Source organism: Elaeis guineensis, chromosome 7, assembly GCF_000442705.2.
Source record: "Elaeis guineensis isolate ETL-2024a chromosome 7, EG11, whole genome shotgun sequence".
NCBI classification, from domain to species: Eukaryota; Viridiplantae; Streptophyta; class Magnoliopsida; order Arecales; family Arecaceae; genus Elaeis; species Elaeis guineensis.
Window position 1 is genome coordinate 97652920 of NC_025999.2, and position 60948 is coordinate 97713867.

The 60948-nt window shown below is 36.3% G+C and overlaps 2 protein-coding genes across 2 annotated transcripts in view; both read left to right on the forward strand.

Annotated features, from left to right (window-relative positions):
* LOC105048194 (uncharacterized) overlaps positions 1–12228 on the forward strand; it is a 15217-nt gene extending 2989 nt beyond the window's left edge. Inside the window, exons 2-5 of the mRNA XM_010927416.4 lie at positions 8069–8705; positions 9334–10738; positions 10844–10933; positions 11772–12228. Coding sequence (XP_010925718.1) covers positions 8069–8705; positions 9334–10738; positions 10844–10933; positions 11772–12212 — 2573 coding nt within the window. The 3' untranslated portion in view covers positions 12213–12228. The remainder of the gene's footprint in view (positions 1–8068; positions 8706–9333; positions 10739–10843; positions 10934–11771) is intronic.
* Positions 12229–23505: 11277 nt separating this feature from the next.
* On the forward strand, positions 23506–42293 carry LOC105048193 (ABC transporter D family member 2, chloroplastic). The gene is made up of 10 exons (XM_010927411.3): positions 23506–23853; positions 24391–24586; positions 24722–24789; positions 26380–26706; positions 26795–26959; positions 31267–31495; positions 35191–35435; positions 35515–35839; positions 40558–40829; positions 41613–42293. Exons 1-10 carry the CDS (start codon positions 23632–23634, stop codon positions 41805–41807), a joined length of 2244 nt encoding a protein of 747 aa, XP_010925713.1. The 5' UTR covers positions 23506–23631; the 3' UTR covers positions 41808–42293.
* Positions 42294–60948: the final 18655 nt, after the last annotated feature.

Genomic DNA, 60948 nt, shown 5'->3' on the forward strand with positions numbered 1-60948 from the left:
TTCTATCTCTAAAACAATGCGTGGAGTAGGTTTTTGCAATAATCAGCTAACTGACCTTACCCTTTAACCAAATCAGAGCCCCATGGTATTGCGAGCCCATGGATGATCAGACTCCTTAGTCTTCGAGACTGTGGCAGCAATGGCTAGTTGCTTATTTATGAGGAGAAGACTTGCATATCGTTGCTTGCAATTATAGTTCTAATTCTTTCTGTTGGTTGTTGTTGGTGAAATGGCACTCCTAAAACTTATTGATTAGCAGTCATCATGATTTGTAATTTTATTATTATTATGACACTTTGTTTAACATTTTCTTGGAGTTTCTGGCATTCTACTTTTTGACAGCATCGTTATCTTGCCTATGAACTTGCTTTCTACTTGGACCTTGCTATATACTACACTTAATTGAATTATGACAATGATGAGATACATATTTTTTCTAGATATGGTAAAATGTCTCATTATGAACATATTATTCCAACGGAATAGGGAAGTTCACGAGTATGGTCGCCAGGTGATGGAGAAGTCTGTTAATAATGTTTAAGGTAGTTAAAATTATATGGGGCTAAGTAAGTTTTTTTTATCTTTGTATTTATTGACAGAATTATCTTCTTGACTATTTATTAAAAGTCTTAAAGAGTCAATTTGGTTGCTTAAGTAAGCTGAGAGCTCATAGGTCTACCTATGTAGGAAAATTAATGTCCTATAAATCTTTTTCAACAGATTTTTCTGTGAAATGATGAGCTTCACATTGCTTTAGCTGGAAGATCTTTCATTTTAGTAAATTTGGACATATTATCCTTATCCACATTAGGCAAGGATATTGATAATGTTGGTCTCCATGGAACATTGAGAAAACCAGTTTTTGTTACAATTTGTAAGTTATAAATAAAAGCTTAGTTCCTTTTGTAAAAAATGGTGATTTCATGTAAATATCTTTCTGTTCGGCATTGTGGTTTCGATTGAATAACCTTACCCCCTCTTTTGTGTTCTCCATTTTTCAGTGTAAAGCAAATTTTTATCCACCTTTCTGTAAATCATATCCTTAGATCAGATCTTTAGATATGCTGAACTGTTCAGGAGGTGAAAACTAGTGATTGTCATTTTTAGTGCTTATGGTCTTGGACTTCAGTCATTTTTTAGCATAGCCAAGTAGTATATGTGGCCAAGATGGAGCCAACTAGTATTGTTTAGTACACTAGCTTTAGTATGATCTTTTAGTTAAATTTGGCTAGGCCAGTGGTGGTAACTGGGGCACGAGTCAAGCCCTCAGTTATATACAGATTTTGTTACAAAAAAAAAAAACATGAACTAGAGCACTCAAATATCTTTTTTGTTATTTTGATGACACGTGGGATTTAGACGTGTTATCATGTAAGTTTCTCTCTCTCTCTCTCTCTCTCTCTCTCCATCCATCCATCTCTAGTTACTTTGTTCATTTTGGGGCAAAAGCTCTCCCTGCCAATAAGTTGAATTGTCCTTTGACTACATGGTGTCTTGCTTTTAGCATCCATCTCTAGGTACTTTGTTCATTTTGCCAATAAGTTGAGGCAAAAGCTCTCCCTGCCAATAAGTTGAATTATCCCTTGACTACGTGGTGTCTTGCTTGTAGCATCCATCTCTAGTTACTTTGTTCATTTTGCCAATAAGTTGAATTGTCCTTTGGCTACATGGTGTCTTGCTTTTAGCATCCATCTCTAGTTACTTTGTTCATTTGGGGGCAAAAACTCTCCCTGTCAATAAGTTGAATTGTCCTTTGACCATCCATCTCTAGTTACTTTGTTCATTTTGGGGCAAAAGTTCTCCCCGCCAATAAGTTGAATTGTCCTTTGACCATCCATCTCTAGTTACTTTGTTCATTTTGGGGCAAAAGCTTTCCCTGCCAATAAGTTGAATTGTCCTTTGACTACACGGTGTCTTGCTTTTAGCATCCATCTCTAGTTACTTTGTTCATTTTGGGGCAAAAGCTCTCCCTGCCAATAAGTTGAATTGTCCTTTGACTACATGGTGTCTTGCTTTTAGTTTTAAATATGTATGGAGATATATAATTGTTTTGATTGAAAACAAGGGTGATGGAGGCTTAAGTCGGAAAATTAGTATGTAAATCAATGATGTATTTAGTTATTGAAAAAGGTAGCAGAGTTTCTAGAAAGAACCCTAGACAGCAGGGAAGCTTAGATAACATTTTATCAGAAGATAAGAAAATTGTGCCCGCTAGTAAACTTTTGCTATCCCTACAATTGAGGTCTATCTTGTGAATACTTTTTGAACTATGCTGCAACTTTTGTTAATACAAGCTATTTAAATTCCTTATTCCTTATCTGTTTGGATCTTACTGGTTTTAAGAATTGAAGCCCTGTGTATCGTGTTCCATTTAGGGATCATCATGGTATGTGTGTTATGTCATAGCATGCTGATTCTTGGCATGCGCCAACACAAAATGTTACACAAATCTGTCAAGCAATTTGCAGTTAGTGCATTAAGGTACATTATTTAAACTTAGCTTTATATTATTTCATAGATGTTTGAAGAAATAATGCAGTTCTTGATTACTAAACAGAAATCTAGCATTGATGGTCATCCTTGTATCTTTACCAATTGCTGTTCTACATAGACTGCATTGTTAGGTGATTTGTCATGCAAACAATTAAGCAAACAGTACACAATTGTGCACAGAAACATGTTTTAGATGATTTCCTTATCTTGTTGGTGTCTTGAGAAAACCATGTATAGTGTTAATGTCACTCTCATGTACTCCATATACTCAACAATGTTGTGGTAGAGACTGACCACCACCGCCAACATAGGTGGCAAGCACATACCTTATGTTTGGTATGGAGGAGGTAGCCATACTGGTGGTTGCATATACCTGCTAGATATCCAATGACCAAAATGTTTGAAACTGTCTACCCATGCAAGTCATTTCTGTATGTGGGTCACTGAATCTTGTTATGATTTTCAGATACATATGATGACAAGTCATCGATAAATAGGTATCGTAGATCCTTGAGTTAAAACCATAGATATGCTCACCTAAATTGAATAGTTTGGAGATCCTCCATTACAGCTTCTAAGTCCATGGATTGTCTCCAAGAGAATGTAGATGACATTAAATTGCGGTGCCTCTCATGGCGTAGTTTCTTCAACTTGCACAATTTCAAATTGAAGTGAGGGAAATCAAGCTGGTTTCTTTTTTTTATATTTACTATTAAACAAACATGCAGGTCAATTCTCATTTTAGCCGCCCTTATTTTTTGTTGCATAGGCTTATAGCATCTTATCAAATTTGTTATTATTTAAATTTAGTGATTTCCTTTTCGCTTCTTGCAATTCCTTTGATTTGTTCTTAGCCCTGTATTTCTTAGTTTGTCCATATGTTCACTTCAATATTCTAGTCTCCATAACTTCCATGTTCCTTTATCTCTTTCATTGATTAACACTCTGATCCATTCAATGATGTCAACATTAATGCTTCCTTATAAAAAAAATTACATTTCAAAGGCATTTGATGCCACAACACTCAAAAGTAATTGTTTACAACACTGCTATTTCCATTTCAAATTTACATGAAAGGGTTGAAGGGCAGTTATAGGTAAAAAGTTTTAGTTAGTAATGATGTCTGACATTTTAATTTATTTCATTTTTAAGTTTCAAACTGATCCCTAGTTGAATCCCTGGCTCTCATCTGAAGCCTCTCTTTAAAACCCCAAGATCAACTTGAACCATTTTACCAGGTTTCAGTTGCTTACTATTTTCTGTCTCTAGTCTTTCCCCTGGTTCTGTGGAAATTCAAACTGGATTATTTGTCTTCTGCAGATCAGTTAGGTTATGGAGGATAATTAATTACTTGTGGAATCTCTCTGTAACTCATTCTCCAGGCCTATTGTATTTAAAGAGGCTTCCTAATTTTAAATTATAAATATCTAAAAGTGGAACCACCCTCCCCCAACCTGCCATCCTCTGTATCATTCATTTAACTATGCTGGCACTTTTTAAGAGAAATAATGAAAGAGGCATATAAAGCAAACCACTAATTGACGTGGGGAGCATATGGGTGTCCTTTTCTATTGGTGAACTCAGATCAGATGTGCACGAATGTGAGATACTGAGACCTGAAATGCATTGGAATGATCATATCGAGATCTATGCTTGTCTTTGGGGAATTATATGGTGCTCTTTTTCCTTGCTTTGTTTCTGCTTCAAAATTTATGCTTTCAGGTTTTGTGGCTCATGCTTTTTTTTTGCTCGGTCACCTTAGTAGAGGATCAGGTTGGGCGAACAATGGTTGACAAAAGGGCATGGACCAAGCTGAAGTTTATGCTACTTATGAATAGGTTCCTGATAGGTTAGTTTTTGGGTCCTTAATTACTGATTTTAGATTTTGATTTCATTTTTTTTTTTGGTAGATTTGAGTTTAGGGCTGAACTTCAATTTTCCGGTAGGATTTAGGTTCATTTGGCATCACTTTCACTTCTCTTATTTTAAAAATGAATATTTTTAAAAAATGTAAATTTGATGGTGATCGAGGTGGTGATAGTTGTCGTGGAGACAATGGAGGTGAATGTTCGTAGTAATGGAGGTAGTGGTGATAGGAGCTTCAATAATGTGGTGGTGGCGGTGTTGTCCATAATGGTGGTGAGACAGAGGTCATGGTGGTGGTGGTGGTGTGGTAGAGGTGGTGGGTCGGTGGTGACAATGGTTGGGGCAATGATGTTGGTGGTAGCAGTGGCGGTGGAGATGATGTTGGTGGTGGTGGTGGCGGAAATGATTTTGGTGGCATTTTAGGTAATGGAGTGGTGGTGGCAATGATGATGTTGGAGATGATGGCGATGGTAACAGTGGTGATGGAGATAATGGTGGCAGTGGCAGCGGCAGCATTGGTGGCTGTGAGGGTGGAGGTCATATCCGAGGTGGTGGTGAAAGATGTGAGTTTGTTTTTTTTGAAAATAGTGAAGTAAAACTTTCTTATTTTTATTTGTTTTTTCTAGAAATAATGAAAATGACTTTTGAAAATAGAAAGTAAAAATAGTAGGACTAAATATATTTTGTATCTCTATTTCTATGATTTTGTTTAAAAAAATAAACAATAAGAAATAAAGCAGTGCCAAACTGACCTTGTTTTTCTTTTTCTTTTGTTTTTTTTTTGGGGGGGGGGGATGGTTTGTGATTGAAATTCTTTTCATCTATCCTTTTATGCATGTATTGAAGAGAGACATACAGGGAAGTGATGTGATTGAGGGCATAAATATGATAGGCTTCATCACTCTATGTGGATTTTTCCTACATGGACTAAAGCTATCATGTTTTGGTCAAGGTATTTTTTCTATGCCATTTTCAATCTTTCAGTGTGCATGTGGTTCACTACTTATTTTAAGAGGGAGTGATTCTGCTGATGTCTTGTTTTTTCCATTTGGTCTTCTGCTGAATTAGGAAAAGAGAAATTTCAATCAAGTATACAAACTTAAGAGTTAAGACTATAATGGACTGATGGTCTTGCATGATGGGTTTGCTGTTGAATGTTTCCGGAATTTCAATTTTTCAATTTAGGTTGTAGTTGAGTAACATAGGACAGAAGACATTAAACTTAAAAGTTGTTTGGCTTTAAGCAGGTCAATAATTCAATAACTTGTGACATAGTATAGCTTGTGCAACACGTGTATTTTGGTAGAATCACTTTCAGCTGAAGTACGAAGAGCTTATTCTGCCAATTGAAACTATTAAAAGAAGATACCGAAGGAGAATCTCTTTTTCAACTCATTTCATTAAATCATATCATTCAATCCACTATTCCTTATTATCAGCCGGTCCAATAGATTTACTTGATGGGCAGACTTGGATGCCAATATCGTGGCAGTACACTATATGCGAGTAGGTTGTGGACATAAGATGTTTGGCGGCATGACCATGTATCTTCAGGATTGTGACAGTGCACAGTGATGTGCGAGCAGGCCGTGAGCATTGTTGAGCGGTATGCCCATTGATGGAAAGACATGTCGAGGATACAAGATTGGGATCGTGGCACAGGAGCTTGTGGGGGAGCTTGGATAGCGGAACCCGTGAGGGCTCGGGTGTGTACAATCGACTGTAGTTTCGGAAAGCTGCAAGGTGTGCCGGCTTGGTAATAGCTAGATGGAATTTTTGTTAACTCGTTATACTCAAGCAATGATTCAAATCCCATCAGATGGGTCCATCTTGGTTTGTGGAATGGCATGCCACTGCCTCTTCCCATCCCAACACTTGATGGTGGATGTCCTAGGATGCGTCGAACAGGAAGTTGGTGGGATGATGACAGGACAGTCTCGTCTTGACACTTGGAAGGGTGCCTTATCTTAACATCCTGTGGGAAGCCACTCCAGGACTTGAATCCTTGTACTGAAGTCTAATGACTTTGTTAGAAAAGGTATATTAGATTGGGTGTAAGCATATTTGGATCTAAATCATGATATCAAGTATCAACATTGGTGATTTAATTTTTTTATATATATAATTTATTTTTCTTATGAATTTCTTTTGTTTAGATTGATTGTTAATATTGCCTCATTAAGATTGCAATACTTGTGCTATCCATCACATGTAATTCCATCGCATGTAATTCAACTTGGGAGGTAGGGGAAACACAAGAGTTGCCTGACCATGGAAGTGGCATTGCTTGGCCACAATGTCAGTAAGCATGGACGTAGTGATTCTTACACCCATCCTCTGTTATTCTGTTGATGTATATAATGGGTACATTAATTAAAAAAAGCCTCTGTTAGTATGGCTGTATGCAACAGTAATGGTAGCTCTAACATATAACGATGATCATTTTCAGCTTTAGTGTGATCTGCTGCTATGGAAAATTGCCTATATGTTTCATGAGGTGTTGAACATTGCTAGAGGAAGAGAGTTCCATTCTTCCAAGAGGCAAATTTACTCTATATACTATTAATAATTGGGTACAGATAGCCAACGAGGAAGTAGAAGTTCCAGAGAAAAGAAGTCTAAACGATCCATGAGCCTAGATAATCTTTTAAATATGCTTCCTTTTAATCTAGCAATGGCTACTGTTAGCCTAGAGAGTAGAGACATTGTTGAATAGCAAATGATACACATGGACAATATGCTCAGAAATTTAAAAGATGAGGGCGTCATCTGCAAGTCAATTGCACAACAATGTAGTGGAGACGCCCCAATCCTTATGTGGCAGCAGGGAGATGGAGACCCCATGTTTATGCTAGCTTTTGCTGATCAAAGGAATCTCTCTCAGAGGTCTGCAAGTATAATTGCAATCTATCAGGTAGCTGCATCAGGATTTTCTGTTTCCAGGGCAGGTGCGGCGGAGGGGGTGGGGGGTGGGGGAGGCAAACCAATTTAGTAGTAGGTACTGTATATATTCATCACTTAGTTGTTACCATGCCTATTATTGATGATGATAAAGATATATGCGGGGAACATATATTCATTAATTAGTTGTTCTCTTGAGATCTTTTATTCTCTTGAGATCTTGGAGTTTTGCATATTGACAGTATCAAATGAAGCATTATTGATGATGATAAAAATACATGCTTGGAACATATATTTTCTTTTGTTGCAAAATAGCTGTCTGTTTAATATATGCATTTCTTAAAGGATTAGTTTATATTTTGTCTCTCATTATCTCATACTATTTTGAATTTCTATAAAATAAGTTTACTCAATTATTCGTTGATTCTCTTTCATGTTCTCAAACATCCCACATTTGTGATTTATCATTCTCTATCAAGGATGCAATGTTGCGCAAGTTTTTTCTCTTTGGTTGATAATAGGGCATACTTTCATTTTTTATTCTTCTAATTGCTTCTTAACTAGCACTTGCTATGTTTAATAAGTCTCTTTCGCCAAGGCAGTTACATCATTGTTTTTCCCCCATGTAACCTAAGGCACATGCAGGTAGATGGGATGTTGCATTTTAGTTATACCTGGTAAAATATGGAATGGAGATTTACTGCAAATTTTCTTCATATTTCTAATGCAGTCCAAAGCAATATTTTTGACAATAATGATCAAGCATTGTTTGTTCAATTATTTGTTTCATTGGTTTCTGGGTTTCCAGGATGGCAAATACGAGATGAATTGCGTAATGCTGAGCTAGAGAAGGAGCTCGAGAAATGTATTAGGAGGAGGGGAGATGGCTCTGGTGATAGAGATAAATCGCAAGGTGATGGTAGAGATAGTGATAATAGGCGATTATCTTCAAGAGATGATCGCCCCAAAAATGAAAACTATAAAGAAGAGAGGCACAGGGATGAAAGGCATAAAGATGGAAGGTATCAAGGTAAATACAGGGAGGATCTTGACAGGGATCAAAGGCATCGAGATGACAGACACCGAGATGAGCACTCCTCAAGGGATCATACTACTGACAGATCTGACAATAAGCATCATAGGGATGAAAATAAGACCTCAAAGAGTCGCTATAAGGAAAGTAAGCTTCAGGATAGTGATCATGGTGGTTCTCATGTTGAGGATCGCAGCAGCAGATATAAAGATTCATGGGGAAGGAAAAGGTCAATTGACGAAAATGATGCTTATAATGATTTGAGGCCTCGAAGTGCAAAAGAGTCATTTGGAGACTGTGACAGAGCTAGGCCAGAATATTTACATTCAAACAAGATTGACTCCAATCAGAGCAACAAGCGACCAAAGAGTTCTTCCAGCTCCAGTGTTCATGTCATTAAGGATCCAAGCAGGTATAATCGTGTTTATTTAATACATGCTGTTTACTCCTGTTCTACTTGGTAGGTGTCCATAACCTTTGGTCTTCATATCCAGTAGCTTCATCATCAGTGCCTGCTTTAATTCATTCTTTTTGCATATAAGTTAGAGTGATTAACCTTGCAACAAATAGTTGACCTCAAAGGGTGCACATATTGCATTTGATCTGAATTAGATTGATAAAGCTTAGCTATGGACTTGATGTAATTTGATGTGTGCATTAGAGGTTGTTGTAATATTGCATATAGAAAGATCCTTCTTTCCTCTTCTCCAGCCAGCTGATTATTTGACCATCTGGAAAGGATGTGCTTTTATGATGGAGATACCTTGTTGAGCTCAACATCTGTATCTCTAGCTCCTGACGAGTCTTCCCTTGTTGATGTTGTCTCCATTATTTCCATGGATCTGTTTATTATTGTTGATTGGCTGCTTGTCTCTCTGGTGCTTTCTATGCCTGATAACTCATATGTGTGGTGCTACATGTCCGTTGATGATGTTCTGAAGTTAATTGAAATGTTTGAGTCGGAGATAGTCTTTCTGTAAGAGAATTTATCAGATAGTTGATATTGGGGAGTGTATGATATGCTTCCATCTGTCTTTCAGGCGTAGCTCCAGGCAAGTGGGGTCTACCCACCAAGGCTTGCCATCAGGAGATAAAGATCGCCCTGGTGTAGCTTCCATGGGAGATCTTGCTGGTGTTTCAAGAGGTTGCGATGGAACTTCTGATTCCCAGTCTTTGAAGAAGGCCAAATCAAAGTATCACATTAATTCAGGTGACCATCCGGTTGAAACATCTTCACAAGATGATAAGATCCGAAGATCAGATGGTCAATCCCAATCAATTCAGTTAACGGAAATATCGCAGTCCACAAATGATCATCAATTTTTATATAGGAGCGGCACAAGGCATAGTCTTGATATCGAAGATATGGCCAAAAAAGGCAGTTCTTACAAGGATAAAAAAGAGTATTCCAGTGTAGATGGCAGAGAGCGGGAGTTACCATTGAAGAACCTTATTATGGATAATTATTCTCGGACGGAGAGCAATGAACACGTTCCTTTTGGTCCATCCTCTTTCAACCAAAATGGTCAATTTCCACCTCCGCCACCTGTCAGGCATGGGGTTGATAGTCCTTTACTTTTGGGTTCATATGAAGATGACAATACCAATCAAATTGGGGATCATACATCTGGGAGCCGTTACAGAAGAAATAGTGATTTCAGTACTGGGAAAGGACAGGGAAATGCTTGGAAGAGTGCCCCAACTTGGCCATCTCCAGTTGCTAATCGTTTCATGCCTTTCCAGCATGGGCTGATGCCTCCTGGATTTCCTTCAGCTATGCAGCAATTTCCTGCTCCATCTCTATTTGGTATGAGACCAGCTATGGATGTGACCCATGACATTGTTTCTTATCACATGCATAGAGCAGCTGGTCATGTCCGCCCATTTGGTTGGCACAATCCAATGGAGGATTCACGTCCTCAATTGCAAGGATGGGATGGAAGCAGTGGTGTACTTGGTGATGATTCCCATGTCTATGGTAGACCAGAATGGGATCATCCAAATGGACATCTAAGTGGCATCAGAGGGTGGGGGATGAGTGCTGCTATGTGGAAGGGACAAAATGAAAATGTGAATGTTGAGATTCCTCAGCCTCAGGAGCCAGATTATTCAAGTCATTCACTGCCAGATAAAGGTTGGACTAGGCAGTCTGACAACCAGTCTAGCAAAGAACAGGTCCTGTCAGAAAGGACTGAAATCAAGCGATCTAATGATGCACCTCCAGCCAAGAATGCTGCGGAAGCGCCTCCAGAAACTATGTACAAAAAGACTCCCGTTCCTTCTAAGACAGCAGGAGATGATTGCTCCCGTTTTTGCTGTAATTACCTTTCTAAGCTTGACATCTCAGTTGACCTTGCCTCCCCAGAGTTGTATAAACAATGCTTAACACTATTGGGAACTAGTGACCCTGTTGTATGTAATATTTCAAAGCATGGATACCATCAGGTACTTACAACATTTTCTGTATTAAACAAAAATCTATTGTTGGGTACCTTCATGTATATGCTTTTGTACATGTGGGTGTTGATTATCAAATTTCTTCTGTTACAGAACATTGATGATGAGAATAAAGTGGTAAAGAAGAGACGAAATAACATCTTAAGTTCTGTGTTTCCTGCAAATACAGAGGCTGTTTTTCAGGTATATTTGTGCTTTCTGTGGTGATCTCTGCTGACTTAACTTTTGGTTTATGTATTCGTTAGGCTTTATTCTTACAAGCTTCTAGATTGGATGCACATAATCTGATATGCAAAAACTATTCAAATTCACTATACGGTACTGAATTTAGAACTTTAGAATTTAATTGCTAAAAAAGGAGGTAGTTCGGGTACCTGCATGAAGGCATTTTCATTTGACAGCCCACCATGTGTATAGAAACATTTTATTTTTGTTCAGAATGGCCGGACAAAAGGTAGATCTAACCATTTAAACTTTTGATTTTTGGTAGTTTAGGGCTCTCTGTCCCCTCTTACGGAGTAAGTGGGTATGCTCTAACATTTACTACATGCCTATGTCATGAATTTTTCTGGGTCTGTCTGTTTCCATATTGTGGATGTTGTTCTTGTCAATCCTATAACTCAAAAGTTTCCATATCAAGGTGGCCGTTTGGTTGCCTGATACCCAATTTTATGAAAATATTTGTGAGGACCATAAATTTATGATGGCTTTATTAATAACCCTGTTGGGATGTATCATGAACCCCACTTTTTAATAAACTGAATATTGTAAAACTTAGTACAAGTTTGTTCTAAGTTCTAAACCCAGTGTTTACCATCATCAAAATACTTGTGGGGATTCAAATACAGTATTAAAATAAACAGTAACCTGGATCCTTCTATTGGTGGGGGAATAGAAAAAGGAGTGCACCTCTCCTGTGAAAGCAGATTGAATTGTGAACCTAATATGATAACAGTATCAAACAGTTGCAAAGTAATCTGTTAGTGGCACATGTGCTTACTTCATGGTTTGAACTGTGCAGAGAGCCATGTCATTGTATAAGAAGCAACATGAAGTAGCAAAAGCAATGTTCCCTGTTGTAACAGACCCCTCAAGGGGAGAAAAAGATTCTCCAGAAGCTTCTGACACAGATAAAGTGAAGGTGGTTGATGATCAGCTTCCTGAAGAAATGCTGTCGGCAAATGCTAGTTCCTGTCGGAGCACAGAAGAAGGAAGCAATTTTGTTACTGAAGCCAAAGATGATGTTCCTGGTGATGCCAAGCAACAGCAGGACACTGATGAGAATGTTCCTGGTGATGCCCAAGCACAAGGTGATCTTTCTGGTGATGCAAAAGAACAACATTCTGATGTCATTTCTGATGCTGTTGTTTTGGGAGAGGGTTCACAGGCATGTGAAGCTGTAATGCCAGAGTGTAGGGTAAATTTAAGCCGGATACCTATTTCTCCTGAAAGTACACATTGAAGCAATTTCTGTTCCATTCTTTTTCTGCAACGCCATGTCCAATGTGGATCATGGCCTCACCTTTTGCTTGCATATGTTGCGTTAATCATTGTCCATAGATGGTGTCGCTCACCCTCCCAACATCACCCTACTCCCACCCCCACCGCCACCCCCCCCACAAAAAAAAAAAAAAAAAAGAAGGAAAAAGTTCCATTTTCTTTCATCCAATTCTCAGGTGTTCTGCTTTATATGGCATAAAAGCAGCAGTCATCAAGACAGATCCTAGGAGAAATGGCATGAGAAAAAGAAAAAAGAAAAGAAAAGAAAAAAAAAAAACCTGTTAGACTTCCAAAATTTGCATAGATATCAGTCGTGAAGTAGGAGGCCCGTTTTCTGCTTCTCTCTGTTTGCTGCTATGAGAGTTAAGGCTGCTTACTGGACGGAAATCGAAGATGTGTTTCTGGTGATGGTCATTGTAAGGTAAGAATGCTCCAAGAATTGTGTTCATATCTTGGTTATCGTGTTGGCTGTTTTAAAGTACCATATTCTTTTAGAATCAGGTATTTAAAAGCATTAGTTTTAATTATGAGATTAAACATTGATATTTAGGAAGTGTGATTATAGGCCTCCTGCTGCCTTTGTTTTTTTTACTACTTCTAATCAAGTAGGTACTGCGGCTGCTTATTATGCTAAAAATTAAATAAATTTCCGTAAGCAAATTTTATTTTTTTGAATGATATGCATTTGGTTAACATATGGTCTTGAATAAGGGTTGCTACAACATCAAGAATGGCTATTGTGACAACCTCAGGGCACCTTCAGTATTGTTAATAATGTGCGGTAAATTAACAGTTTTAACTTGAAGGATGTAAAACCAAAATATAAATTGAATTAATAATATATATTATAAATAAAATATATTATTATTAAATAGGGTATAAAACAAATGAGTAGAATTGATCGTGAGCTATTCAAATTCAACTTAGGTTATTATCGAGTTCGAGTAGTTCGAATAGTTTTCAAGTTCAACTCAAATATTCTGATACTTGAGTGCAAAGCTCATAAGTCTATTTGAATTTATATATATTTTTAATATTAATATATATATATATATATATATATATATATATAATTAATAGGTTAAGGATCAATTCAAGCTTAAGTATGGTTCAATTCGAGCTTAAACTTAGAATATTAAGATTCGATCGATTTTAAATCGAATTTTGAACCTGAGTATTTTGAATTGAGTTAAAGTTGAGCTTCTATCTATTCAATACGGTTTAATTTGATTACACCCTTATTATTAAAAATATATATAGTTGACTAAGCTTGTCAGTCTTTGAGTTAATTATTTTGCTATCAAGATTGACTCGAAAAATTGTTCTAACTATTTAAGTTTGACTTGAGCTCTGCAATAATTGAGTCGAGTTGAGCTAGGCTCCAAGTCGAGCTCCAATAGCTTGTAAGCTAGCTGGCTCATTTGCACTTCTAAACTAGCTTGCTGTGTCTTATATTTGATGATACATTGTTTGATGTGTCGATAAAAATCACTCACCCATCTTCATATCGAAACTATCACGCCGGAGGTGTCTTGTTGATAGTTTCCAGACTGGATTTCCTTGGGGCTTTCCATGTCCGAAATGGTGCCATATGTTTTGCCTCTTCGTACGCTTTTCCTTCGTCTTCTGTCGTTGCATGCAATGGAATCTATGAGACGTCCCATTGTCTCCATGCTCCCGGAGCAACTTTATGGTGTCTGTCAAGCCTTTTCCGATGGCAACCTCATGGAGGAAGTCATCTAAAGGACTGATATCCTTCTTTCACGGGTGGTTCTGCCCCCGAGCCAAAAACCACGTCGTCTTCTCTATCCATATATTGTAAGTGCGCAGTCAACAGATGTGAGAATTGTGGAAGACAAATTATATTGATGAAGATGGCTTTTGAGAACTGTAGTGGTTCGCCTGCTTATTCCACAATCCTTAGATGGCACTTGGTGACACAAACTAGATCACATGGAATATATTAAATAATTTCATAATATAACTATAAAGTATTATAAGATATTTATAATATGATTAATTTATCATATATTATAACATAAAATATATTATAAATACTATATATGTAATATCAATATCATATAATATAAATATTGATATAATATATTAATGATATATTGATATTTTTTTTTTATCGGATTGAGGGATATTTCTGTCTCTAAATTTCAGCTTAAGATCATCATTGCAGGATGATTTTGGATATCCGTCCTTAAGGATGGACTTTTCATTACTAGGTTGGATCGTGATTTAATGAACGAGGGTGATTTGGGATCATTACTATATAGTATTATCGTAGTGCAACCAAATACAATGACTTCATCATCTCCATTCATATTATTTTTGATTTTGGGGTCACCGTCTTATACCAAACATCCTCTTAATGACAATGCTATCGATGCGCCATGACCCTACTTTCTCCTTCATTTTGACAACCCTAAATGATGCCGGTGGCTAAATAACTCATTGAGGATAACCATCCAACGTGGAATTGAATCACGAACAAGCTTAGCTTTATAGATGGGTTGATATGAAAATCCTGAATCCTTGAAGCATTGCAACACTATGGTTCTCTCTTAGATTTGGATATTTTTTCTAAGAATCTTATTAGTAGTATTATTTACTTGGAGACAGTACAAGAAGTTTTGGAAAATCTCAAAGAAAGATATGCTCCAAGTAATTCTATTCAAATTTATCAAATGAAATACATCATTTTAATCCATGTTCAGTACCAACTCTCCGTTGCATCTTAATATAACACTATCAAGGGGTAAATGATTCCTTATGGGGCTAAATGATTCCTATTCTTCTATTGGGAGTCAAAATTTAGTCATGGACTCTTTGCCTACTATGAACAAAATCTATTCCTTGTTCTACAAGAGGAGAAGCATGATTGTGTTCATACCAATCTTACTCAATCACTTGAAGCTGTTGTAGTGGCTGCATCTATTAGGCCCAGCCCATTGACCTAGCCTAACTAAGCAAGGTCTGCCCTTTGGCCGGGCCTAATATCAAAACAAGGCCAATGGCCTACTTCCAAAATAACCGGGTTAGCACTCATGTTCAACACATAGAAGAAGAAAGTCTCCTCCTCAGACTGCCAGAGACTAAGAAACCCTAGCTTTCACTTTATATAAGTGTTGCTCACTCTCCTTCGAGGCCACACCACCACCATCATCAATCATTGATGCCCTTCATCTCCTTTTCCTCTTGATAGCCAATGCCCCATGTTCATTACGGTTGCATCAATTCTTTGTTGGAGACCACATGAGAAGTTCCTAATCCTAGTTGTTCCTCTTCCCTTATTTTTTTTCCTTCTTATTGAGCCTTTATCGGCCGAATTCTGACAAAGGATCGTCAAAAATCTCATTAAAATCCCAACTTTATTACCATCCTTTTTTTTTTCTTTTTCTCCTTTTCTCTTTTTCTAGCTTCCCTATCACGAGCGTTTATCACCAAGACCCTCGACCACTATTCCTTGGTATCCCATAGCTTAGGTCGGAGTCCTAGCTACCAATGAACGAGCTAGAGCTTGAATCCAATCTAAGACCCATCTCTTATTTTTCGAGTATTCTTTTGCTGGACACTCCATCATCACCATTTACTTTCCACCGCCCAACACCACCATGAGCTGCCACCCTCTGGACCACCACCTCTGACCTTCCCACCCTCTTTCCTAAGAAAGATGTAATGACCCTTCCCCTCCCCTTTTTTCTTCTCATTCTTCTCTCTCTTTCTCTTTTCCTCTTTCTTTCTCTCTCTTCTCCTTCTTTCTTCCTCTATCGAATCCATAGATCCTAGTGGATGGTTCCATCCTTTTTTGCTATGGACCCAAGTTGGCTTAGTAAAGATATCCTAAACTGCTTTAGTATTGGGAAGCATGACCCCCAACCATGAGTTTTATCAAGCATCTGAGAGACCCTCACCATTAATGATCCTAGTCAAACAATCTTTATTCTGATCAAGTCCTAATTTTATGATCCATCAATTGAGTTGCTTAAATTTGACCTACCTAGAACTATCGGATGTTGGTACCAACCAATTATACCTTTCTCTCTTGCTTGAAATTTAAATACTATTAAAATTATTGAATCAATCAAGCTTTGGATGGCTTTGAATAGGTTTAGCTGATTTGCATCATTGAATTTTGAAGGTTCAATGTAAAAGGGGTGAATAACCTTGACATGTCTTACTAGTCGTCAAATATTAATTGTTTTCAATGCTTAAAAATTTATAAAAGATCAAAATGAGGTTTGACATTGATGATTTTATTTTATTTTTTTTAAAATTAAGGATCGAGTATCTGATATTATAAAAATTATGACTTATTATGCAAAAAATGTTCCATGAATATTTTAATATTTATGATTATTTTATGAACTATTCACTCCATAATTATAAAATTTATATTTTTATGATAAAAAGAATGGTTCCATGATTGTTTTTATTGTCAATGGTTTATGAACTATGAACTCTATAAAGCTATTTATGTATTTCAACTTATTTATTTATGTATGATTTAAGAAAATATGTCTTAAGAGAATATAATTTTAAAAAATTTATTTTTTTTAAAAAATGATTATAAGCTCTCAAATAACTATGTATAACCTCTCTAGCAAATTATAGTAGTTGGTATTTGACCCTCACTAGTGGATTATAATAGTCGGCATATGACTCTCACCAATGGATTATAATAGTTAGCATATGGCTTTCGCTAGCAGATTAAAATTGTTGGCATATGACCCTCGCCAGAGGACTATGGTAGTTATAATATGATCTTTGCTAACGGGTTTTATATAGTAATTGGCATATTATTGATTATGGTCCAATTACAAGTATAAGGTGACTTTAGCATTTAGTTTGAGAGTAGTGTTTTGAACTACAACATGGTTGAATGGCAAATGATTTAAAACTTTATTTACTTTATACACTTTATACCATATTTAAGATACTTGTTTGGTTTATGCATGTACAAAGGTATGGTTGGTTTTATGATTTATTTTATCGTATTGTACTACAAAAATTTCTATTTTGTATGAAAGTTATTTTTTCTAAATGATGTATTAATTTATATAAAAATTTATGCTTTATCCGATCAATTAGCATGAGAGTTACTTACTGAAATGTGGAGCTTACACTTTTTTCTGTCCTTTTTCAGAAGAATAAGATTGTTGAAAGTGGGGAGTAGTCTAGACTTGAGGGCTCACCGCTCATGCTAGCAAGTTTGGAAGTTTTTATAATAAATTTATGCTTTAATAGTTAATTTATGATATTATGGACTTGTCGTTGATGATATATAGAGTTTTGAAATTATGGACTTCTAAACATTTGAATTTTTGGTGTAGAAGCTTTGTACCAAAAACTTGTTATTTAATTGATGGGAGATTTCTGTTTTTTTTATATTTTGTATGAATTAGATTTTTATGCAAATTGCAATAGTTGGCTTCATATTATCATGGGCGATGTCTGGTAGTATCATGGCTGCATTATATCCTGGATTTGGGATATGGCTTTTGCAGCAAATTATGCTTTTATTGTTAATTTATCGTATCATGGGCTTTGTAGTTGATGATTTGTAGTATTTAGTAATTATAGAATTATGAATATTTAGATTTTGGATGCCAACAGCTTATTGTTTAATTGATGAAAGATTTTATTTTTTTATATTCCATATGAATTAGATTTTTATACATATTGTCGTAGTTGGCTATGTTATCGTCGATGATACCTCACTATAGTACGGCCGTGTCATATCTTAGGTTTAGGGTGGAACAGTATCACGCAAGGAGTCCCATCATCAAGGGACCCATAATGCTGTGCTCGTCGTTCCCGCAGCATTGGAAAGGCCAGGTTGTGATCGTTGTAGTTATCTTGGGCATGTGTGTGATACATGCTCGAAAGTATATGGAGATCCTCGAAAAAAACAAAGGATAAGTCTCCGCCAGCGGAAATGCCGACTCTCCAAAAGAAAGCACTGTGGGCTAATCGAATTACTTTGCTATGCCTCATCTCATGCCACAACAATGCGATCAGCTTATGTCTTTATTAAATGTTGAGCAACGCTTATCTGCTACTAGTTTTACAGGCATTGTTATGTCCTGTACTCCCTTTTCTTCACCGTCATCATGGATACTCCAACTGATCATATGGCATGCATGCCTCTTTCTTTTATCTCCCAAACAACCTCTATACGAACCTTTGTATTTACCAACCCACTCTAGTTTCACGCATAGGAAGCTCCAAATTTTCATCTTCAATGGAGCTTTCTATTGTTCTTTGCATAACTTCTTTCCATCTTAACTTCCTGCCCATTAGTGAGCTAACTAAAATATACATAATCCTGCCCTCATGCTCTTCCCTAATTTTTGTGTGTTTCAGGCTCTTTCAAATGAAGCTCTCTTTTTTGATGTTGCTTCCGCCGAATCTATAGCTGGAAAGACTATATCCACATTTTCGAATGGCTCAATTCTTTCCAAAGCTTGCTGATTTTGGTTCTATGATTTCAGATTACTTGTATATGATGTATGCTGCTATCTTAATCTCAAATAGATATAAAGTATCTATTGTATTTTATCTTGAATATCATCGTTTGAATTGTCTTTGAAGTATTAGCTGCATTGGATTCTCTTCTAAAATGGTGTGGTAGAAATTTCGCAAACAGAACTTGCTTATGTTGGAATCTTTTATTACTCCTCCTCAAATATTTTAATCCCCGTATATATCTCTTTTCTTTTTTACTTTGTTATATAAATCTTTTTTATCGATAAATTTTGGTGGAATTTGCCTCCTCTATCATTAAAAAAAAAAGAAAAAAAAAAAGGCTCTTTCAAAGAAGAAAATGATTTGGATAGGTTAGGAAAAAGATGGAAAGCGGCAGGGTGTACCAGCAAGCCACCCTTCTTGCAACCAATCCTCCTCAGCTTTGGATCTGTTGCACGATTCTCTTGGGAATCCCTCCGTTCATCATTTGAAAGGTTACTTCATAATGTTTCTTATTTCATTTTTTAGATGCATCCGTCCCATTCTTATTATAGCTGAGACACTTGTTGGATGCACCTAGCTCTACATGACACTCGAATGAAACATGATGGGGGTAATTAATTAAGTATGAATTTTAACTTTTATATAGCTGATATGTTAGATGGGTAGCCAAGCCATATCTGATACAAGTTAGCTTTAACTCTATGATTCAGGCCTCGATCTGACATCTTCAATGTTAAGATTAGGTTCAGTAGGCATTTGGAATTTGTAGAGCACCCTTAACGCGATCTATTTTTTAAATGTCCAGACAGGTCTTGATGCATGAATCTAATCTTGCTATCTATATAATTACACCGAATGCATTATTGTCTTAGTTAATGCTTCGATCTTAGTTGGAGCCAGACCATGAGTCTAGGTCCCAAAGACAGAGATGAGTTGCACCACCAAATTCTCAATATTTATCTGCGTCTGAAGATGCTGGCACAACTTTAGCGCACAAATTTCTAGCCAGGCTGGACCAATATCCGAAGTAGACTCAATTTTAGACTTAAGGAACATCAATTGATGTCAAAGTCTTGGATGTAAAGCAAATATGGTGAAGACCAAGTCAGGACTCAAATCTGACCATATACATTTGTATCATACCTACATGAATGCTTAGCAAGCTTCCTAAAATATAGACATCTATTTAGACTCGCACACAACTACACCAGCATAACATCACCCTAAAGTTGGAGGATCTCAAACACAAACTTGATCTCATCGGAAAAAATGCAACAAGATATAAATCATCAAGATTTAGACTTAAATCACAGAGATCTATTTAAACTAGATTTAAATTTAGCTGTTGAGGAATGAATAAGGGTTAATCTGAGCACGCACAAGTCATTATTGTCGAAGAATGCCCTGTGTCTATAAAATCATCAAATAGAGCTTCTACCATGCAAATATGCCATGTATAAATTTTGAACTAGAAAATGTTGCATTCCTTCTTTCTAGTATTGAGATGGCATTCAAACAGTTTAGCAACCCAACAAACCAGCAATTTAGTTTAAGATGCAATATTTTGTTCACACCCATTTTCAAAACGAGCTATTTAGCAACCTTTATATGTTGAGATTCATGGCCCGGGCCACATTCTAATGGAAAGGGTATGGAGTTGGGATATCCAAAACATGGGTAAATTGTAATTTTCAATTAGTTATATTTGCCAAGTTTCATAAAAAAAAAAAATTGCAAAGATTTGCAACAACGAGATGAAGTTTGGTTATATGTTATGGCCATCCATTATCAGTTTTTTTTTTTTTTTCATCCAAAGAGAATTCTGAAGCCAGATCAAACCATCCATTATCAGTCAAAATTAAGAAATAGAATCAAGAACACCAAATTAACTACTGGACAAACTCTTCTAAAATAATCTGAAAACCTTTTTCTTCACCCATGAAACATTAACAAATCCCTTAAATCCAAGAAGAGCTATCCTAACAATCAAAAAAGAATCGGAAAAGATTCAACAATATGTGCGCAAATGCAATATCCATCCTTTGACAAACAAACTATTGATTTCCTAAATAACTCAAGAAAGAGAAAAAAAGCAAACCAACCCTCTCAGTTACTCTCCTTTCCAGAGAACACAAAGCACAGACACAGACTTCCTCTCCCTCTTTCTCAAAATCCCCACAACTCCACCTCTTCGCCTGCCTTCGCACCGCTCCACTTGGTGAGGTACTTGGAGTATTCACTGTCCTTGAGGATGGTGCCGTTGGAGGAGTCCCAACAAGTCATGATCACGTGCACCTTCCACTTGTTAGCTCCCACGTGCACTAAGATAGGCAGCCCTCCGTGCTTTTTCCCGACCTCCTCCTTTTTCTTCTTAAACCCCTCAACTTCATTGCTCGACTTTTTGCACTTTGTCCCATCGTTGAGAAGGCTAACGGCGGCCTTCTTCTCGTCGGATAGGAAAGCGATGAAATGGGCATGGACATAGCCGGCAAGGATGAGGAGGCGGTTTTGCCCGTGGTTTAGATCGATTTTGGTAAGCTTTTTGGATATGATGAAACATGGCGTGGTGCCATTTTTCTCCACCAACTCCATCACCCAACGAGGAATGATGCGTGAGCGATGGATGTCGTCGACCTTCTTACCTTTGGACTTCATCATTTCCGATGAAGAAGAGCGGCGCCAAAAAGGGAGGGAGAGAAGAACTCTTGAGATGGGGAATTATAAGGGAATATGGGGGAGAAAGGCCTTCCTTGCTGGTATAATATCTTCAACGGAATTTATAGATTGCGATTTCGAGTTCTGTTCGAATTAAGAGTTACGATACCACGATATACGATGATTTTTCCTGATCACGATCATGACTCATGAGAGAGAGTTGCTATCGAATCATGGTTCTTTTGTCAAAGCACTCCGAACTCCTGCACCCATCCGCACACCTCACGAAGCGATCATTTCACGATCCAACGGTGTGTTCGCGCCAGGGATGGTCAAACCATCATTCGCGTGAGAGATACAAACCCTGTCCAACTTCTACTGGGTTCGTAGACCTGTTGAGAATCTCCGCGAATACCGCTGCACCGTTGATTTCTTCCTATCGGGGACGAGACATGCTGTGGACGGCTGTCATAAGGTGAACACTATGGAACTTGTAGGAGCAGTGTGATAACTGATTAGTCTTGCTCGAAGCCCCGCTGGGTACACACACTATGGGCCGTTGAGGCACCCATGTTAGCCCAAATAGACCAGCGATTGTCTGGTCTCAGGGGCAGACAGGTTCACCCAAAATCGGAATCGGATATAGCGCTAATTGAGGAACAAATCGAGGCGGTTATGGCTGAGGAAAACCCAAGCTCAGCTTTTTCCCTTTGTTTTTTTTTTTTCTCTTTTTTTTTTTAAAAAAGGAAGCCCAATATATACTAGATGGTCACGGTATGTCGTGGAGTCCATCCAATCATGGTGGTTGTGCCAGTCATAGACGGCCGTGATTGGCAGATGGGATCGGTTCCCGATGCTTCCATTGTAGTATTGTAGACTTTTTCCTCTTGCCTGTGGAGAAGCTAAAACCCAGCCCATATTAGTGAATCGAACATGATGGGCCATTTGTGAGACCCAACTATTACAACATTTAGGCCCAAGATTCAATTTAGCTTGCGGGTCTAGTTAATTTCGACGGCATCTGTGCACAAAATTAATATCTCGAAGCAATTCAGATATGGAAGGGAGCAAAGATGGGGTCCGTCAAATGCCCGCAGCCAAGGAAGGCCGGGATTGGCCGGAGGAGGGAGATAGAAGGAGAAAAAATATTTACTCGCTAGTCCTTGTTGTTGAATTATGAATTTATTTGGTAGCTTGACAATGCATGTTACTTTTTCTTTTCTTACAAAAAGATACCATTTTTTTATCTTTAATTCGATTATAAATTTAAAAATTTGATTTTAAACAAGATAGAGGATATTTGAATATGTTTGCAGATCATTTCATGTCTAGCCTCGAGTTCAAATTTCTCCTAGTATTTCTTCCAGATCATTATCTTACTATCATCAAAATTTGATATGTTACTGATGGCATAGTATAATATCCATGTGGCGTTGTTAGATTAAAAATGATAGAAACATGTTTATACATGGCATTTGTTTGCTTTGATGTGCTACTTGTGTTTCTTCGAAGCTAGGCCAAGCCTCAACCAAATATTCTCAATAGTAATATTGGCCAAACTCAATAACTCAAACCAAAATTAACCTCACAATCATCATAATCAAAAAAAAAAAAAAAAAAAAATTGCTAGTTTGGTTGATATTTTGTCTAAAAAGTATAAGATGCATGTCATCAAGATGATAAGCATTAGTTATCAACATCAGAGATGGTGCCGATTCATTTATATTGGCATAGTTCTCCTAAGTTTGGACAAATGATTAAGGCTAGCCAAATTAAATTAGGCCAAGCTAGAGCGAGATTAAGGTATCAAGAATCTGAATTCTTCAACCAAACACGCCAACAGCAGCAAAAAAACAAAAGAAAAAAGAAAAAAAAAAAAAAAAAGGTAAAAAAGGTTCCAGAGAGTCTCCTGACTAACCATCCATATTTCTACAGTCCGACACTATTTATTTCTCCATCAGACGCCGTTCGTCCACGCGGAATCATCGTAACGGTCAGTTTCTGATGTAAAAATAGCATTCGTACCGGATTCATCGGTCGGGACCACGCGTTACTTGCTGTCCATATGAATAGATGCAGATAAGCCGCGTGCGGTTGCCGACGTGCCAAAATGTTCTTTTCCTGCAGTGAAGGGGAACGGGGTGAGAGAGAGGGGAAGCGGGCTCCAAATTGCTCCTCCCGCCCAGGCGCCTCTGCCTCGCCAATTTGGGAAAGAATAGAGGATAAAGGGAGGGAAGAGAGAAAAGATGCATCTGTCTATTCTCGTCTCTGCTCCTTCTTTATTGCTACTACCAACCCCATCTCGCCTCTCCTCTGGTCCATTCTTCGCCTGTCCTTCTTCCCTTGGCGTCTCCAAGATCTCGTCTCCTCTCGCGATGCGTCGCCGGAGGACGGCGGTTCCTCCCACCGTCATCAGATCGCCGGCCGCCGTCGGGGAGTCTAGGTCCACTGCCGCAGGGGAAGGTCAGGTGAGAGACTCTTTTTCGTTCTTCAGTTCTTGTTCTTGCTGAACTGATCTTGTGCGTGAGACTCTTTGGGTGGAATCTTGATTCTTGAGCAAAGATTTTTTTGTTTCTTGGGTTGATTCTTTTAGCAAAAGGCTGTTTTATTTAATGCTTTTTGATGCTTGGTCGTCTTGGAACTTCTTTAATCCTCTGTATGTGGTATATGTGCTAACTATCTTTTGCCCAAGACTCCCATTACTCGTTTATTTCCTGTTTTCTTGATTGTATTGATCCTGTAGGTTGACTCGTTGAATTAAGGGTCTATTTGGCATTCGTTGTTGTTTTTGTGTCTTTGTTTTCCTATAAATTAGTCAAATGCCACGTGGAGATTGATGTTGAAGACAGCATTGACATAAAGCTTCTGTTATTTTCAATCTTTTTTGGAAAGCAACAAATCTTTGCTTCCAAAGTTCTAAATGTTTTACAGGAACTTGCAGAAAAAAAGGGTTTCTATCAAGTGTTGCTTCCATTAGCTAATTGACATGTATGCCTTCTCCATAGGATGAGAACAGGGTGCTTCCAGACCTTGGGACACTTTTAAGGAGATTTTGGAAGGTGGCTGCACCATATTGGTCATCAGAGGACAAAGTCCAAGCTAGGCTAAGGCTTGCTGCAGTATTTGCTCTCACCTTGGGAACAACAGGGATTAGTGTTGGATTTAACTTTCTTGGGCGTGATTTTTACAATGCACTTGCTAGTGAGTTTTTTTTTCCTCTTTTCGAATCGTCATTGCATTTTATGTATTTTTTTTTGAGCATAATGTTAATGATAATAAAAATACACATATGTACTTGCTAATTAAGTTTCAGTTGCTTCTGGTATCTTTTGCAAGACAAGGATCAGGAACAATTTACAAAGCAACTTCTCTACTATTTAGGGAGTTTTGCTGGAGGAATTCCGGTGAGCATATTGCTGCACTCTTGTAGGTATTGCTCTGCATGCCATTCAAAGAATGTTTTGGAGCATCTACATATGTTTGTTTTTCAAAATCAGCTGATTGAATTGAAGTTTATTGGTTAAAGTTTCAACATGTTTTGTTTTATGATGGTGATTCTTCTAGTGCTGCTTGGTACATGGAACTTATGAAGTTTTTATGGAATGACAAACTCTTAAATTATTATGCATCTAATCTACTAGTGAAATTGCTTACCTCTGGCTGCTGTTAATACACTAAATGTCAAGTAATGGTTTATGAACACTATAGTCAGGTGTAAATACAAAAAATATTAATGGAAGTAACGGGAGGAAAATATTTACATGCGAACATAGTTATATACTCCATTTTAGTTTTTGTCACATACATTTCAAGCATGTTCCTGATATTAATGTTTGTACATGGTTAAGCAATGTTAGCATGTCAACTTGCTTGGAATATGCAATGTGCATGTTAAGAAACAATCATGATGTTTAGGATGGTCTATAACTTTTGTTACCATAGATTGTATAAAATTATGTCCATCTGTTTAAAATACATGTATATACAAGTGTAAAGCAATTTAATTTTGTTTACGTTTGAGCAAAATGAATAAGACAGCATTTATGTATAAAATTATGTTCATCTGTTTAACATACATGGATAAACAAGTGTAAAGCAATGTAATTTTGTTTACGTTTGAGTAGAATGAATAAGACAGCATTTCTTAGAGCACAACATACTAATCTTTTTATAACAAGTGTTTCCTCTTGTTCAAGTGTGTGTTGAGTGCCAACATGGTTCAGCACAGTAGATGTACCATGTCAACTGCTAGTTGATATCCTTACTTGCCAATCTGTAAATTGAACTGCCTTTAGATAATGCTTGGCTTGCAAGAACATCTTCAATGAATAAAATTATATAGAGCAAGAGTATTATATACAAATTTAAATGATCTCTGGTGTGCCTTATCAAGTGTGTAGGGTAACAACATGCAGCAGCATCAGGAATTTAAGAGGAGTATTAAGGACTGAGGAGATGTTTTGAACCTACATACGTAAGCATGTAAAATGGAGGAGAGCTAATGGTTTATCATCAAAAAGTCATATGAAAAATGGTGTATTTTGAGCAGAGGAAAAACATTATATCGATGCAATCCAAGTAGATTTCATGGGTCAACATATGAAGCTGCCAAGATGTGAGGTCATTGCATCAATAACTCTTGGCTTGCGGTTGTACCCATTTAAACTATTGAGCTACCTAGGAGTGGTCCCATCTAGATTTTGCATGGGCAACAAGTGTTTAGATGTGTAGATATGCTCTGCACTTCAATCTTCAAAAGACCCAAGCATACATGTATGCATCACATATGACCGGTATATAAGATGTAGATGTTGGTTACTAGTGTGGGTATCCTATTGCAGCTTGTCAACCATAAGGGTTTTCCTCTTCTTTCCAGCATTTTTCATATTACACATATGCAGATGTGCAACCAAGTTAAAGCAAATTATTTTAAACTACACTCTTATTTTTTGGTTTCGACTATGCTTTACATGTGCTTTTCCGGTGTCTTGCAGTTCTTTGTTGTAAGAGACTACGCAAGGGAGACCCTTTCTTTAAGATGGCGATCTTGGATGACAGGCTACTATATGAAACGCTATTTTAGGAACCAGATGTTTTATAAAATTCAATCTCAGTCTATAATTGACAATCCAGACCAACGGATTGTTGATGATCTAAGTTCCTTCACTGGAACTGCACTTTCATTTTCTTTGACTCTCTTCAATGCAGCTGTAGACCTGATATCATTCAGTAACATTCTGTATGGAATTTATCCACCATTATTTGTTGTGCTTCTTGTTTACTCTCTCGGTGGCACAGCTATCAGTGTGTTCCTTGGAAAGGTAACTCTGCTCAACTCTACTAGTTATAGAACTTTCTGCATGGTGATCTCTGCTTTTCTTTTCCTAACTGGTCCTGTTTATTTTTCAGGATTTAGTCACTTTGAATTTTCTGCAAGAGAAGAAAGAAGCAGATTTTCGTTATGGGCTTGTGCGGGTTCGAGAAAATGCCGAATCAATTGCCTTTTATGCAGGTGAGGAAAATGAAGTGCAACTGTTGCTGGAGCGTTTCAGAAGGGCTTTTGAAAATTTAAAAGTAAGTTCCTGTTTGCATCTAATTAATTTCTTAACTATTCTTTACAGTATCCTATGATACTCACGTATTGTTGCTTAGTCCATGTTATAAGTATTTATTTTTCTTTTTTCTTCAAAAAAAAAGAACCCATAAATAATGGATCATGTGACTAAATATAAACTACGAGGTACAATCATTAGAAATTGAAAAAGCGCACAGTTCAAATACATTTGCACAAGCAATGTATAGTCGTGAGGAACAGGTTGAAAACCATAAATTACTGAGATGACAAGTTACTATTTGACTATGACAACAAATTAGAACTTAGTGGCAGAACTGATTGTTGCATAAGATAGGTCACTGATCCATTAAACTTGTGTTCTTGGAGAATGAGATAGTGCAGTGAAATTATCACCACCAGACACTTCTCTGTGGCTGAGTTCTTGAGAGGGCACTTCTTCGTTCTTTAGAATATGGATGTAAAGTTCAATGGCCCATTATTATGAGCTCATGTTTGTTGTTTAAACAACCATAGACATTTTAATAGGTCCATTAGGTAGACCCTCCCATTTGGTCTCTTAGAGAGTGGGACATTACAATGGCATTGTTCCTGCCTAACAGTTGTCGTTAATTATGAACCTTTCTTCCCTGTGCTCTCCAGCAGAGACATGAAGATTGACCGCCCATTGTTATAAGTTTACATTATCATGTGGTGATGCTGGCCTGTTTGCTGCAATTAGTCTAGGTCACCGAGTGAAATTTAAATATATATGTACATATATCAATTGCTAATCATGTTTTGAAATAAATACATTCTTTATGTACAAATGATTTACCAAGTTCTTCAACTATTAGTATGTTTCATGCAAAGATATTGAATACAACCTTTTCTTCTTAACAAAAATGAGAAAATAATATATCTACCAAACACATGCATTTTTGCATGTTTTTGGCTTGTTTAAATTTATATTTATGCATTGATTATACTCAACAAATTGATCGGCATGCATAGCTGTGGTGAAAAGAATTTCTTGTTTGCAAAGCTTAATATGCAAGACTATTCAGGAATACATTCTTGGTAAAATTTTTTTAATGCAACAATTTTGCATGAAATCAGCACAAGATTGCAAGAAAATTATGGACAACATAATACTGGTTCATCAAATGGCCAAACTTTCAGAGGAGCGTCTCAGATGTAATTTTTAATTGACATTATAATCCTACATACAATTAATAGGGTGCTTTTCTTTTCTTTGCATCAGAGGCATTTATAGATAAAATGTGGACTCGAGCCCATTGCAGAAGTATAAATGAAGTATGCATGCTAAGAAACAGGGCGTGAGGAATGTGGTTGCATTTAGAAAATCATCCAATATTGCATTATCACTGTTTGGTCCAGACCTGTGTGGTACAAAATGTTGCTCTTGAGTTGGCATTAGAGGGATTGGATGATGATTTTTTATTGTAACTGAAGGGACTTGAGTGTTTGTTCGAGTTAATCAAATGAATGCAAACTATCATCCAAATAAACTCTTGGAATACCATACTCCTCACAAAGGACAAATATACAATGGTTGGAAGTGAGGAATGCCCATTCATTATCCAATCGTAGAAAAACTGAAGTTATCATTAAAAAGGTGTATCCTAGTGCTTGAGGCTTCTGCCACTCTGACGTTTGTGTGTGTGTGTTGGGGTGGGGGGGGGGGGCGGCGGGGTGGGGGGGTGAAGGGTGGTTAAGATGTATGCAGCCTTATCCATGGGTATAGAGAGGTTGTTTCCATATTTTGAACCTCTTACCTAGGTGACAATGGAGTACCTTATAATTGCGCCAATTTCAGCCATCCAACTGAACTTCATCATTCTAATAGAAAAATAAAATTGAGACAGTAGTTGTCTTTTTTGATTACTTTCCTATCATAGTAATTGCTTATTACTTTCTTGTGTTTTATTTTTTTGTTGATTTTCTTACTTTCCAATTATTATGCTTTTTTAATGTTGTCTGATTTTTAGTAGAAAAATAGTTTGTGATGAAAAACTATTTTTTTTATTTTCATGAAGTTGGGATCAAGGTTGGAAGAATCGGTATTGATAGGTGTGTAGGCCAGTGATCAGTACGGTGCAGTACTAGTCCGTATGGTACTGAACCACGATGTACAAGAACCAACAAGAGGGAGAGGGAGAGGGAGAGGGGCGGAGAGGAGGAACTTGAGGGTAATCGATTGCTTGGGGATGTGGTGGTGCAGGTGGATGGGGTTTTGAAAGTCTTGAAGGCAATCTAAGGTGAATTGAAGTGATCCTTTTATTTGCCGAACCGAAGCATGGAACTGTGCCAGTAACTGACCGTTCCGGTTTGGTACGTCGGAGTTGGCCAGTTTGGCATGGTTTGGCCAACTGTGGTTGAGATAATTGTTTATTTTGTGAATGATACATGCACTATGCTGTACTTTGACAATAATAGTTTTGTTCTGCTTTGCAAGTTGTGACCTGAATGACCAATCCACTTTTGTCTTTTTTGCAAAAAATAATTTTAATAAAAATTCAAAAGGTTCTCTTTAATGTTGATCTTCAAGTAGATTAGCATGCCATGGGATAGCAGAATGCAGGACTGCCGCAATTCCTCTTGTCTATTATTAATATTTAGTCATTGGTATTACCTTTAGGAATGAAGCATGTTGAGATAAGGAGCCACTTATGGTAGCTACCATATGGCCACATTAAGCTTTGAATATTTTTTAAGAACTCATTGTAGTGGATTTCTGATGAAATTGGCATCCATTATCCATTGATGATGTTTTGACTTCCTTTGTATTTTTTTGCTGATGGTCATGGAGGGAAGGTTGAACTGTCTTAATTGAACTTTATGGTAGCCGAGTTGGCTCATGATCTCCGTGTGGAAAATCACTAGACTTTATCTATATCAAAGAACTTATATTGTTTATCTGACAGTCATTAACATGATCATAAGATTCCACTCAAAAAAAACATGATTCTAAGATCAATTAATGATTGGTTGATTGTTCTTTTCAACGGTGTTGCATGTTTAGTTGCAAATTTTGAATCAATATTCTTTTCTGCTGCATCCCAACAAGGCCTTTTTTTTAGCTACTATTCCATTGGACAACAACCTCAGTTTATTATGTACATGATGGGCTGCATGGTGAACTGAGTAGTGGTATCAGGCATGGATGAAGAACAGGAACTCAAAAATGCCATTCACTCAGGTCTTTGTGAATAGCTGTTTTGGAAGACATCAGAGTGATCAAACTGTTGCATTAATTTTGATTATGCAAGTTGGTTGAATTTGCAACACTTTTTACAGGGCAATAAAATGGTTAAATGAGACCCTGGTGGACTCATTTGCATGTGAAAGCCAATTTGATGCTACAGATTTATAAAGGTGATAGCAATCTCCATGTGAAGGTCAACAGTTGTGTCATCACATGTCCCTGTCATCTGCATTTATGCTTTAAAACCAAGTTCTTTTAAACTTGTTTCTTATTGATTGCATATTCTTGTAAGTTCTGAAACAATAGCATCTTTCTTGAATGGACTATTTGTCTGTCTAGTAATTGCCCCAGGACAGCACGGCCAGGTTGAATTGTTGTCCAAAAACTTGAGTAGCATTTTTTGACAAATGCTGGTTTGAAATGTTTATTAACTCTGAGTAATCAAATTTATTCATCACCATAAAATGACAAACAAGCATTATCCTCTTTGAAAAGTCTGTGATCCTGTTTAGCAGTCATAAGTTTCATTGGTTCAATATTGGTCTTATTCATATGAAAGCTCAAACTTAAAACTAGATATGGTGATATTTATGAGCTTGTATGTCTGACCTTAGTTGAGCTAGCCATCATACTTTCGCATAGTAAATCTATTTGACTTGGTCATGCTTGGAAGACCCTTGCAGATCTAGTTTGGTGATGCCAATGGATATTTGGATCATAATAATTGTTTTCAGCAATGGTATTCGAACTGTTTCCTAAACTGGCAAATATTGCAGAGTTGCGTACCTTCATTGTGGTACTAATCTTAAGTTATGGTGCATGATCCTGTGTTGGAGACATGCTATGCCTGATTATTATGTGGACATGAAGAATTGCAATTTCTACTAAAAGAGCATAGCTTTATCAACCATTTAATCCAGATCCAAATGCTGTTAATGAAGCAATGTGCTACTTTTCTTTTCTTATTTCTTTCAAGGTATTAAGGATTCTTTAAAAAAAAAAAAAAAAAATTCCAGCTTGCTTCTCAAATTTCCATGCTTTCTGGAACAAAGTAAGCACCTGTATCTATAACATATTTGATTTTTTTTTTTCCATTTGCAGCAATTGCTGATTTCTTCTCGAAATCTGGAGTTCTTTACCAATGGTTACCGCTACTTAATTCAGATTCTCCCTGCTGCTGTTGTTGCTCCAATGTATTTCACGGGAAAAATCGAGTTTGGTGTGATCAACCAATCTGTCTCTGCTTTCAATCATATTCTTGGTGATTTTTCCATCATTGTCTATCAATTTCAAGCAATCAGTGCCTTCTCAGCTGTCATAGATCGTCTAGGTAAAGCCTTTGCATTTCTTTTTTTTTTTTTTTTTAAATTTCATTTGTAGTGCTGCATGCATGTATATCAGTTGCTTTATTCATCAATGTAGATATGATTAATTTCATTAAGCAGGTGATAAATATTGACATCTGCTGTTATACATTTCTCAAAGGGTGCAATTGATGCAGGTATACAACTCTCACAATACTCACCTAACGACAGTATAAAACTCATATCTCGTTGCTTTTTGTATAAAACCTGTTCTCTTATTAACAGTGCCATATTGCATCATTGTTAAGCATTCTCCTGATTTTCATTTGTTTAAGATTAAGCTGAAATTAATAATGTAATGCCAGATGACAATGAAAAATCTGCTCCTAGTGTTTTGTGATGTGGAGTCTCTCAATCAGCTGAAAATGCTGATATAAACCTCTGGAATAATTTTTGAGAAAAAGAAACCACTGGCATATTTTAAAAGCAGGTTTTCGGTGTGCTGATTGATTGAGAATATTGATCATATAGAGAAATAACTGCTATTTTCCCATCATGAGATCTAAAGTTTAAGCACATGGTTCAATGCAGTTTGTGTGGTGGGAAAATTTTGCATTCTAGATTTCCTTTTTTATCACGATATTGGTGGACAAGCATATTAAGTTGGGATGCATTCATGATCCTTTGGTGAATGAAACACCACTGCCTCCAATTTTATCACCTTTCTGGATTTTTTTTATTAGTTAAGTTGTTAATTTTGACTAGTGCATCAGTATGTCTGAAATTTGGTTGCTCTGAAATTAATTGGAACAAAAGGCCTTTATGAACAGTTCTCACATTTTAGATTCATCTGATAAACCTAATGTTCTAATATAGAAGTTCTAGGATGTAGTTGTCTTTTAGTCTTATTTGGGCCTTTCACTAGAGAATATTGAACTTCAGACCATGCTTAGATTCAATCTGTTTCTTGTAGGCAACTCCCGGCAAGTATGTTTATTGACTCTTCTTGTTTGACTATGGTTCATCTATGTTGCCCTGGGAGCAGGAATCTGTAGGGAAGCTTTAGTAGCTCTTTCCTGGTGAATATATCTTTTAGCTGTAGTCTTTGATACATACAGTATGGGAAGTTTGAGGTTAGTATAGGATGATTCATGAAACTGATGCAGCATGGTTGAAGTTGAAAAATATTATGATCAATTGGATGATGCCAAACCTTTTAGGAGCCAATATATCTGCAGCCAAAAACCCCAACAATGAAAAGTCCTATGGATTTTCCATAGAGTTGGCTTTAGTTTTTGCCAAATTTTCATATTTTGTGGTTGAATAATCATAGTCTATTTTCCTTTAATTTTCTGGGTTGGATTTCCTTTTTTTTAGTATGGCTTTGTAAGGCTTGTCTATAAGGTGGCCTTTGGGTTATTTAAGGAGACTTGGTTGATTAATATAATTTTATTCTTGGAGTTTTCTTCCACTTCTCTCGTTTTGTTCCTTGTGCTTTTCTCTATACAGCATGCGGTTTAGGGCCTGTGTCAGAAACCAATAAAGACCAATGCTTTTTATATCTTATCTGAAAAATCTTAGTAGAAGCATGCAAGAATAATGGCAGGACTAACAGTGTCCTGCAGATGTAAAAGAACAAAAGACATGCCGGTATAAATGCGAAAATGCATGATTTATGGGGGTAAAATTTAAGACACTTTAGGAGTATTCATGATATAATGTTGCATGAGTACGATGTGCGTCATATCCATCCCAGAAGAACACTAGGTTCATGAATTTGAAAATTGTGTACTAAATACTAGGTTGCTCATTTGAAGAATATCATTATCCATCTTATATGTGGATCAATACCAAGTGGATGTAGCAAAACTCGGAAAATTTTCTTTGGTAATGTAGCAGTGTTTGGCTGTTTTGGGCATTAGGGAAGAAGGACCTATAATATGAATGAAAGTTATGAGAAAGGCTTTGAAGGACTTGCAGAAATATAGTGTATAACCTATAATTGGAATTAGCAGTGAGGAAAATTCATACATCCAATCCCAAATAGTTGCAACATTGCTTGATTTTATAATTATAATTCTCATATGCATACAGATGAAATTATGAATATACATTCCTAGTAAAAAGGTCATATATCGAGCACAAAAGGTGTTCATATATAATTCCAGAATACAAAAGCAGAATCAGGTATTGGAGCTCACATGCCTTTAGTGAAGAATATAATTAATGAATTCATAGTCAACCATAATTGGAATAAAGATTTTCAACCTTTGAAACTGTCTTCTTAATGATATGTCCATTGCAATATGGTTTCATAAGGAAATATGAGATATCATTAGATCCTACATGTTTTTGAAGGAGTGATTACTGTAGTTTTTTTAGCAATCTAAAAAATTAATGTAGTAATATGTCTGCAGAATCTTGTATTAATTATCTCCTATTATAACATATGATGGGGCTTATCAGTTGTATAACATATCATCATTGAATTCACGGTCAACTGTAAGTGGAATAAAGATTTTGACCCTTTGAAACTTTGGCTTCTTAATGATATGTCCTGTGCAATATGGATTCATAAGGAAATATGAGGTATCATTAAAACCTATTTGTTTTTGGAGGAGAGATTCCTAGGGAGATCTTTTAGCAATTTAAAAATTAATGTAGTAATAGTTCTATAGAATCTTGTATAATGATGTCCTATTATAACATATGATGGGCCTCATCAGTTAGCTTATCTTCATTGATTCACACTGTGCATACCTCTGGCTAAGTGTGTGCTTTTAGATGTCCTAAACTAGGCCCCAAGTTGGTTGCAACTGCTTCGATGCTTTAAGAGTAGGTATAGTGTTGCTATTAGGGTTGAAGTTACCAGTACCTGTACCGGTACCTTACCAATATGGCATGATATCATGCACACACATGTTGCTCCTGGTGATGCTGGCACAACAGAACTGGGATATTATAGCATGTGCCACTACAGTATCATGCCAAGAGGTGTGTTGATATTTGTACCTTAGCGCTAAGGCTGGTATATACTTAAATCCAGCATGCGCTATTATTCAAGTCCATAGTCTTGCCATGTTGTTTACCTCTCGACTAGACTGACGTCTTCCTTATATGTGATGCATGTGCCAAGTACAAATATAGACTTTTCTCCGACTGATTGTTACACAATGCTTCGACATGTGTTGCAAATCTTATGCTTGTTGAGATAGCCCCTAAAGATCCTGTCTTCCATTAATACATCAAGGGTCCAATGGTGTCTCACATTGGCTTTACTGTGATTCTGGAAGTTCACCATACATATAGTATTTGTAGGTTCAGATACTCTGATAAGCAGGTCAGAAAGTGGAGAAACATGCTTATCTGTATTTTGATTAGCAGGTGATGTGCTACAATACATAGTTTCATCAGTAAAAATGCAATAATACATTGGTTTTTTTCTGAAAAGTTATGGTCAATATGAGTATTCTACTAACATTTTAATATTGTTTGACCTAAATCTGCCACAATGCCATGTCATATATGATGAACATATAGAATGAACTTTCATATGTGCATGCATTATGTATCAGTCATATGTCATAACATATCTATATCTTTGTGCTTTCCTAGAATAATTCTTGTCTGTGACTTTGATTTCTATGCACTTATCATTTTGAATCCATCTCAGTCCAATGTTTTTAAACCATCTCTCCAATCAATTGTTTTTTACTTCCAGGCGAGTTTGATGATATTTTGGATGGTAGCAAGTCTTATATACCTGAATATGGTAATACCGAGAAGATAAATATTCAGTTTCAAGATGAAAAGATTCCAACCTCCTTGGGGTCAAATGGATCTGTGCCTAAGGCTGGCTGCCGTAGGTTATTAGAGATCCAAAATTTAACATTACAGACACCACGAAGTGGTCACATTCTTATTACCGACCTATCACTTGATATCAATGACCAAGATCACTTACTGGTAAAAGATTTTCTCGTATCAAATATGTTTTACCTGACACTACTCGAGGACATTTTATGTAATTTTGTTTCATTTATAGGTGATGGGCCCTAGTGGGAGTGGTAAGACTTCATTCTTACGAGCTCTGGCTGGTCTCTGGACTACTGGTGCAGGGAATATCACATTCTATATGAGGGATGCTGGGCAAGTTCAAACATCCATTTCAGCTGATACTAATTCTTCCAAACCAATGACTTCATTAAAGAAAGAGGAACAACTTGAAAGTTCTGAAAACAGGCGAGCTAGGGGTGTCTTTTTCCTTCCCCAAAGGCCATATATGGTATTGGGAACACTTCGCCAGCAACTACTCTATCCAACGTGGAGTGAGGATATAATTTTTCCTTCAGAAAACTCCCAAACGACTGGTAAGTTTTGGTTTATGCTAAATACCATCATTACAGGTCATAAGTTGACTTGGTTTCTTTTATTGAAAGGAAATTCCTGAAACAGTAACTGAGTGTATCTTCATAGACCTGACAATCTGCATTTGTGCCTTGGAAACTTAAGTCCTAATATCTCCTTAGTTGTTTTTAACACTTTCTGCAACCGATTAAATACGGCATAAGATAGTTCCTACCAGTTGCATGATTGATGCTTTGAATCCTGCAACATTGTGTGCTTATTTATGCTGATTGCAGAATTACATATGTGTCCAGAAGATTTGAGGGATTGATGTTACAATGAAATAACCCCTCCTAGATTCAATTATTTGCCAGTTGGTGAATCAAAATCCTCTTCCTGACTTGCGTTAAGCTCAGATTTATAATGCGGACAATAAGCTTTGGTTTGATGGAGAAATGAGAAGGAACGAAAACAATATTTTCATTCAACATTGCAAAAGGAGAAACATCCTTGCTAAAATATTTCGCTGATTCAAGAAAAACACTCTTCCTTCCAATAATTATATTGATAATCAATCTTTTAACTGAAATTATACAGTAATATTAATATGACATCTAATGTTTCATATAGATAATAGAATTTTGAAGTCTAATCACCAAAACTGTGATGCATTGCTCTCAGAAACAATTTTTCCCATATCATAAGGATGTAGAGAAATTGAGATTTGAGGATTTTGGCTGAACGGTGTCATGGCTTTCTTAAATCTATTCTAGAAAGTGATCGTGAGATGATGTTCCTTAGTTCAAAGGTTGATAGTCAATTTGATGGCACTGTTCCATAAGTTTTGGATTCTCCACTTTTTGATATTCTCATTCATATCGTCTTGATCAAAGGATGACACTTTGCACATACCACATCACAATCACTCCAAAATTTATACCATGTTCTCAATTTCATCTTGAATGGAAGCTGCAGTCAAGTTTCCTTTGGTTGGTAAATTTGGTCCCAACCACATATTGGAGAAACTTCACCGTGATCATGCTAGCATAAGTTCTTATAACTCCAAAATCCCTTTGCTAATTAATGGAGATTTCAACTCTATGATACTTTTTTAAAGTTATCCATCTTCACTTGAATGGAGATTTCACATATAATTGGCATCATGGGGATGCACTACTGTTGTTCCTTGACATGAACTGAACAGCTGACGTGAAGCTCATAAGATGAGACCATCATATGCTTAATCCGTGCCTGCTAGGGACATGATAGATCAATAGGGAGAAGCAATAGAGATACCTGGAAATGTGATAGTTGAAAATTCACTTCTATTGGTCTTTTACCGTGGGTTGAGTTGGGCACTAGGAGCCATCCAATCTCAAAGCCTTTGACCTGGTAGTATCTGCCTTACCATTGGACTCATCATCACAAAGCTAAAGACTTAACGTTTGATGCCTATTGTTCCATATTAAGGGCTTTTGGTCGTATAAAGCATTGTCAACACCATTGCTATTCTTTTCTATCCAGTTGATGCATGCAATGCATGTTAGAAGGGATATAGTATGCAAAAGCTGGAAACATACAGCAAAAATTGCTTGATTTAGGAAAAAGGTACTGATCTTGAGAAATCCTTTTGATATTGTGAAATGCAAGGAGAAAGACATCGAAATTACCGCCAACTGTTTTTTCTAGAATTTCTTGATTTCCCATAAAATTGTTCCTCCTCCTGTATCTGCTCACATTTCTTGCATGCTTATACGACATCTCTCTCACAACCTAAATGTGGTATAATTAAGTTAAACAGCTTTTTCGAACGTCAAATGCTAGTTGATTTGGGTGAAAAGTTTTTGAGAACCATCTCTTCACTTCTTTTAGTTGATAGATTGTTCAATTTGATTCATCCTCTTTTTCTTTAGTCATCATATTTTGTTAGTAACTTTTCTCTTTTTGGATATGAACTGTGTAGTTTTGCAGTATACAAAGTTGGTGTTGTCAAAAGGGCTGGATGTGATAAACAGTGAATAAAAAAATAGACTGGAATGAACTTGTTAAAGAGTAACAGAATGATTAAAAAGAAAGGGATATATCACTTCCCATTAGGGGTGGCATTCGTGTCTGGTTGGGTACCCTAAACCTGAACCCGATCTGTTAATTATACAGATCAGAATTTAAAACTTGAACTTGTCTTATTTAATAAACAACTAATCTAACCTGATCTGTTTAACCTGTTTTATAAACAAAACAGCTCAAATTCACCTTTGAATCATGTTTAGTAACCTATTTAGAGCAAAGAAAGGAAGAGGAGGCTCAAATTCACAGCTAAATCAGAATGGCTGCAATCGATTGCTAGTAGAATGGAAGTAGTCCATCCAAGATATGTTGCCATCAAAGTCAGCCAAGATTGTTTGACAATGCACCAAACTCTCATCCAAGAATCATCCCAGCCTCTTTATACAAACCTAAAAATAGCTTCTTGTGTGGAATTTGGCGAAGCCGGGGCTGTTAAAGAGCCTCCCATCTATCTGGATGACGACCAGTGGGAGATGTAGAGGACAAAGCCACGGAGAGGAAGGGACATGGTTTGCAAAGGATGGAGCCACAAAGAGATAGAGAGGAGAGGTAGGGTTTGTAGAGGACAGACTACACACAGAGAGAGAGTGAGAGAGAGAGAGAGGTGGGGTTTGAGGATGGAACTAGAGAGGGGCAAATAGATGAGATTGATTCTCCACAGAAGATTGAAGATTGAGAAGGGGTTTTTCCTCATCGCAATCAAAGCCTTAGAAGAAGGCCGATTAGAGCCATAGAGCAACAAGGATGATGCTCTTCCTCTTCTCCAAGAAACCCTAATCTTGATCACTCAAAGAGTCGTGGTGGACCAGTCTTACATTCTCCACAGAATCTCGATTTGAGGTAAGAAATTGAAGATTAAGGAAGGGCTCTTTCTTCTTGGTTAGAGTCTCGAAAGAGGTGATCCAAGCTATAGAATGACGAGGATGGTGCTCTTTCACTCTCAAGAAACCCTAGTCCTAATCACGAAAAGAGCCAAAGATGGAAGCAAAGATAAGAAGGAAAGAGAGAAGGATCGAATCGGTGTTCGTGGTCACCACTGATGATGGTGATGAATCTAGCCACCATTAGATCAATCTCCTCCATGGACCTTTGATTTGAGGGTAGGAAGTTGGAGATCAAGGAGGGGCTCTTCCTCTTCTCCCTTAAAGCCTCATCGAAAGGGTGATTGGAGGCCGAAGCCGGTGGGACAGTGCAATGGGAACTGGGGGAGGGTTGGATGACGCTCATGTAAACCCTAACCCACAAAATAGAAAATGACACAAGAAATGGAGATTGGAGAACTTTCGAGAAGCCATTTTGACTTTCAACTTAAATATTATAGGTTCAGATGGGAAGTTGTGTTCGAGCATGAGATTTTGGTTCGGCCCATTATATAGGTTATAGACTTAAATAGGTAAATAAATGGGCTAAATATGTTATGGGCATGAAATTCGAACTCGACTTAATTATTAAATTAGTTAAATCATCTCGGTATCGGATCCCGTGCCGATAAAATCCTACTATAATGTTGGTACGCGGTTCGGTATAGTATGGCAATGTCGGTATGCTCCAAAATGGTATACCAGTATGAGATCAGTATGGTATGGTATGCCCTTTATCTAGCGGTATGGCATTTCATATAAATGACTCAATCTGTTTATGATTTGAACATGTTTAGTCTAAATTTAAAGCTACTTTTGGCAGGTTGAATGCAGATTGGGCTGCCTAGTCGGATCAGCCCTACTTCTCACAAAGTTATTTCATTAATTAGGTTATATTTACATTTGTAGAAAACTGAAACTAATTCATGAAAAATGAAGTTGGGCAATTTCTAGAGTTTCACTGGAAGGAAAGAACCATTGTTGTGGATATAGTTCTATAGTATATATTTGGGTACTTGCTAGGCCATAAGACTCGAGTGCTCAAAGGCCATGAGAATTGACTACTTGCCTAGTATCACTGAAATCAGGTGCTTGACTTTGAGAGATGATGTCAACTTTACCCTTGACTTTCTTAAATGGAAGGAAACATTAATAAATGCATGTCTTGCTGGAAGTTTTATCAACACAAAATACTTAAGCCAAAATGGGTCATCTAAAGAAAACATATGCCTGCAACAATGATATTAGATGTATATCTGTGGCGTAATCCACTCTTATATTATTGCTGAGTTACAGTTTAACATTAGAAAGTAATGTTTTTCAATTAGCAATGTTTTCACTTTACATTCAGTTAATGGGGGGAACCCTCCACGTTCAATAATAGAAGAATTGCAGAATGGGAAGAACATAAAATATGGAAAACATTTTTGATAATTTTAGCATGTTTTTGGTTTGCAGAGCCAATCTTGTTTTCCACGTTAAATCCACTTGTCTGTTATGCAACATGCATTTACAAACTTGAATGCTTTTGAAGTTGGGTGCTCTCTTAAAATGCTAATTCTCCTTATATAGCAAGTGCTTGCAGACAATGTGGTCTTACTTGAAGATCTGCATGTTCTTTAATGGCCTTTTCAGTGATCATGCTAGTTCTGGAAATTATGATAATTTATAAAGCATTATTTTTGTTTTATCAGTTAAATTTTTGCAAAATAGTGAATTCTTGCAGAATCCTTTTGAATTACTGTTATATGTTTCACACTATTTACTAGAACTGGAAGAGCTTTTCATAGTTAGTGTCATGCATGACTTCTCAGGCTCTCTACCTTTACTGTCTGAACTGTCGAGGCCAGCAGATGAATCCATTAAGCCTAAGAAGCCCACAGTTGATGATCTGATTCATGTGCTTGAAGTTGTTCGGCTTGGAGACATCTTGTCTCGTTTCAATGGCCTGGATTCCATATATGAATGGTCAAGTGTTCTTTCTCTTGGTGAGCAACAGCGCCTTGCATTTGCTCGTTTGTTACTTTCAAAACCAAAATTGGTTTTATTGGATGAGTCTACAAGTGCATTGGACGGTACCAATGAGGTATGTTGTGATAGTGAACCTTCTTTAACTCAGCAACAATTGGGTTCTTAGGTTCCTTTTTTAGTCATCTAAAACTGCCAGTGACACATGTTTTAAAATTTTCGGGTGTGAGACATGAATATGCCATCCATCATTGATTTTTTTTTTCCTCAAAAAAAAAAGAAAAAAAAGAAAAAAAGAGAAAAGGTAGATAACTTAGGGCCTGCTTGGTGTTGCTTTTGTTTTCAAAAATCGAAGAAGAAAATTGAACTAGACTGAGCAAATATGTATAATGAAACCCTTCTGTTTGTTAATTGTTCGGAAACCCTTTTGGAGCTTTTGGTAGCAAAGGTTTTTTCGCTTTCAAAAAAATGAAAATAAAAGCAAGGAATGGCAGAAGCTTGGGCAAATGCTATCTTCAATGTCAATCTCTATTTGGTCTTTTACTATTTTGTAGGGTAACAAACAAGAAAAAAAAAACACAACAATGCCAAACAGGCCCTTAGATTGTTCCTTGGAATTCTCAACGGTTTTACTGGTAGCATTAGAAATTCACTCTTCATGGAAAAAAATGTCCACTGTCTGCTGCACTTATTATTGAACTTCAAGTCTTCAATAATATTATTTATGACTGGAATTTCTTACCCCTGTCCGCACTCTTAAATCATCAAAATATGGATGTAGGCGTTTTGTAGATATTGAGAGCTTCTGATAGATAGTTTATTATCATTGTGAAATCATACATAAATTAGCTATAGTTCAAACTTGCACCAGTATCTTCTTACAATTGCATTATATCCTCAGGCTCATCTGTACAGGCAGATTGAAGCTGCAGGGATTACATATATCAGCATTGGACACCGCAAGACACTATACAACTACCACAACAAGGTCTTGCACATATCGAAATATAATTCAAGGAACAACACTGAACGGAACTGGTATCTTGAGTCCATTAACCCAACCACTGCCATTGAAGAGGCGAACTCAGCATTTTAAATGCGAAGAAACAATATGGTTCTGTACATGTATAAACAATCAATGGCTCTGTCGCAGATAAGTCACCATTTGGCTTGGAAGCAATTGTTAGGAAAGAAAAAAGTGTCCTTTTTATGTGAAGATGGATCATCAACATTATCCTGCCATTCTCTGTGCTAGGGCTGATGTTCACAACTTCACATTCCTAAGTCGCTTTTTTTTTTTCTGGAAAATGCATCAAATCTCCAAAGTGCCCTAGCCAAGCCATGGATCAGCAGGGACAAGCCTCGACCTACCAGCCATTCATGGCATGATCACATGAGATGGTTTGTATAAAGGTGGTGATATAGATGCCTTGGAAGGATTGATGTAAGCCGAACCTGGCTTGATTATTCATATATGGTGCTGTTAACCTCAATGTAGCATGGAGTATGAACGAACATAGATGATGCCTTTTTTTGCAAGGTTGATACTTACATGCGCCCACTTTTGTTGGACTCTTTACAATTGTCTTGTGTGCTCAAGCTCTTTTTTTTCTCTGCATGCATGGTGCTAATAACAGGTAGCTTTCATCTGATAAGGGAGTTTGGATAATAAATGTGAAAGTTGCAGAATAGAAATCCATGCAGTACCTCAAAAAATGGAAGAGAAAATTACATCAAAAAGATAAAAGAGAAAAAATGTTTTGTTTTTTCCTTTCTCCTGTATCTCTGAATTCTCTCTGCAAAGGTTTCCCCCCAGGTTGTTAAGGCCCCAGGGTCATATGGATAATGCAATCCTACTCCAAGAAGCACCAACCAAGATAACATCAGATAAGTATGCTTACTCTGAATTCTTTTCCAAAGTTCTGCAAGCTCAGGACCCAAAAGTGGTCGAATGATGTTACTTTGTCGATCCTGTGCAAGTTCCTTGCTTGAGTCAAATTTTTATCAAATGCATATTCCTCGGTCAAAATTATACATGGTTTCTTCACAGGGCTACTATGCAACACAAATTTGAGCCATTTCTCAGTTGGAGCCTCCCTTGTTTCATTTCAGTTTGGCACGTGAGGCTTGTAGGTTGTGATTTCTCGATTTGATCAAATCTCCTTGGATTTTTTGATTCGATTATGTTAGATTTGGAGGGTGCATTTTCTTTTTCTACTTCCGACAGAATTCAACAAAATGAGATATTCATTTTTTTCCTGTTTACTTCTGTAGAAATAGATGACCATGCCATCAAAATATCGTTTCTCAACCATCTTGAATGTCTGATATGAATCTCCATTAGGATTGAGGCCAACTCTCAGAAAACCTCATCAAGAAACCACAACCAACCTTATACCGGTCCAGTATATAAACAGAATATTGGATGGAGAGGCTACGTTATCAAGATAGCATGCGATAGATTAGGAATATAACATTTGAGGCTAGCTAAATCATCCAGAGTCAATTTAGATATGATTCTCTGAAGAAAATCTGCATCAAGCCTAATTCTGCTGTTCTTGCATGCCTTGATTATATTCCCAGCCCAAAAGCCCATCAAAAAAAAAAAGAGAGAAATCGGGAAGAAGACTCCCGATAGGAGTCTTCTTCTCCGATGAGCCTCGATGGGATCGAGAGTCCTAGGACCACCAGAGGTCCTAGGACTCTCTATAAAAAGGCCTTTTTCCCTTCCTAAGAACCCTCCCACCAGTCTTCCTCTCTCTCTTCCTCCCCGATTTCTTCGATTGAAGCTGCGGCCCCTCGATTCGTGCTCGTCACGATTTTTCGCCGGTGGGGTCACTGGAGGCTGAGGTAAGCTCTTCTTCCTCTTCCTCTCTCTTTTTTTTCGTGCCTCTGTGCATAATTGCCGACGACGGGTGTCGCCGGATTTCATCGGAGAAGGGATCCTCTGTTTGGTCTTTTCTTCTCTTTGATTTTTCGATGCCGGCGATCACTACCGACTGCCGGCCTTGGCCTCTCCGAACTCGAGAGGGTTGCTCCCTTGCCGCCGGCCTTCACCATGCCGGCTATGGCTTGGACGGCCGATCAAAGGGAGGGGACCTGTCGGTCTCCTGTTTCGGCCAAAGAAGGCCACGGGAAGAAAAGAAAAGAAAAAGGAAGGAAAAAGAAAAAGAAAAGGAAAAAAAAAAAGAAAAAAAAAGAAAAAAAGAAAAGAGAGAAATTTCTCTTTTCTCTCTCCTCTCTTTACCTTCTCTCTCCAATTTCTCTCTTTAAGTTCTCTCTATTTTCTCTCTCTAGATTTTTTATCTCTTTTTATGGATTTTGCCTATCTAAGATCATTCTCTCTCTCTGATTGCATCACAGACCCTAGGATAAACTTGAGATGAAAATATAATGACCTGAGATTGCTCCGAAATTCATGCAATAGATTGGATCTCGATCCGATCTTTATTCGAAATTGATAATATCGATCATAGTTAATCCATATTAAGTCATCCTGATATGACCTCTAATGATCTCAATCATGATTGTCATTTTTGAAGGATACGAACATTCTCTCTCCACTTTCTCTCTCTACTTTCTCTCTCATGATTGACTTTCTCTCTCTAAGAAGGCCTACGAATCCTGTATCGAGTCATGCCTTCATCTTTTAGGGGCTCATATTGACTCTAACAAGATGATTCGAAGTTGCTTTGATATCCATGCTGTATGTCAACCTTATTTGATCATATCAAGTATCTTTCAAATTCATGATTAATGAACTCTATTGATTGATCTTGATCTAATCTGTGCTTCATAATTTTTTGATCAAGTCACTTAAATCTGATCCTCAGATCAGGCACCCTGAATTGCCCTGATATCTGGATGGTCCGATACATCCGGACAACAGTCCTCTTTCCTTATGATTTAATCTTATTATATTCATAAAATAGAAATTGATGATGATTTGATATTTTAAATAGGATTAGCTAATTCTTCCAACGAAGTCTGAAGATTTAAGATGAACGAGGTAAATACATCTTATGCTTTTTATTTATTTTTAAATAATCATATTTTTATGCAAAGAATTGCTATTGATGAAATCATATTTTTCATAAAATAAGGATCAGCACATGTGATATGAAAAAGCATATTTTATTATAAGCATTGATTTCATGAATATATTTTATGAAAATAGCATGATTATGAAGTATGAATTTTATTATTTTTTTTTCCATCTATGTATATGTATGTTTTAAGAAAAAGATGTAAGGATTTCAAAGGCTCTCAGATAGCTATGAACGAATCTCTTCGGGAAGGTCGATATTCGGAGCTAGCATCCACATGAAATATGGCCCTGCTAGTGGGTATAAAGTTGGCACATGAATCAAAAACTCTGTCGATTAAGAAATATGGCCCTGTCACAGGTATAATAGTGACCTTAGCATGAATATCTGAGAGTAATATTTTGAAACTTGACATAAATACATGATAAGAATGATTTATGATTCATGATTGTGAAATATACATGATTTTATGCATGCATGATTAATTTATGATTTATTTTATTATATGCTCTATGAAATACTTTATTTTGTATTATCTGTTATTTTTTAAATATTACATTATCATGAAAAACTTATGCTTGATCCGATAAGGAAGCGCAAGTTCTACTTACTGGACTAGTGTAGCTCATATTTTTTTTTTTACAGAGAAAAAAAATTAAGACCGGTGAAGAAAATTCAGGCTTGAAGATCTACGTAGCAAGCTTGAAAATTTGGTAGCGAAAGTTTAGTTTATTTTATAATCACAGATTTGTAGTTATTTATGAATGTTGAGATTTGGGTTGGTACTTGCTTTTGGATTTAGATGCTTTGAACCAATATTTGTTCAATTATTTGATGAATAATGAAATTGAATCTTTTTATTTGATAGATTTTAGATGATTATGATGGATTAGCTTCGTGTTATCGTGGGCTCCATCCATCGGTAGCATGGCCGTGTTATGTTTCGGATTTGGGGTGTGACATTTTATGGTATCAGAGCTTAGGTTATGATCATTGGGGACTATGATATAAGTGATTAGAATATGATAGAATAATATCAGAGCTTAGATTTAAGATCACTGAGATTATGAAGTGATATCAAAACTTTATGTATGATCAATAGGATGTGAGAGAGTGGAGTATGATAGATAATATCAGAGCTTAAGATTATGATCATTAAAGACGTGATAGAATGATATAAAATTTAGGTTATGATTACTAGTGAATATGACTTAAGTGGTATTTGAGCTTAAGGTTATCATTATTCGAGATTGTGACTTTAGTGATATTTGAACTTGAGGCCAAGATTATGAGGAACATGATAGATATAAAAGAAAGGATTCAATAATTTGATTTCAAATAAATAGGTATTATGATAAAATTTATGCATAAGTGGTATATGGTGTCTATAATAGAATTGACGAGTTATATCTTGGATTCCACTTAGCAGGATTGACCTGAGTACGAGAAGTGTTGACCCTAGAATGAAGTGGAAGGTATTGATATGTTATGTTGGGTATATTCGATGACATTAGAATGCTAAACCTATATGGATAGAGGACACGATAATTTTGCTAATTTTGATGTTAATTTTTTTTTGCAAAGAAAGGTTGGTTTGAAAGTTGTCTAAATGATTGTAAGATAAATTGAAGGTTAACTCAAATTAATTCTAGACATATTGGATTCTTGAGGAGTGGTGAAGCTTATGTAATAAGTTCAAACATAGAAGGTGGATGAAGATTTAATTTTGATGTGCTATGTCTAAGAGATAGTAATGACAAGAAAATCTTAAATTTTATCCTAAATTTTATATGAAATCTGAAAGTTGGATCTATCTTTGATTGATTTAACATACAAAAATATTTTTATTTTTAATAGACTTAGATAATTTGGTAAGTTGAGATCAGAGTGCGCAGCAAAAGCATGGTGGTCTAAATTGATTAGAAATATTAATCTTTTAAATCAAAAGATATTATGAAATATGTTAGTTGTAAATAAGGAAGGATTTTATTGATAATAAAAGGATGCTAGAGAGAAAATCTATCTGATGAAAGAAAAACTCAAGGCAGCACAGGATAGATAGAAGAGTTGGGGAGATAGAAAAAGAATAAAAATTAAAATTTTAGATCGGTGATCATATTTTTCTAAAAGTATCACCTACAAAAAGTGTCATGAGATTTAGGAGACATAGTAAGCTGAGTCCGCGATATATTGGACATTTTGAAATTTTGAGCCGAGTAAGAGATGTTGCTTACGAACTTTCTTTACCATCAGATTTATCTAAAGTGCACAATATTTTTCATATTTTGCCACCGAGAAAATTTGTACCTGATCCAAATAATGTGGTAAAATATGAGCCATTGCAAGTTCATGAAGACTTAACTTATAAAGAGTTTTTTCTCTGAATTGTTGATTGAAAAGAGCAAGTGCTAAGACGACCCATCATTCCATATGTGAAAATTCATTGGAGTAATCATGAAGAGAAAGAAGCTATATGGGAGCTTGAAGATGATATGAAGTCAAGATATCCTCACTTATTTGAAAATAAAAGTACGTTAAGTTTCAAGGATAAAATTTTTTTTAAGGGAGATAGAATGTAATAATCGATCTTTGGGCCTTAAGCCTAGTCCAGAAGCCCATAAAAAAAAAAGAGAGAGAAATCGAGAAGAAGACTCCCAATAGGAGTCTTCTTCTTCGATGAGCCTCGATGGGATCGGGAGTCTTAGGACTACCAGAGGTCCTAGGACTCTCTGTAAAAAGGCCTTCCCCCTTCCTAAGAACCCCCCATCGATCTTCCTCTCTCTCTTCCTCTCCGATTTCTCCGATTGAAGCTGCGGCCCCTTGATTCGTGCTCGTCATGATTTCTCGCTAGTGAGGTCATCGGAGGATGAGGTAAGCCCTTCTTCCTCTTCCTCTCTCCTCTCTCTTTTTTTCGTGCCTCTATGCACAACTGCCGGCGACGGATGTCGTCGGATTTCATCGAAGAAGGGATCCCCTATTTGGTCTCTTCTTCTCTTTGATTTTCCGACACTGACGATCACTACCGACTGTCGGTCTTAGCCTCTTCGAACTCGAGAGGGTTGCCTTCTGCCGTCGGCTGTGGCCCGGACGGTCGATCAAAGGGAGGGGACTTGTCGGTCCCCTGTTTTGGCCAAAGAAGGCCACGGCAAGAAAAGAAAAGAAAAAGGAAGGAAAAAGAAAAAGAAAAGAAAAAGAAAAGGAAAAAAAAGAAAAAAAAGAAAAGAAAAAATTTTCTCTCTTTTCTCTCTCCTCTCCTTACCTTCTCTCTCCAATTTTTCTCTCTAAATTCTCTCTATTTTCTCTCTCTAGACCTTTTATCTCTTTTTATGGATTTTGCCTCTCTAAGGTCATTTTCTCTCTCTGATTGCATCACAAACCCTAGGATAAACTTGAGATGAAAATATGATGATCTGAGATTGCTCCAAATTCGTGCAGTAGATTGGATCCCGATTCGATCCTTATTTGAAATTGATAACATCGATCATGGTTAATCCATATTAAGTCATCCTGATATGACCTCTAATGATCTCAATCATGACTGTCACTTTTGAAAGATACGAAGATTCTCTCTCCACTTTCTCTCTCTATTTTCTCTCTCATGATTGACTTTCTCTCTCTAAGATGGTCTACGAATCATGTATTGAGTCATGCCTTCATCTTTTAGGGGCTCATATTGACTCTAACAAGATGATCCGAAGTTGCTTTGATATCCGTGTTGTATGTCAACCTCATTTGGCCATATCAAGTATTTTTCAAACCCATTATTAAAGAACCCTATTGATTGATTTTGACCTTAATTCGATCTGTGCTTCATGATTTCTTGATCAAGTCACTTAAATCTGACCTTCAGATCAGAGATCCTGAATTGCCCTGGTATCTGGATGGTCCGACACATCCGGACAACAGTCCTCTTTTCTTATGATTTAATCTTATTATATTTATGAAATAGAAATTGATGATGATTTAATATTTTAAATAGGATTAGCTGATTTTTTTAATGAAGTCTGAAGATCTAAGATGAACGAGGTAAGTAGATCTTATGCTCCTTATTTATTTTTAAATAATCATATTTTCATGCAAAGAATTACTATTGATGAAATCATATTTTTAATAAAATAAGGATCAGCATATGTGATATGAAAAAGCATGTTTTATTATGAGCATTGATTTCATGAATGTATTTTATAAAATTAGCATGATTATGAAGTATGAATTTTATTATTTTTTTTATCTATGTATATGTATGTTTTAAGAAAAAGATATAAGGATTTCAAAGGCTCTCAGATAGCTATGAACGAATCCTTTTGAAAAGGTCGAAATTCGGAGCTAGTATCCACACGAAATATGGCTCTGTTAGTGGGTATAAAGTTGGCACATGAATTAAGAACTCTGTTGATTAAGAAACATGGCCCTATCACAGATATAATAGTGACCTTAGCACGAATATCTGGGAGCAATGTTTCGAAATTTGACATGAATACATGATAAGAATGATTTATGATTCATGATTGTGAAATATACATAATTTTTTGCATGCATGATTGGTTTATGATTTATTTTATATATGTTCTATGAAATACTTTATTTTATATTATCTGTTATTTTCTAAATATTATATTATTATGAAAAATTTATGCTTGATCCGATAAGGAAGCGCAAGTTCTACTTACTGAGCTAGTGTAGCTCATATTCTTTTTATTCTTTTTTCTTTTACAGAGAAAAAAGGTTAGGACCGATGAAGAAAATTCAGGCTTGAAGATCTGTGCAGCAATGTTAGAAATTCGATAGCTAAAGTTTAGTTTATTTTATGATCATGGATTTGTAGTTATTTATGAATATTGAGATTCGGATTGGTACTTATTTTTAGATTTAGATACTCTGAACCAATATTGGTTCAATTATTTGATGAATAATGAAATTAAATTTTTTTATTTGATGGATTTTAGATGATTATGATGGATTAGCTTTGTGTTATCGTGGGCTCCATCCCTCGATAGCATGGCCGTGTTATGTTCCGGATTTGGGGTGTGACATATATAGTTACGAAGGCTTGCTTTTATCAGTATGAGAAGTGCATGCCATTTCACGTGGCTAGACAAAGTAATAGTATTGCATTGTCAAAATGCAAAAGTGATTAACATGGTATAATCTGATTTATAACCTTACAAAATAAGGGGATACAAACTGTCACGCCTCTGATCCGAGATCGTAAGTTAGAGGTCATGACAACCGCCATATACTTATGAAGAACTTTCTCCATAAGTATGTAAGGCATCTCATTATGATATCAATACATCACAGTGGAATAAAATTCAAATAATTATTATTCAACTTTAATTCAAATAACTAAATCAAATGTCTTACATTCAATAAAATTTTACTAAAAATAAAATAATAGATCTAAGTTCAATGAAGTTGACAATGCTAAATCTCATCTCTAAAAACTCTCTCCCAACATTATTACTCACGCTCGTTGTCACGCCCCAAATCCGAGACATAACGCGACCATGCTATCGAGGGATGGAGCCCACGATAACACGAAGCCAATCCATCATAATCATCTAAAATCCGTCAAATAAAAAGATTCAATTCCATTATTCATCAAATAATCGAACCAATATTGGTTCAGAGCATCTAAATCCAAAAGCAAGTACCAACCCGAATCTCAATAGTTATAAATAACTACAAATCTGTGATTATAAAATAACTAAACTTCTGCTATCAAATTTTCAAGCTTGCTATGCAGATCTTCAAGCTCGAATTCTTTTTGCCGATCCTACCTTATTTCTCTGTTCAAATAAAAAAAAATAAAAAGAATATGAGCTATACTAGCCCAGTAAGTAGAATTTGCACTTCTTTATCGGATCAAGCATAAATTTTTTATGATAATATAATATTTAGAAAATAACAGATAATACAAATTAAAGTATTTCATAGAGCATATAACAAAACAAGTTATAAACTCATCATGCATGCATAAATCATGTATATTTCATAATCATGAATCGTAAATCATTTTCATAATGTATTTATGTCATGTTTCAAAATATTGCTCACAGATATTCGTGCTAAGGTCACTATTATACCCATGACAGGGCCATATTTCTTAATCGACAGAGTTCTTAATTCATGTGCTAACTTTATACCCGCTGGCAGGGCCATGTTTCGTGTGGATACTAGCTCCGGATGTCGACCTTCCCGAAGGAATTCATTCATAGCCATTTGAGAGCCTTTGAAATCATTATATCTTTGTCTTAAAGTATACATATATATAGATGAAAAAATAATAAAATTCATACTTCATAATCATGCTATTTTCATAAGATATATTCATGAAATCAATGCTTATAATAAAACATACATTTTCATATCACATATGCCGATCCTTATTTTATGAAAAATTATGATTTCATCAATAGTAATTCTTTGCATAAAAACATGATCATTTAAAAATAAATAAGGAGCATAAGATCTACTTACCTCGTTCATCTTAGATCTTCAGACTTCATTAAAAAAATCAGCTAATCCTATTTAAAATATTAAATCATCATCAATTTCTATTTCATAAATATAATAAGATTAAATCATAAGAAAAGAGGACTGTTGTCCGGATGTGTCGGACCATCCAGATACCAGGGCAATTCAGGGTCTCTGATCTGAAGGTCAGATTTAAGTGACTTGATCAAGAAATCATGAAGCACAGATCGAATTAAGGTCAAAATCAATCAATAGGGTTCTTTAATAATGGGTTTGAAAAATACTTGATATGGCCAAATGAGGTTGACATACAACACGGATATCAAAGCAACTTCGGATCATCTTGTTAGAGTCAATATGAGCCTCTAAAAGATGAAGGCATGACTCGGTACAGGATTCATAGACCTTCTTAGAGAGAAAAAATCAATCATGAGAGAGAAAGTAGAGAGAGAAAAAGTGGAAAGAAAATTTTCGTATCCTTCAAAAGTGGCAATCATGATTGAGATCATTAGAGATTATATCAAGGTAACTTAATATGGATTAACCATGATCGATGTTATCAATTTCGAATAAGGATCGAATCGAGATCCGATCTACTGCACGAATTTCGGAGCAGTCTCATATCATCATATTTTATCTCAAATTTATCCTAGGTCTGTGATGCAATCAGAGAGAGAGAGAATGATCCTAGAGAGACAAAATCTATAAAAAGAGATAAGAAGGTCTAGAGAGAGAAAATAGAGAGAGAATATAGAGAGAAAATATAGAGAGAGAATGTAGAGAGAGGAGAGAGAGTCTTATTATTTTATATAATAATTTTTTTATTTTTATTTTTTATTTTTTTTCTTCTTTTTCTTTTCCTTTTTTTTTCTTTTCCTTCTTCTTTTCTTTTTCTTTTTTTTTTCTTTTCCTTCTTCTTCTTCTTCTTCTTTTTCTTTTTCCTTCTTCTTTTTCTTTTCTTCTTCCCACGGTTGTCTTGGGCTGAAACAGAGGACCATGTGGTCCCCTCCTTTGCTCGACCGACCAAGGGTCGCAGCCGTCATGGCAGTGGCCGGCGACAAGGGCCGACGATCCCATGGCCCGGAGGGACCAAATCGGTGGTTGACGGTGACCACCGGCGTCAAAAAATTGAAGAAAAACAGCAAAAATAGAGGTTTCTTCCACAACAAAATCCGACGACTCCGGTCGCTGACGAGCGTGCACATCGGTACGGAAAGAAAAGGGAAGAAGAGAGGAAGGCACAGGTCGGGTCTCCATGGTGGTTTTTCGATGATTGCCGCCGACTGAGTCTCGGATCTTTGGTGAGAGGGAGAGAGGAGGGTTCTCCTCCTTAAATAGAGCCGGAGGGGGCTCTTTCCGTCTCCGATTAGGAGCCGGTGAGAGGAGGAAGAAGACTCCCTTCGGGAGTCTTCTCCTCTGTTTTATTTTATTATTTTTTTTTTGTTTGGACTCTGTGGGCTGGTTTTGGGTCTAATTGGGCCGAGTTATCACATTCTACCCTCCTTAAAAAAATTTCGTCCTCGAAATTTAACATACCTTCATTTTCAAATAAGTATGGATATCTCATCTTCATATCATCTTTAAGCTCCCATGTGGCCTCTCTCTTTTCATGATTACTCCAATGAATCTTCACATACGGAATGATACGCCGTCTTAGAATTTGCTCTTTTCGATCAATAATTCGGAGGAAAAATTCTTCATAGGTTAAATCTTCATGAACTTACAATGGCTCATACTTTATCACGTTATTTGGATCAGGTACAAACTTTCTCAGTAGTGAAGCATGAAAGACATTGTGCACTTTAGATAAATCTGATGGTAAGGGGAGTTCGTAAGCAACATCTCCTACTCGGCTCAAAATTTTAAAAGGTCCAATATATCGTGGACTCAGCTTGCCATGTCTCCCAAACCTCATGACACTTTTTGTAGGTGATACTTTTAGAAAATTATGATCACCGACCTGAAATTTTAATTATCTTTTTTTCTATCTGGCCAACTCTTCTGTCTATCCTGTGCTGCCTTGAGTCTTTCCTTGATCAGATAGATTTTTTTTCTCTAGCATCCTTTTTATTATCAGTAAAATCCTTCCTATTTACAACTAACGTATTTCATAATATCTTTTGATTTAAATGATTAATATTTCTAATCAATTCAGACCACCACGCTTTTGCTGCGCACTCTGATCTCAACTTACCAAATTATCTAAGTCTATAAAAAATAAAAATATCTTTATATATTAAATCAATCAAAGATAGATCCAACTTTCAGATTTTATATAAAATTTAGGATAAAATTTAAGATTTTCTTGTCATTACTATCTCTTAGGCATAGCACATCAAAATTAAATCTTCATCCACCTTCTATGTTTGAACTTATTACATAAGCTTCACTACTCCTCAAGAATCCAATTTGTCTAGAATTAATTTGAGTTAACCTTCGATTTATCTTACAATTATTTAGTCAACTTCCAAACCAACCTTTCTTTGCAAAAAAATTAACATCAAAATCAACAAAGTTATCACGTCTTTTATCCATATAGGTTTAGCATTCCAATGTCATCGAATATACCCAACATAATATATCAATACCTCCCACTTTATTCTAGAGTCAGCACTTCTCGTACTCAGGTCAACCTTGCTAATTAAAATCTAAGATATAACTCGTCAATTCTATTATAGACATCATATGCCACTTATACATAAATTTCATCATAATACCTATTGATTCGAAATCAAATTATTGAACCTTTCTTTTATATCTATCATGTTCCTCATGATCTTAGCCTTAAGTTCAAATATCACTAAAGTCACAATCCCGAATAATGATAGTCTTAAGCTCAAATACCACTTAAGTCATATTCTCTAGTGATCATAACCTAAACTTTATATCATTCTATCACGTCCTTAATGATCATAATCTTAAGCTCTGATATTATCCATTATACTCCACTCGATCATATCCTATTGATCATACATAAAGTTTTGATATCACTTTATAATCTCAATAATCTTAAACCTAAGCTCTGATATTATTCTATCATATCCTAATCATTTATATTATTTATATCATAATCTTCAATGATTATAACCTAAGCTCTGATATCATAAAATATTACGTCCCAAATTTGAGACATAACACGGTCATGCTATCGAGGGATGGAACCCACGATAACACGAAGCCAATCCATCATAATCATCTAAAATTCATCAAATAAAAATATTCAATTCCATTATTCATCAAATAATCGAACCAATATTGGTTCAGAGCATCTAAATCCAAAAGTAAGTACCAACCCGAATCTCAATAGTTATAAATAACTACAAATCCGTGATTATAAAATAACTAAACTTCTGCTATCAAATTTTCAAGCTTGCTATGCAGATCTTCAAGCTTGGATTCTTTTTGCCGATCCTATCTTATTCCTCTGTTCAAACAAAAAGAAAATAAAAAGAATATGAGTTACAGTAGCCCAGTAAGTAGAATTTACACTTTCTTATCGGATCAAGCATAAATTTTTTATTATAATGTAATATTTAAAAAATAATAGATAATACAAAATAAAATATTTCATAGAGCATATAACAAAATAAGTTATAAACTCATAATGTATGCATAAATCATGTATATTTCACAATCATGAATCGTAAATCATTTTCATCATGTATTCATGTCATGTTTCAAAATATTGCTCACAGATATTCATGCTAAGGTCACTATTATACTCGTGACAGGGCCATGTTTCTTAATCGACAGAGTTCTTAATTCATGTTCCAACTTTATACCCGCTGGCAGGGCCATGTTTCATGTGGATGCTAGCTCCGGATGTCGACCTTCCCGAAAGAATTTATTCATAGCCATCTGAGAGCCTTTGAAATCATTATATCTTTTTTTTAAAACATACATATACATAGATAGAAAAATAATAAAATTCATGCTTCATAATCATGCTATTTTCATAAGACATATTCATGAAATCAATGCTCATAATAAAACATACTTTTTCATATCACATATGTCGATCCTTATTTTATGAAAAATTATGATTTCATCAATAGCAATTCTTTGCATAAAAATATGATCATTTAAAAATAAATAAGGAGCATAAGATCTACTTACCTCGTTCATCTTAGATCTTCAGACTTCGTTAAAAAAATCAGCTAATCCTATTTAAAATATCAAATCATCATCAATTTCTATTTCATAAATATAATAAGATTAAATCATAAGAAAAGAGGACTGTTGTCCGGATGTGTCGGACCATCCAGATACCAGGGCAATTCAGGGTCTCTGATCTGAAGGTCAGATTTAAGTGACTTGATCAAGAAATCATGAAGCACAAATCGAATTAAGGTCAAAATCAATCAATAGGGTTCTTTAATAATGGGTTTGAAAAATACTTGATATGGCCAAATGAGGTTGACATACAGCACGGATATCAAAGCAACTTCGGATCATCTTGTTAGAGTCAATATGAGCCTCTAAAAGATGAAGGCATGACTCGGTACAGGATTCATAGACCTTCTTAGAGAGAGAAAATCAATCATGAGAGAGAAAGTAGAGAGACAAAGTGGAGAGAGAATTTTCGTATCCTTCAAAAATGACAATCATGATTGAGATCATCAGAGGTTATATCAGAATGACTTAATATGGATTAACTATGATCGATGTTATCAATTTCGAATAAGGATCGGATCGGGATCCGATCTACTGCATGAATTTCGGAGCAGTCTCATATCATCATATTTTCATCTCAAGTTTATCCTAGGTCTGTGATGCAATCAGAGAGAGAGTGATCCTAGAGAGACAAAATCCATAAAAAGAGATAAGAAGGTCTAGAGAGAGAAAATAGAGAGAATCTAGAGAGAGAAAATAGAGAGAGAATGTAGAGAGAGGAGAGAGAGTCTTATTATTTTATATAATAATTTTTTTATTTTTATTTTTTATTTTATTTTTCTTCTTCTTTTTCTTTTTCTTTTTTTTCTTTTCCTTCTTTTCTTTTTCTTTTTTTTTCTTTTCCTTCTTCTTTTTCTTTTTCCTTCTTCTTCTTTTTTTTTCTTCTTCCCACGGTTGTCTTGGGCTGAAATAGGGGACCATGTGGTCCCCTCCTTTGCTCGACCGATCAAGGGCCGCAGTCGTCATGGCGGTGGCCAACGATCCCATGGCCCGGAGGGACCAAATTGGTGGTCGGCGGTGACCACCAGCGTCGAAAAATTGAAGAAAAATGGCAAAAATAGAGGTTTCTTCCGCAACAAAATCTGACGACTCCGGTCGTCGACGAGCGTGCACATCGGCACGAGAAGGAAAGGGGAGAAGAGAAGGAGGAGGAGACTCACCTTCGACGCCGGCGAGGCTTTCCGACAAAAAATTTGACGGGCACAGGTCGGGTCTCCACGGTGATTTTTTGACGATTGCCACCGACTAAGTCTCGGATCTTTGGTGAGAGGGAGAGAGGAGGGTTCTCCTCCTTAAATAGAGCCGGAGGGGGCTCTTTCCGTCTCCGATTGGGAGCCGGTGAGAGGAGGAAGAAGACTCCCTTTGGGAGTCTTCTCCTCTGTTTTCTTTTTTTTTTTGTTTGGGCTCTGTGGGCTGGTTTTGGGCCCAATTGGGCCAAGTTATCACACTCGTAGGTACTTATCTGAACCTGAAAAAGATAAAAAGAGAGGTAATGAGCTATACAGCCCAGTAAGTAACAAATATCTCAACTAAATATTTCAGATATTATATAATATTTAAGAACAATACTGTGAATAAACATAAAAATATATTTCATGCTAATTCAATGCAAATCCAATCTTTTCAAATATTTATATACAATATAATCATAAATCCGATTCGAATCAAAATACTCATAACTAAACAGCCTCGACTATGACCAACGTTTAACCTCCATTGATGGGATCCACTGAATACCAGCGCATAACCTCCACTGGTAGGGTCCACTGAATACCAGCGTACGACCTCCACTGGCAGGATCCACTAAATACCAGCGCACAATCCTCATTGACAGGGTCCACTGAGTACCAACATATAATCTCCATTGACGAAGCTCACTGAAACATAATTAGGCTGAGAGTATAAATCCGATCTGTATCAAAATACTTTTGTATCATAACATATCATAATTTCTACTGAATATATGTATAATCAATAAACTATAGTATTTCAGAATCACTTTTTGTTCAAAACATAATTTCATAAACCATGCATAATTCCAAAGAATAATTATTTACTTTCAAAATAAATATAAAATATCTCAAAAAGATGATTCATTACTTATCTTTCACAGACCATTGAGTGAATAGATCGATTAATCTTTAGAAGATCCTTTAGTGCCTATTATTCAAAATTATATTATTACATTTATTCTAATTCAGAATTAGATCTAAATAAATCCTAAATCAAAATCCTATTTAAGATCGAATCCTTCACTAAACTCGATCAAAATCGTCAAAAAAGAAGCCTTTCACTAGGCTAATCTTATAAAGATAATTTTGAGAGAGAAAAATCCATCAAGAGAGAGAAACAATATAGAGAGAGAAAGTAGAGAGAGAAAATCCAATATTCTATAGAGAGAAAGCAAGGATTTAGACTGAAGGGAGAAAGAGAAGAAAGGGAAACTCTTTCATTTTATTTATTTATTTATTTATTTATTTATTTCTTTGCTTTCTCTTTTTTTTTTTTTTTCTTCATGGGAGCAGAGGACCTGTGTGGTCCTCTTCTTTTCTTTTTTTTTTTTCTTTCGTGAAACAGGGGATGTCTTCCTCCCCCCTGTTCCTAACGAGGAGACCCTTCCCCCCCAGCCGACCACCACTCAGGTCGATGGGGCAGTCCCCGGCAATGTTGAGCTACTGGGTTCGGTGACCGGTGGCAGCCAAACCGCACGAAAAAAAAATCAAAAAAAAAAAAAAAGGAGAAAACCAGCAGATTTTTTTTTCAAAAATCTTTTCAGCGATAAGCCATAAAATCTTAAACTTAAAATTTCATGAAAAATTGGAGGAGGAAGAGTGAAGAGATTATTTGGCTTTTGACGGACTTAGATCTGGTTTTCCGACTGCCAAAGGAGAAGCCACCGTGAGTAAAGAGAAATCAAGAGATTTGTTAGAGATTTTTATGAGAATTTATTGAAGGGATTGAGGCCTTAAATAGACCTCAAACATGAGAGATCCGGTGTTTAAATCGGTCTCTAATTCCTTAAAATTTTAAGAGTTTATTTTTGAAAAATTTAAATTGGGGAAGAACGCTTGGAGTTCTACCATGAGTCCCTCTTCACGCTGGCTCCCGCACGTGCGGGCCCTTCTCTTCTTCTTTTTTATTTTTTGGTTCTCCTTTCCACTGCTTTAAGATTTGTGCGGTGAATTTTATCCAGATTCGAGTATTACACAAACACTCGCCTTAAACTTTCAAACTTGCCTGTGATGATATTTTGAGATTCATTGCTTGCTTTGTAGAATGCTTGGAAGGAAAACATATTCTTGATGTAAATAGTTAATGATCATGCAATCCTAGAAATGGGAGAGTATCATATGCTTAGTTTAAGATTTCACCACAACAGCCTTAGTTTAAGATTTCATCCTTCTCCCATCGGAACCTGACTCTCCGTGACAGTGAAAGCAGGCTGCCGCAACTCATGATCCCAGGTTATGGGGCTCTGCGAAGTCCCGGGCGTTGAAATTTTGGCACCACCTAGAATTATAAACTGTCCGGTGCTGAGGCCGTGGGAAGATGTATACATATTCTTTTGTATACAGGAAAATAATATTAATATTTTTTTGAATTATTATTTTTTAAATAAATTACTAAAATCTATCCATAGATTTTTTTTATTATATAAATATTATTACATATAATTATGTTATATTATACTATATATTATATAGATAATATTAATATAACATATTCTCATACAGTATCATGCAATATAATATAAAATAAAATATATTATATTAAAATATTATAAAAATAATATAATATAATAATATATTATATTATAATCATATTATTATTATTATTATTATTATTATTATTATTATTATTATTATGAAAATTTGAATATTTAGAAATAAAATAAAATAATATTTTTGATTGATGTGAAAATGTATCCATCATCTAAGTTGATAAGATTTTTTTTCATCACATGAATAAATATTATTTATAAAAAAAATTTATTTATCCAAAAGATATATAAAATATTTATATTTTATTAATAAAATATAAATTATTATTTTTTGATATTTATCTATCAAAAAATAGCCCCAAGCATCTACTTTGCTCCCCAAGTATCTTTCCCTATCCCTGTGGGAAAGCTGAGTTGCCCTGGAAAGAAGTTGCTGGTCGCGTGGAAAAGGGCCTCCCAGTCCGTTGGCTCCCGATACCGTGAGCCTTTTTCCTAGTGTCCATTTGACTTCCTGAGCTTTGTGTCCTTCAGCTTAACCAAAGAAATCACATCACTCCTTTCTAGTGACATGATCGGTTGATGGCTTGATGCACGACAACCAACGAACAGGGCATCGTCCAGTCGTTCGCCTTTAGTCCGTCGATCCGAAGAATAATGTTTTCCTTGAAAAATTCTTTGTGCACCACGGGGTGCAGATATACAGCGCATCATTTTATATTATTGACCTATATAATTATTATTTTTAATATATATTTAATATTTATAATTTTATTTAAAAATTTTAAATAATAAAATTATTTTTATTTTTTTTAAAAAATTATAATATTTTATATTCATATTATGATATGCTGCATGCAGAAAGTTATAATTTTAATGCAGGATATCATAACATGTCATAGGATGTTGTTACGGATGAAATTCATCTTGGATCGAAGGCGCTGGAGTATGACGAAGCGCGACGAGTTGACGGCGATCGGATCTGTTAAGAAGTCTCTGTCGGAGGTAGTTTCGATGGGGATCCTCCGATGTTCCAGTAAGATTTCTCGCAACAGAGGAAAAAGAGCAAGTATTTTTTGGAGAAAGAGGAGATGTACCTTTTGAGGTCCTTGTTTATCTTTTTATAGGTGAGTTTGGAGGTTTGGGAAGATGAAGGCCACAAAAGATCTTTTTGTCCCTTGTCATGTTCTTGAGTACCACATTCGGCCCTTTGATTTTCTAAAGGGTGGAGGATAATGTCACCTCATAGCAAGTGAGAGCCGCTTCCATTTATTGCATGAATTGATAGCCAAGGCCTTCAAAATGACGGGGCTCATTTCACTTTTATTCATGAGCATTGCTCTCTTTTAAATGGGATGTCATGATAGGAGTTGTTGAGATCGGAGGCCAAAGATTAATCGACTAAAAATAGGTCAGCCGATGCAGGGGTCAAGATCGACATGAAGCTCGTAGATCTAGGTGGGGATCGGATGAGTGCAGAGGATGTAGTCACCCATGGACAGAACCTGACTTCGCGGATGCATTCTCTCTTTTTTTTTCTCTCCACCATATTTTCTCTCTCCTCCACTTCTTTTTTCCTTTTTGTATTGTTCTGATGCCAACGGGAGGATGGGATGGGGAGTGGGTATTGATGATGCATTCAATGAAGTTGTGGATTATTTGGGCCAACTCCTCTTCTTCTGAGCTACCCACTTTCCATCCTCCTTTCCGCTCTCTCTTTCTCTCTCTTTTTCTATTATTTACTAACAGATGGGATAAGAGAAAGGAGGGAGAGTTCAGCTCAGGTTCGGTGCATAGATAATTATGCCTAGATGGCTTCGGCA

Excerpts from the sequence above, each read along its gene's own strand:
- LOC105048193 (XM_010927411.3), top strand. The coding sequence starts at position 23,632 with ATGCATCTGTCTATTCTCGTCTCTGCTCCTTCTTTATTGCTACTACCA. Across the intron at positions 23,854-24,390 it reads CTGCCGCAGGGGAAGGTCAG|GATGAGAACAGGGTGCTTCC; the intron begins GTGAGAGACTCT and ends CCTTCTCCATAG. Across the intron at positions 26,960-31,266 it reads GGGCTTTTGAAAATTTAAAA|CAATTGCTGATTTCTTCTCG; the intron begins GTAAGTTCCTGT and ends TTCCATTTGCAG.